Source organism: Malus domestica, chromosome 10 (assembly GCF_042453785.1).
Source record: "Malus domestica chromosome 10, GDT2T_hap1".
NCBI lineage: Eukaryota > Viridiplantae > Streptophyta > Magnoliopsida > Rosales > Rosaceae > Malus > Malus domestica.
This window is the reverse complement of record NC_091670.1, coordinates 27,885,104-27,957,192: the sequence shown is the minus strand read 5'-3', so window position 1 is coordinate 27,957,192 and position 72,089 is coordinate 27,885,104. Positions and strand designations below refer to the sequence as shown.

The 72,089-nt window shown below is 38.0% G+C and overlaps 3 protein-coding genes and 1 long non-coding RNA gene across 4 annotated transcripts; all 4 read left to right on the top strand.

Annotated features, from left to right (window-relative positions):
• Window positions 1-37,898: 37,898 nt before the first annotated feature.
• LOC103412181 (sm-like protein LSM5) lies at window positions 37,899-40,107 on the top strand. The gene is made up of 4 exons (XM_008350781.4): window positions 37,899-38,113; window positions 38,205-38,328; window positions 39,462-39,534; window positions 39,821-40,107. Exons 1-4 carry the CDS (start codon window positions 38,077-38,079, stop codon window positions 39,851-39,853), a joined length of 267 nt encoding a protein of 88 aa, XP_008349003.1. The 5' UTR covers window positions 37,899-38,076; the 3' UTR covers window positions 39,854-40,107.
• Window positions 40,108-44,663: 4,556 nt separating this feature from the next.
• On the top strand, window positions 44,664-45,474 carry LOC139188931 (uncharacterized). The gene is made up of 3 exons (XR_011572350.1): window positions 44,664-44,892; window positions 45,116-45,228; window positions 45,394-45,474. It is a non-coding gene; the product is annotated as an uncharacterized lncRNA (long non-coding RNA).
• A 23-nt stretch (window positions 45,475-45,497) lies between these two features.
• LOC103403654 (uncharacterized) lies at window positions 45,498-47,686 on the top strand. The gene is made up of 7 exons (XM_070806301.1): window positions 45,498-45,512; window positions 45,567-45,670; window positions 45,876-45,949; window positions 46,244-46,299; window positions 46,802-46,900; window positions 46,987-47,067; window positions 47,169-47,686. The coding sequence occupies exons 1-7, from the start codon at window positions 45,498-45,500 to the stop codon at window positions 47,568-47,570; spliced, it is 831 nt and encodes a 276-aa protein (XP_070662402.1). The 3' UTR covers window positions 47,571-47,686.
• A 2,412-nt stretch (window positions 47,687-50,098) lies between these two features.
• LOC114827433 (F-box protein SKIP23-like) lies at window positions 50,099-50,569 on the top strand. The gene has a single exon (XM_029109228.1). The coding sequence runs from the start codon at window positions 50,099-50,101 to the stop codon at window positions 50,567-50,569; it is 471 nt and encodes a 156-aa protein (XP_028965061.1).
• The last annotated feature ends 21,520 nt before the right edge of the window (window positions 50,570-72,089 follow it).

Sequence of the window (72,089 nt, the reverse complement as noted above, 5' to 3'; positions counted from 1 at the left end):
TACATATTTTGTTATTTTTCACAAAATGTCCAACATTTGTTTTGTGGAAATTGAGCAATGCTTATAAAATACATACTATTTATGAAATGAACCAACACTGTTTATGAAATGTACATACTTTTTATGATATAACCAACATTGTTTATGAAATAGACACTATTTATGAAATATACACAGTATTTATGAAATTAACCAAGATTGTTTATTAAGTAGACAATCTATTTATGGTACTGCAACATAATTACTCAAAGTATTTATGAACAAACACATAATAAGCCACTGTTATTTATGGAATTGTATGACAAACACATTGACAGAACCATTTTTTTTATAGAATCAGTTAATTGTTTATAGATGTTATTTGGTCATATATGATAATTTTTTGTTTGGAGATTGTTTTGTACCTGTTGTGGAATGTCCTCTTTGTCTGATTCATCTTCTTGAGTATCAGGTTGCTGTCTTTTACTCACATTTTTTTATCTTCGGTTATTTGTAAATTCTTCATGTGGCTATTGAGAAGGAATTGCATCCTTAATCTGCAAACAGTCACATTAGATAGTGTCATTTTATATGATAAGTAATTATTTTTGTATCGGAAGATACTATTTTCAAAGCGAAATATATTGATTATTGGTGTTTACCTTGATTTTTTCCACTGGGATATCCTTGATTGCTTTGTGGATCATGCTTGTGTCCCATCTTGTGATCGTTGGAATCATGTTTTCTCATCCTTCTATTGTCTCCACTAGATTTGTGTGAAGACATATCCAGTACTATATGAATTAAGTAAGTGATGTTAGTTTGTGCAAAATTTTGTAAGAAACAATCCATGTTATTTTTATTAACTATGTTGGTTACTTACCAAAACGAGGACGGTGCATCCACTAGTGGTTGGTTCTTCTCCTTCCTTTTTTTTTTAATTTTCTTTTCCCAGCATCTTAAACAGATAATCCCTTACTCCTTTGGCCCAATTGTACTTGTTTATTTGCTGCAAGTTTGTACAGACTTTCAGGAAACTCTAGGTGATGTAGGTTCTAGAGTTTGTAAATAGCAGTGATTGAACAAGGTGGGCGTATATGAGTGAAGCAAGATCTTGTGTGCCCTCATGTGTTTCATCTTAAGTGTTTTCTCATATGCCTTTGCAAGATGCTTCTTCTTGATTTGTTTGTATTCGGCAAATTGATTCCTTCGTTGTTCAATCCGAAGATTTGGGCAACATCATTGCTGGAAATCCCATGTCCTTTATGACGCCCAAATTTGAACTTTTGGGTTGTTGGGTTATAGCAGTTTATGATTTTGATAAAGTCCATGTCGAACTTCCTCTTCCTTTCTGATGTAATCAAGGTGCCATCCATGTACGTCTTCAGTAGACTCCAAAATGGCGTCTTTGCATCATTACAGACGTCTTGACGCAATTGTAACATAGGGTTGTAGACTTTCATTGCTTCTGCAAGCCCGATCATGTTGCATCTATACTGGAGGTGTTCCTTCTTTTGTGTAGCTTCTTTTTTCAGAGTTTTACACTTCTTTGTAGGTTTTTTTGTTATTTTCATCTTCAACAATGAAAATTGTTAGGATACAATTTATTGAACTATAACAAAAAAAAATGCATGTTATTTATGAAACTACGCTAAATAGACTGACTCTATTTTATGTAATGTACCAAAATAAACCCCATTGGAAAAAACTACACAAATGGCAAAAACTAACCAAAAAATGATAGAACTCACAGTATTTATGAAATATGTCAAGCTATTTATGAAATATCCCACACTATTTATGAATATAGAGCAATATAACCCACATTGTCTATGAATTATGCCGCATTATTTATAAGGAAAGGGAGCAAAACAAAACAAAATCATCGTACATTGTTTATGAAAGGGATGAAAACAAAACCAAATCAATCAATATTATTTTATGAAATGGAGCAAACTGAATATTAGTTCAAAAGAGCTACCAATATTTAAGTCTCCCTAGTAAAGCCACCTGAATAAGGTGGAGGTTCTCCCCCGTAACTTTTCCTCGATATTTTAAACTACAGTACTGTCATTTGGAGATAAATAACATTCTAATTGCAATATTTACTACAAGTCTACAACAACATCAAAACTCTGGAATCTATTACAAACAAGATACTATTTTCCAGAAAACTCCGTTACAAAAAAAACAGAAAACCCACAACAAAGGTATCTAAATATTGATCCCATACTTTAATTCCGACAAAGTAGCTAAAAGATCATGCAAGCAGTCAAATAATATAAGCTCTCAAATCTTAGTCTCAAGGACAAAAATTGCACTGAAATCTCAATGCAACAAGACAATTGGGAGATGCATATTGACTAATAGGGAAAGCAGAGAAGCAAATTCAAATCCAAGAACTTTGGTGGTCTATGGAAATTTGAAACCCCAATCTCAAAAATCATGATAAGGTAAGAACAACCCATTGTCGGCGTCACTATCGCCACTAAGCTTAGCGAAAACAACGAAGCTCGCCAGCTATGCCACAATCAAAAAGAGCACTCTCAAATTACAAAATCTTTTACACACGTATGCCCCATTTGGCAATGAGAAGGAAATCACAGGCCAAAATAACAATATAACCCAAACTAACAGACAATATTGTTTGAACTATCCTAAATTAAACATGAAATTGAAAAATAGTAGTTATCAAAATGCATTTTCTAATTTAAAATTGATAGATTATTTGGAATCAAGAACATGCAAACAAAGATTTCAGTTTAGTACCTTTTGTTTGGAGGGAACTTGTTGCTCCTCGGGAGTTTGTTGTTCAATCGGAAGTGGTTCATCGTCGGGAACTTGGTGATGGTCGAGAACTTGTTCTCCTGCCGTAATTTATTGTTCTTCTGCCATTGTTGCTCGTCGGGAACTAGTTTTTCGTCGGACTTTGTTGTTTTCGGCTGGTCCTTTGTAAATTTTGGTTTGAATTCTACATTTGTTTGAAGTTTGAAATGGGTTTTGTGGAATGGAGAGGGTGGTTGGTGCAATTAATGGCGGTGCAGTGGAGGATTGAATGTAGTAACCGTCATGTTAATATAACGGGCTTGGGTTATTTCTGTCAGGGTTATTTTGGGAAAGTAAATGTTATGCGGGTTGGGCTTTTAGTTCAGCCCTCATTTTTTTGTTTTTAAGGGCTTGGGTTATGTTTTATGATTAAAATTTAAGCCCTTTTTATTAAATAATTGTTTAAGCTGGTTTTTCATTAAATAAAAGTTAACCCAAGCCCTTTTCGTTAACACTCCCATAAATAAAGGTACAATGGGGTGGATTAACACATGTCACAATTACACGTTATCAGCACGCTCTTGACACTGCGTTAAAGAGAGTGATCTTAAATCAGGGGAGTATTACATTTTAATCATTCTTTTTTATAATTATATTATTATTTTGAATTTATCTACATGTTATTGATTCAATTTAATTTTTCTTTGTTGAACATGATACAACGCATTGGAGATGCAATTCCGACTTTCCGAGAAGGATCTTCTACAAATTCAAAGGCTTTTGTTGTTTTCTGCCAATCAGGTACACTTAAAATAAAAAAAAAGATATTTGAAACGACCATGAAGCATGGAAACATTCCTCATAATGCATGAGCCCCCTACATTTACATTTACCTCCCAATACACACACACACACACGTTCATGCATTATGCAATTTGTGCTTGTGGAATTTGTGAGTCAAAAATCGAAAGAAATTAGAAGCAATTAGGTTTTTTTAAACCCTAATACTGAAAAAAAAAATTAATTAAAAATTTGGGATTTTTGTGGCATGAATGCAAGAACAAACAGGCCTCTGGCCTAGGATAGGTTTTCGTTCGACCTATAGCCCTAGCCCACCTCCAGCAAGGCATACAGCCTCATGTTGGCTTATCCCAACCCGCAGCCCAAAGGCATGTAGCCTCCTCATGGCCCCCTATGGCCTGCACCCGTGCTGCAAGGCCCTGCCCTATGCACTGTAGCTAACCCAATCAAGCTAGGTTGCATAGTTTTTCGACCCAATGCCAATTTTTGGCATTCTCGCTTCATAACCATACCCATTTAATTTTTGGGACGTTTTGGTTAAAGCTAATTAAGCTATAATACACTTGTGCCCATCATCAATAGAAGCTAATATGATTTGCTTGTCATTATTTTGCTTCCACGATCGACCCCATATGGTCCCAATCTATTGAATTAATTAAAAATGACCAGCATTCCATTAATGTGACAAGAAATAAAAAATTATTGGCCTAAAGATCACTTTTGGACATTAAAGATTCAATAATTTATTTTTCTTCTTTGAATTGTTGTCATCCTTTCGTAGTCCCGAAACGCTCACATATGAGTTCCTGAAGCAACCCAAATCCACTACACTTAAATCAGTACCTTGTATTCTATGTTCTTGCAGGAACCTCGTTTTTATGAACTGGAAGTTCATAACTAAACTTGAACCTGTAGTTTCGAATTTAGTGCCCTTGAAACCCAAAGTTTTTATAAAACAATACACCCATGAAAACTCGACATTTTTCATGTAAACCATGTCTTAGAACCCAAATGTTCTAATTTTGTGCTTATGGATGTTTTATTTCCCATAACACTATACACCACTTTGTTCCCTCCAATCAGTGGATTGTCGAACTTTCACAAGTTCAATTTCACTAACTTAGATGTTTCTAACAGAAGCCACTTTATATAGGTACAAGACATGAATCTCTACTTGACTATAGAAGAAGCTAGAAACCATTGAAGCTAATAATGTCATGGAAGAGCTGCAAAAGCCTTTGTCATAATCTTTATTCGAAGACTTATGCTCGAAGCATTACAAACGGAAGTACCTCCCCAATGAGGACTCCATGGCTCTTTGGCTCGCTCCTACAGACTATCTAATCATGAAAAATATTGCCTGAAGCACACCATGATTACGTCCATGAATGAGTATGATTATGAAGTTTATAAAGTCCAATCGAATCTTGACTAAAGAATACTTTTCCCATCCTTCCATGTTTCTAACTCGCTCCTGAAGCAACAATATAGAAAGCGGAAGTTTACCAAATTCTCGGATTTGATTACTACCACAAATGTGAGAGAAAGGTATATACCCAACTTTAGCTGGAGTTTGGTGAATGGCTTAATCCAGTTCGGTCAAAGCCTACCGAATGTAATACCCAGTTTTGGTTGAGGTCCACCGAAATGTATGCTCTACTTCGGTAGAAGCGTACCGAACAAACCCCTACAGCTTTGGCTAGAACCTTTCGAACACGTTTGTCTTTCCCACCCACTTTTGAATTTGTTTTTACAGCGTACGGTAGAGTCAGGGCTTATCGAGATGTGGCATCAAGCCCAAAGCGTGATTCTTAGCACCTAAGACCTAAAATTTCAAGAATAAGGGATATTGTTCCCAAACCTCAACCCTACATAATCTACTTTCATCTTGATAGAAGAGATCATTGGTTTTGCACCTATTCGTGCCCCTACCAATATTGTTGAGAAGTACCATTCTAGTAGTCAATATATGAGACTAATTTTTCTCCACCGAACACCATTGTAAGAGCAAATTTTGACATGAATGGCCTTGTTGGCCGAATCCCCTTGGTAACTTTGGGAACATTTTTTATATGTTCTTGGATTCAATTTTGGTTTTTGTTTTAGTTATGCAATATGTTATCAATATTTTCCTCGAATATAAGTTAATTGAATCATGTTTCTTATATACATGTGACCGAATTCAATTAAACACGTGATTAGGTACGAGTGTGGGAAAGTTAGTTGTCTAGATGAATGGGATAATACACACACTAACTTTATACCTAAATCACATCTCTAGCAACGACTTCAGGTCTATCCAACCTGATTACGAGCATTGGAATGCTCCTCGTTGTACGAATGTTACTAAATTACCATTTAAGATACCTTATCTTCCCCACTTTCCGGAAGAACGTCGTTGAGTTTTAAGGATATTTGAGATGACAATGATTATGAATGAAGCCATTGAAGAAAATAGGGTGGAATATGTGACGACCCGTCCTTAATTTTCCATGTAATTTCTCCCCAAGTGTGTAAATTGACATTTATGTCCTTGTTGGCAAAGTGACATGGACGTGGTTATTCAGTTTTTAATTATTTTTCTCATTATCGTAATTAAATAGTACTTGTTGTTATGATCTCATGAGCATGAATTAGACCCAAATTCGAGTGGTAACGAAAAAGTTACGTTACATTAAAGTATGTAAACAGCGGGTATGTTTGTGCACGTGTGTGTAAATTATCCAATGTTAGAAACATTGTTTTTTATAAGGGGACATATTTCGTGTAATATGAAATGTGTACCAAACCTTTCATTTTCTTCTTTTAAAAACCTATCTGTGACTTGTTTCACCCACCAATCAAATCTCATCCTCACTTCTCTCCACCAATCAAACAGATCTCTCTCTATCCTTCTCAACCAATCAGAAAACCTTTCTCTTTCTCTCTCATCTTCTCCCTTTCTCTCTCCTTACCCGTCACTCTCTCTTTTTTGCAACTACAAGGACCTTCATTAAACACTCACATATCGAACTTAAAAACCCCATCATCGTGTTCCTCTCGAATCCACGAACCCAACTGTACAAACCGATTCTCAAATGGATGAGTTTTGACTTGTCAACTCAAATGAGTTTGCTCCGATGTGATCCGACCGAATGACAAGTTTTTGAAGGTTATGGAAGCATCTAGTCAACTCCCTAGAGTCCCTAGACTAAGTTTAGAGTTGAGTTGACGCGAGAACGCACATTTTCAAGGAGTCGAAAAATAGGCCGAACCTTTTGAGGCTTTTTCAGGCCATTTTTGTCCACCTTTTAGACTTTTAAAAGGTATAAACTTGTTCTCCTCTCCTCCAGCTTCATTTCCATATAAATTTCATTGAAAATGGTTGAGAAATAAACAAGTTATGAGGTTTTCAATTTTTTTCCCAGAAACCAACGAACCAGACTTTGATGCCGGCGACGGTGGACAGTGAGACTCACTAGAGAAGACGAAGAATATTCCATCAAAGTTGATAGAATATTCTAACGGTGTTAGGTAACACCGTTAAGTTTCGTTACTATTTAACGAAATATTCCGTCAACTTTGACGGAATATTCCTGGCTTCTGTCAAACTCTGCCATGCGCTAGAGGGTGCATTTGGCTGATGTGAAAATTAACTTGACACACAAATTAAACCCTATTGATGACAATTGTAGTATTTAAGCAAGTAGGGATCGTTCTAGACCGGGGATTAACTAGGGGTGCTAATCAACACAAATAAGACTCAAAACTAACTCAAAACACTCAAAACAGCAAGAAACAATAAAAAAGACTCAATTCTAGACCTAATAAGTGATTTGGACGAAAATAGAACTTAAAAGACTCAAAAGACCAAAAGAAAACAGGTTTTGACTCTAAAAACAAGACTTAAAAGCAAGGGGATTGGTTTTGACGAAATTGAAAGTTAAAACATAAACTTTGAAAACAAACTTAAAGACTCACGAAATTGATGAAATAGAATGGTAAAAGGCTAGTTAGAGGGTTCCTTCTCCACACATGAAACATATGCTTACGACTCGATTTCCAGTTACTCTTTCAACAAACCATGAATGACAATGCCCCAAATTAACTAGATTGCACCAATTAATTCTCAGATTTCCCTAGATTCATTGAATTGAATGGAATACGCATTACAACCAAATTATTCTTATCAAGGACCCTAACTATGGAATACGCATGATAGAGACACATATCAAAGATCATTAAGTTCAATGGAAATCATAAGCATTGACGAGGCATTCATAACTATGGAATACGCATGTTACTCTTGCCAAGGATTTACTTAACACAATCGTGACTAGCGACTTTTACTACTTATGAATATAAGTTAATAACGATTAGGTGAAATTCCCTTATACTCTAGCATCAAATTCATGCATGCAAACTAAGTGTCGACCCTCAATCAACATACATAAACATGTTATCAATCAAATAGATAAGTAAACCACATTCACAATTTATGAAATCATAACTGGAGGAAATCAAGTCATATAAAACATATGATCATGGCTTTGAATTCCCCTCTAACTATAAAGGAATTAGTTCCTCATGTTCGTAAATAAACAAAGATAAATAAATTTAAACATTGACATAAAGATAAAAAACACCTAGAAACGCTCCAACAATCCAAGCTCCTTGAATGGCATGCACGGCTCCAAGAGTCTCCTTCCTTCTCCTTTGCAAACTCACGGCACAAGATGGATGTTTGGGTGAATGGTGTAGTGAGAATATGGTAGAGGGTGGTGACTAAATGGTGCAGCAAAGGATGGTATTTATAGGCTGAAATTCGCAGCCCCTATGTAGCAAAGGAAAAGGATTGAAAAGCCCAATTTGTATAGGATAATGACACACAATCCTTGAAGGAAAAGGCTAAGGCTTTTAGAAACCAAGGGGGAAAGGAATAATCAGGTTTCTAGAAGTTCTAGAAAGGTTTGGGGCGTCACTTTTGTAGGACAAGGGATAAGGCCTTCTAGAAAGGTTGTTTTGTGGCTGATTTCTAGAAAAACAAGGGATAAGTTGTGGCACCTTTGTAGGAAGGGATAAGGCTTCTAGAAATCAGGTTTTAAGTCTCCAAATAGGAAAAGAAATCCCTTTTGTAGCTGAAATATAGGTAGATTAGGATTAGGATAAGATAGGATAGGATAAGGTTATGGATAATGTTTTGGATAAGGTTTCTTCACTTGAGCTGATTCTTTGGCTTTTAACTTTCCTTCTTCAAGTAGGAAACCTTGATTGAGTATGAATCTTTAATCTTCTAGAAATCCAACTTCAACTAGGAATCCATTGTTGACTAGGATTTCATCTTCAATTAGGCACTTTCCTACTTCAATTAGGAAACTTTGCATCTTCAATTCTTCAACTTTGAAACACATTCCTAGCTTCTTCAATCCTTCAAATTCGTCCATTCTTTGTGCTCCACATGCATGAGCTCCATTCTAGCTCAATTTTGCTCCAAAATGCTCCAAATTGCATCTTTTTTCTTACTTTGTCCTTAAAACCTGAAAACACATGAAAATAGCTTAAAAGCCTAACTTAACTAAGAAAACACAACATAAATTCATAAGAACTAGCTAACTAAGGCGCATAAATATGCTCCTATCATTGGCCTCTGGCCGGCAGGTGGTTAACGCGTACAGGTCCATGACGTCGAGTAGAATGTTTTCGTATATTTAAACCATCCATTTTAGCAAACTATGGGGGTTTTTCCTAGCTTTTAGTGTATGTGTTAATTAATTAATTAATTATTATTAGTTGTTTCATATATAGGGGAGACTTATCCTAATGACGTATGAGGACAAGCGAGGCTAGGGGGCTACGATCCATCGGCGTATCAGTGAGTGGGCATTTGTTTTCATATATATATATATATATATATATATATATATATATATATATATTATAGCTTCCATAAATGCTTTTGAATTGATTTATGCATATCATGCCATGATTAAATAATGTTATAAGAAATGTTGTACTGTGGTGAAATGCTAAAATAATCCTACGGGATGCACATGTAAGTTTATTGTCAAGTAAGTTTATTATGTTGACTAGAATTATTGAATTGTTATGGCATGCTTATATTTATGTAGTCTGCTCATCATTGTTGCACCCTGGTGTTATTGCTTGCCCTGGGCCAGCATGCTCACATTCGATCCAAGTAGATGTCAGTCCTGTCGTACAGGTGACCTTGAATAGCTCCAGTCTTCATGTGATTGTAGCACTAGAACGTATATTATGACTATACCTAGTCATGTCGTACAAGTCGCATTAGGGGACTCCGACTCGTGTGCTAGCATAAATTGATGAGCATCAGGTCAGTCGTACAGGTCGCATTAGGCGACTCTGACTTGTGTGCTAGTATAGATTGATTGAACCCCTGATTTTACTTATATAACTGTTTAGATATTGTGATGTGGCATACTTCTGGATTTACTGTTGATTTGCATTTGATTTCATACCTTACGTAGTATGATTTTTTGGAAACCATACATGTTTTACAGTAAGGGGTTAATATGTTTAGAAAATAAATGGTTTTTATACACTTTTGTTTTGCCCACTCACCCTTCTGTTTTTTGCCCCTCCAAGTCCTAGATAGCTGAATTAATCGGTGGCATACGAGGATTAGTTTGCGATTCTGACATATCTCTGTTTAAGTGTAGGAACTTATCCCGTTGTGTATTAAGTACTTAGCTAGTTTCAACTACACTATTTTATCATCTATGCTCTGAACATTTGTATTCTATAGGTTCTACCCACTACTGCGCACTCACTTTGTTAGTTTAAATAAGTTCTAGTTTCGGTTTTAATTTATTCACATTTTTACATCACTTACACTTTTGGTTACGTCACCTTCGGGTGACGACCAGCATACCTCGACTCTAGTTGGGGTGTGTCGGAATATCTTTGCACCACCTCCAAAAATGAGTGTGACGTTTTGTTTTAGGGCCAATGGGCTGCCTCCCAACTAGGAACACGCACATGTGGCCAACCTAGAGCCAGGTGATTCAAGCAGTTTACTTGCCTTGGCATGACTATTTGGGACACTTAGGTCAAACAATGATGCTACGACGCATCTCCTTACTTGAAGTAAGGATCATATGCTTACAAGCACACTTTGCCAAGCCTGCTCGTTGGAGAAATTGATTTTCTAAATCATCCCTAGCAATGATATGAAATCACCCTCTTGTCAAAGTGGATTCAAAGGAATATATGTGGAATCCTACCAAAATGCGGACCATATAAATACTTATGGTTTTGGTTGATGAATCAATAAAATGATCACATGTTTGTCCACACACATTGTTGGTAAACCTCCTAGCCGATTTTAAACCGCACCAAACGGTTTGGTTTTGAAACCGAACCGCATTATAGGAAACGGTTTGGTTTTGGTTTTGGCTTTTGAAAACCGCACCGAAACCGAAACCGCACCTCAAATTATATGTCATGTTTTAATTAGTTGTTTGTTAGAGTCCATACATTTAGTATGTACATGTCGTAATAATGACTATTTGTTCCAAGTTATATCCCTCATCAAGCTTGGCATCTCAATGTTTCTTTACAGGAAAAGATGAAAACTTTGTCATAGTTATATCCCTCAGAACCCTAATTCAAGTTCAGAATGATAGCCTATATAATATATTAATCAGAAATGCAAATGAAAACTCAAAAGGAACAATGAGCATCAAATAAGAGTAGTCACAGAAGGAGAGATACAAGACCGAATCTCTAATGTCTAATTAAGTAATAAGCTGCATCACTTCATTTGGGTACTTTTTCCTACTCACATAGTTTATCACATGTGCAAGAGTTTATCATCTGTGCAATTAGCTAGCTAGAGTAAAGAAAAGAATTCTCATATGGGTGGTTAATTAATGTATGTGTGGCAAATGAGACCGTGGTATGTGTAGATAAGTATAAATTTTAAATTGTAGATTTTTTATCTAAAAAACCAAACCGAAACCATTTGAAACCGCACCAAACCGAACCAAACGGTTTGGTTTCATTTTGGTTTTCGCTTCAAAACCGCACTGAACCGCACCGCAAAAAGTTGTGGTTTCGGTTTCAATTTCACTCAAAACCGCAGCAAACCAAACCGTGCCCACCCCTACTTTTGGGTTTATAATTTGACATCAAATTCCCAAGTTCACCCGAAAACAACCTCGCAGAGCGATTATAAAGCGCAATTTAAATGATCGCTCAGACTTTGGTGAACACACCAAGCTTTCGGTTTCTGCCTAGGGCTATGCAATCTTGTACGCATCTATGTGTGTTTAAAGTGTCGAGGTTCAGAAAATTGCAGAGGCACAAACACACACGTACTTGAAATTAATAGAGATGACAATGAAGAAAAATGCAAAAGAAGGGAAGGCGATGAAACCTGAGAGATGGTTCAAATTGAAAACTGGGAGTGTAAAACCAGCGAAGAGACGGTCAGTTAAGAGAATGATATTTGATGAAATAGTTCAATACATTCGGTCTCTACTTTCATGCCCTAGTCCTTCTTCCACTTCAGCTGAGTTACCTCAAACAAGGCCAACATCAATTAAGACCAGGAACACCGTCCATGTTTACCCAAGCTGACCGTAGTATGCATGTAACCGTAAAATGTAGAAGTTGATAGTGTAGTTGGCTTTTTATAATTACTTCAATATTTGGTGCATTTCCTTTTCCAACTTCAATAAATAATGTTGTTCTGTTTTTAATTTTTTATGGTTTCACAAGCTTGCGTACACTTCTGAATCTTTGGTCTTCCTAGCATTATCCTTGTCTACACGGATTGTAGACCCTTGCAATATTCTTTTTCCTCAACAAAAAATAAAATAAAATAAAATCAAAAAAAGAAAAAAAAATTGTAAACTTTTTTATTCCTCAACAACTCTTCTTCTTTATTCTCTCTTCTTTCATGAATTGTAGGCAATGACGGAGCTGAAATTTTTCATCGGGCGGGCTAGTTTAACGATTTAAATCTTTATAAACAAAAAAACTTGACTATATTTTTTACAGTATCAGCTAGCTTAAGAAAAATTTCACAAGGTGAGCCAAGAACTTTTATTATTCAAATAAATTCAAACTTATACATGTACAAGAAGGGATGAGAAAACAGATGTGAGAAAAAGAGATGGTTTGTAAACTGTATTATATAATTAAACTAAGAGAATTTGAATCAGTGACTAAATATATGGTGGACTACATTCGAAAATCAATAAAAATTACATGTAAAATTTTATTTCCTACCGAAAGCTACCTAGGCTACAGCCCAGGGTAGCCCTTAATGTGGCTCCGCCGGTGATTGTAGGCTCTTGCGATATTCTCATGTATATTCATATACTATTTTCTATAACAAAAAAGATGTTTTTTTAATAACATTCTCCAATATTCATTTTTTTTATATAAACAATAACATTAGTAGGTTAAATGTTAAGGGAGAGAAGAATTGGTGGAGATCAAACTTGTGGATTCAAATTTCCACCTTCATTTGATTGACGAATCTACACCTACAAAATAATGACACCTAAGATTAAGGCCAAAGGCCTCACGCATCCACAATGAATGGGGGAGTGCTTTGGCTGAAGAGTCTCCAATGCCAAAGTTAGAATTCTGAGAATAATGTGTTTATGGGTAGTAACAAGCCTCCTGAATTTTGGAGATAAAAGTTGTATTTATAGGAGAGATGGAGGAGATGAGCTGGCCCTCTAAGGTTTAGGGGTGGCTGGCCCTAAGTGGTATTTTGTGTGAGAATATTCTAAGATATTTGTGTAAATAAATATCTTGGAGTAATTAGGTAAATATTCTAAATAAATGGAATTAGGATAACTTACTTGAAAGAGGTCGTCTTTGATTAGGAATGTTTTTATGATAAAAATAAGGGATTGTTCTATCATAAATACCTTTGACTTTTCATACAGGTAGAGGTGCATTGAGCAGTCGTTGATCTCTGCCTGCTTTACCTCAACTGGACATGGTGAATGAGACTACTCCCTGCTCATTTAATAAGACTGCTCCCTGCTTATTTAATAAGACTACTCCCCGTCTAGGGTGATGAGAACCAACCCTGCTTCATAACCCTTATAGTTGGATGAACCGTCAATGTGCAGGTGCCAAAAGTCTTTGTCAGAAAGGGCTGGTGCGGCCAAGGAGTACTTGGGTGCTGCAGGGGCGATTCTAGGCCGGGAGTGAACTCTACTATGAAGTCTACTAAGGCCTGAGCTTTTATTGGCGTGCATGGTCGATAAACCAAGCCGTATTGGCAGAGTTCCAACGCCCACTTCATCACTTGTTGAGAAGCGTTTGGACCATGTAGGATAGATCGTAAAGGATACTAAGTTATGACAACGACCATATGCACTTGAAAGTATGGTCTAAACTTTTGAGCTACAACAATTAACGCCAAAATTAGATTTTCAATTCTTAGGTATCTTGTTTTCACATCGAGAAGAGCTTTAAAAATGTAGAATACTGGTTGTTGGGCCCCCAGCTCTTCTCATATGAGGGTAGAGCTTACTGTTACATTTGACACTGCCAAGTAAATGTATAATTCCTCAGTTGCTTCCGTCTTGGATAGTAGCAGAGAGGATATTAAGTATCTCTTGCACTCATCGTCCCATTTGTCTCTTTGCGTCTTCTTGATGGCCTTGAAAAATGTCTTGCATCGATCAGTTGAGCATGAAAGAAAACGGTTGAACGCAACTACTCATTCGGTCAAACATTGGATCTTCTTTAAAGTGGTAGGGGATTTCATCTCCAAGATTGATTTGATATGCTTTGGATGTACCTCGATTCTTCGTTGGGTTATAAGGTACCCTAAGAATTAGCCTGAGGAGACTCCAAATGTGCATTTGGCAAGGTTGAGCTTCATCTTGTACTCCTTAAGAATACTGAGTGTCTCTACCAAGTTTCTGAGGTGGTTTGACCACTGTTTTCCTTTTACCATGATGTCATCAACAAAAACCTACATGGTAACCTCAATCTACTTCTTGAACATCATATTTACTAACCTTTGATATGTAACTTCTGCGTTCTTGAGGCTGAAATGCATAACCTTGTAACAAAAGGTACTTTGCTCGATCACAAATGCAGTTTTTTCTTTATCGAGCTCAAACTTAGTGATCTGATAGTAGTCGGAATATGCGTTCAAGAAGCTAAGCAGCTGGTTCCCTATGGTTGAGTCGACCAGTAAGTCAATTTGAGGGGACAGGGAACAAATCTTTTGTGCAAGCCTTGTTGAAGTTGGTGTAGTCTACACATACTGTCCACTTAACCTTCTTTTTCTTCATTACCATCACGACGATGGCTAACCATGTTGAATGTGCCACCTCCTCGATGAACCCAACTTCTAGTAGCTTATCTATCTCAGCCTCAATGATCGCTACTCATTCTGGAGCAAAATGTCTTCTTTTTTGGATCACCGGTTTGGTAGTAGGGTTGAAATATAGCCTGTGGCAGGCTATCTTGGGGGTGATGTCGGGCATGTCGGAGGGTGACCATGCAAAAACATCACAGTTTTCCTTAAGGAAGGCTGTGAACTCTTCTTTTTCCTTCGGGCTCAGTCGTGAGTTGATTCTAGTCGTCTTCTATGGCTGCTCGAGAACAAGAATAATGCATTCGGAGTTCTTTTTTGGTTTCTGTCCTTTTTCTTTTGTTGGCATGTCCTCATGAGCGCTATCATCTTGATCCACCTATTGTAGTTGCTATTTAGTAACAGGTTTGTCCTTCTTAACCTTGGTAGCTTATATGGGGATAAAGGATTTCTTCTTTGACTCATTCGGCATTTGCACCCTGCATCATTGGTATACGGCCTGGTCATACTTGATCTCTCTTACTCCTCATCCCAGGATGCAAAATCAAATTTTCTGGTACTCGACGGAGGTTATAACGCCTAGTTTCACTGGTCAATGTCTTCCGATAATCTCGTTATAGAGAGACGGGTCACTAACTATGATGAACATCTATTTTGAGACTATTGGTGGTGTTCTCATATCGAGTGTTATGTTGCCAATAACAATTGAGGTGTATCCGTTGAATCCAGTGAGTACCTCTTATCGGCGTATGATCGTGTTTTCCAGACCCATATTTTGAATAACGAATGGCTGAAGTATATTTACTATGCTGTCATTTCCACTATCACTCTGTTGACTATAACGTGTGCCAGTTGAACGAACACTACCAGAGCATCATCGTGTGGGAAGTCAACTCCCTTAGCATCATGCTCGGTGAAACCAACAATAGGTCCAGGTTTGGCATCGTCTACCTGAACCTGGGAAATTGCTATAACCTACCAGATCTTTATCTTCTTGGACTTGTTTGTGGCCCTCAAGTATTCGTACTAAGTGAAGATGCCGTTGAATCTGATGGTCTTCGCATGCGGCTCATTGTTTACATATGCGTTCCTCCTAGGTTGCGCAACTTACCTGTTTAGGTATTTATCACATTTACTCTCATTCACCAGCTTATCTAGGTAATCCCTCTAGGTATATCAATTGTCGGTCATGTGACCAGGACCTTGGTAAAACGCGCAGTACTTGGTGTGACCCAGCTTAGAGGTGTCTCATTTGGATTATCTTGGGAGCTTAAACCAAGGCTTACTCTTGAGGTCATGGAGGATCTGGTTGATCGGGATCAAGAACTTAATATAGTTTTTGGTAGCCTAACCTTCTCTTATCGAGGACCAGTCTCTGCGCTTGGGCCCCTGCCTGCTTCATTATTGGATTGTTTCTTGTCCACCTTTTTCTGGGCTGCCTCAGACTCCTTGTTCCATTGTCGAGCCTCATCCGAAAGTGCATTCTTCTCTACTAGAGCGAATGAGTCTGCTAGAGTTAGGTCTTCCTTCATGATCAATTCTCTAAATAGATGATGATCTGCTGAGAGTCCCTTTTGAAAGGCTACGCTGGCGATCGAGTCGTTGCATCCTACTATCTTTGCATTCTCCACTTTGAACCTTTTCACATAGTCTTGGAGCAACTCATTCAGATTCTTCTTGATGTTGAATAGATGATCAGACATCTTTTTTATCGAGCGGTAGGATGAGTATTCCTTATTGAAAATAACAAAAAGTTCATCGAAACTCTGGATTGACTGTGGAGGCTAGGTATGAAACCAATCATGCGCCTCACCCTGCAAAGTAGTGGCGAATATCTTGCACATTAAATCGTCGTTGGCTCTATAGAGGATCATCGTGTTGGGGTAATGCTTCAAGTGCTTTTCCAGGTCTCTATGTCCTTTAAATAGGGTGAAATACGACGTATTGAACTTACGCGGTGGCTCTGTCTGCTCAATCTCATCTGTGAAATGTGATCTACCAATGTGTGCCACGTCTCTGCGAAGGGCCTCGTTTGTGGTCATGATGCGCTGGAATTCGTGCAATCACTCAATCAGAAGTCTTTCTACTTCTTGAATTTGCCTTTGCTGGGGCAACGAGGCTTCCGGCTACCTCGATCATGACCTGCTGGTCTCGGCTGCTTTTCCCTAAGCCCGACCTATCTATGTCATGGCTACAGTGCATGTGGTATGTTTCTAACAAGCAAGCAGATTATTCATAAACTACCGGTTGAACTTGAGCTAGATTGAACGGTTGCTTCTTTCCATCTGTCGTGCTGTTTACTCCGATGTAAGGTGGAAGATGCTCATAGCAGGCTTAGCCGTAAATGAACGCTTCGCCTAGAAAGTTGTCTATGTTGATTATCGGAGTGTGGTCCCAATCGTGAATGTATAGGTCCAGGGAACTAACCGAGAGTGCACACTCATCCACGTGCTAAGATGAGGGTATACGTTATCTTGGGGTCCCAAATGAGAGTGTACATTGCTAGAGCGCTCGGTTTATGGCTAGTCAATGGGTTGTTTGTCGAGATGTTGCTGGAGAGAAACGTCATCGCCTACCCTGGTTCTACTTCTAGACACCTCATCAAGGGCACCGCAAAAAGTCGATGCGCTGCAAGAGCTGATTCACCATGGTAGTCTGTTGCACAATGGCACTTGTCAGTTAAGTCACTTGTCGAGATAAGTGTTGTTCGCCATTTAGAATTGAAGAGTTGGGACGGTAGATGTCTGCTTGAGTTATGGAAATGTAATGGACGCTGGGTGTAAATTTTGAGCCAAGATGGGTTAGATCTGCAGTAAGGTGGGGTGAAAATACCCTTGGGTCAACCGTCAGCCTCAGAATTTATATTTGGGCTCGTTGAACTAGTTTGGGACCATGCTGGATCGTCTAGAGAACTGCAAGAGCAATTCGGGCGCATTGGCATTAGGCTTCCTCGGTTTGTCCTAGTTGACCTCGAGCTGGAGGCTCTGGGCTGCAGCTTGTGTCACGGTTGGCGTGTCTTAAGCTACATCGGTTTGGTAGCTCACGTCCAAGTGAAGGTAGTAGGTGCTAAGGGTTGTTGGCAAGGGCGAGCAATTGCTTAAGCCTGCATCTGCTAGCTGCTTGTGCCATGGGCCTCCTACCCTAGGGTTTCCTAGCGTTGAATGTAGGCTGCCTTATGGGCCACTACAAAGGCGACTACCGCTGTTGGCATGGCCATGGTACCTCATGGTGGTGAAAGTGCAGTCCTTGCCGTGGTGGGCCTCGAGGAGCGACAACGTGGAGCCACCTCGTGATCTCCATCGGTTGGTCTGTGTCAACGTAGGGAGTCTCATTGGTTATAGCTTCTGAATTTCCTGCCATCGTAATCGTGGATCTACAAATGAAAGAAGTTGAAAGCGAGAGTCTTCTTTGAGTCTTCAGATCAGAGCTCTCAATGAAAGCACCAATTTGGGGATGCAAATCTCCGCCTTCCTTTAATTGAGGAATATGCACCTGCAAAATAATAACACCTAAGATTAAGGCCAAAAGCCTCACACGCCTGCAATGAATGAGGGGGGCTTTAGCTGAAGAATCTCCGATGCCAAAGTTAGAATTCTGATAAGAGTATGTGTTGGGTATTTACGGGTAGCAAAAAGCATTCTAAATTTTGGAGATAAAAGGTTTAGGGGTGGCCGGCCCTGGGTGGTATTTTGGGTGAGAATATTCCAAGATATTTGTGCAAATAAATATATCTTGGAGTAATTAGGTAAATATCCTAAATAAATGGAATTAGGATAACTTACTTGATAGAGGTATTCTCTGATTAGATCTATTTATGATAAAAATAAAAGATTATTCTATCATAAATACCTTTGACTTTTTCTACAGGCATGGGTGCCTTGAGCAGTTGTTGATCTCTGCTTGCTCCACCTCAGTTGTGCATGGTGAATGAGACTGCTCCCTGCTTATTTAATAAGGGCAATCTTGTCTTTCTTGGGGAATAATTCACGTGTGAACTCCATGATTTTTGGGATTATTTTTTGCTCCACAGAACCCGCATCAGGATGCATAGACATTATTACTTTCTACAATTGCGGTAAAGCACTATCTAGCTCCGGTATTCAAAAAAGTAAGGGAGAAATTTTTTTGTAAACTATTTTCTAGGATAATGGGTATTCCAATATCAAAACTGAGTAAAGATTTATAAATAAAGGAATTTAAATATGATTTTATTTTCATCTTAAAAGGCAAAGGGGGCATAAGAAAAAATCAACTGGACCTAATTCGATAAAAAGATAAAACTGGATTAAATCTAATAGCAGTTTTAGTTCAAGCTTTTAGACCTAAATCTAAAGGTATCATCATTTGCTAAGTTCAATGTTAATTATATTTGCAGAACCCGAGAGACAATCTTTATCAGATTCTCTTTGTGAGGATCTCGGGAATTTTTCAATCACATCCGTTCATCGTACATCGTGTGGTCAGTTTTCGTCAAGTACTATTTATATTAAATTTTAAATAAAAAAATTTACAATAATTTATGATCACACGATATACGATGAACGGATGTGATTTGAAAATCTCCAGGATCCTCACAAAGAGGATCCATCCTCACTCGCAGAACCCTAAACCCTAAACCCTAAACCCGTCCTTTATTTGACAGTTATATAGATATAATGCCACGTAGGACTGTTTTCCATTAGTTAGTTACTTGGTTGTTAAGTGGTTTAATTTATAGAAAGTCTGAGGGTTGCTTAAGGTCTATGCATTCTACCAGAGTATAAATACTCTTTCCTTCCTTTCAGTTGTATTTATAGGTAAGATTATAAGAATACATTAGATAGTTTTGAATTGGAATTTACCAAATATAACAAAAAATTAACCCTTAATTTCAAAAATATCAGTTTTTATAAAAACTTTCATATATATTCAAAATCTCACTTAAATAAACATAACTACCCCCAATTTATATGAATAACTAATTGTTAAACTTAAAACTTCTTGTGCTATAATCTCTAACTAAAACTTTCTCCTTTTTTTTTTCTTTGGCTATGTTATAAAAGTGAACTATAAGAGTAAAGAAATAAAAGTAATTATCTTTTAATTGTCAAAAATTTAAAGAATTGTATGTACAACCAAAATAAACAATAAAATGATGAAAAGAAAATATTTATTCCTTGCACCCCAATTTCTTGGCCTAAACAATAAAATGATAGAAAGAAAATTTTATTCATAAAACTCCAATTTAAAAGGGTTCTACAAAGTAGGATGAAGTTGAACAGGATTCCTACAAGTTTGTTTATAATGGTCATTTGAACCACATTTTGAACACTTTCGAGTTGATTTTTCTTCTACACACAATTGGATCATCTTTTCTTTGCGCCTACCATATCTTCTTCGTGTAATTGGTGGTAGGACAATTCTTTCACGCACATTATCAGTTACTATCCAATCAGTTTGATCACCAACTGGCCATATATAGCTTCTACATAAGCAATGACCAAGGAGTTTGTAGTATAATAATGAGAACACATAGGATAACATGAAAGTTGTCGGTGTCTACATGCAACACAAGCATGTGAGCAAGGGAGTTGGTCAAGATTAAATTGTCGGCATGTGCAACTCTTTTCCTCTAAATTCACAACTTCAATATGATATCCATCATATAAATGAAATGAGTAAGTTGCAATGGGCGATACCTGCATGTTCACATACAAATATATTACTCAAACAAAGAAGAACTAAACAACCAAAAAATATATTCCACATTGCAATTAGTGATCTGTAAGAGAAGTGGATGAATACCCTAAACTGCTGCATAAAACTACAAAGACAATTTATATAAAACCATAGCAGCAATTACGTTGAAGTTGCACAAGATATGGGTTTTATCTTTTTTATTGTCAAAGCCTTTTTTTTTTTTTTAACTTTAGCCTTTTACATTGCAAACATACATACACACCTAAGATCGATATTTATGTGCAAATAAAGAGGGTGTTGTGAAAACTGGACTGAATCATGAGAAAGGCTAGGCGTTAGTATATACACAAAACATCATGTATTTGAGCAATGGAAGAAGGATCTTGCTGATTAAGGTGCTATTCTAGAAGTTAACTTCCAATTACTTTTACGCATTGAAAAAAATTGAATTAATATTGCTTACCAAACCAACATAAGATGAATAAAAATACAGAAAGAAAAATGTTATTCCGTAAACCCTAATTTTTCAAATATGCATTGAAGAACTATTAGCTTTGCCTCTAACTGATTGGCAAATGCTATTAGAGTTGTCAATCTTCCATTGACATAAGAAACCTAATTTTTGTAATATGCGCTAAAGAATTTCTAGTCCGTATAACTTTACAAAAATTGACAGTTCGTTCTTCAATAAAATTCAACCAAAGGAAGAAACTACAAAAGCAAAGAGAAAATATAGACTAGGAAGAATGAAAAAAATTAACCATCTACACTCACCTTCGTACGTTTAGGGTTGCACAAAGTCTCCACAGTAGCCGATGCCTTCACTATCTCTCCACCATTTTTTAAGTTTTGCCGTCCAAAATATCAATCTAATAGGGTTTTGATTTTTTTAATTTATTTGGTTTTAAAGTTTAAGGGCATTTGTGTCTATTTAAGTGATATTTTGGTATATTTGAAAGTTTTTATAAAAACTGATATTTTTGAAATTAAGGTCTAATATTTGGCAATATTTGATAAATACTCTTTTGAATCCGTCCCTTCCTTTAAAAAATAATAATAAATAAGCAAAAGAAGTACAAAATTAGTTTCACATTTTCTTATCGTAGTTTTTTTTCCAAGAAGTGATAAAGTTGTATTTCATTGAACTTCACAACCAGAGGTTGACAATCTGGTACATAAGCTCCAGTAACAAAGAAATTGATCCAGAGTAATTTGTGCAATGAAACAAAATTACAGTAAAGCCCTATATGGCTACCACATGCACTATTTTACCCTACAACAATCACAAGTACAAATATGTTACAAAACATGATAGACGCAATAAATCTACACGGGCGACCACAAAGGTCACTACATAAGTGTAAGGTCACATAAAGTCATTGCAATGGAGCGTGACTACAAAAATTCATAGTTGAAAAATGAGACCACATACTCATCGCTTAAAGCAAAGACAACATCAAACCACTGCAACCATGCATCCAGGGTGAGGCATCGAAATCAGCTGCACACTACTCTAACAAAGGAACCACATGTTAGTTCATCACAGCAAACAGGACATGAACCAAGACCACATCTTCACTGCACTAGTGAGCTCTACTATGTCCATGAGTAGATCAGATCGCACAAGGGCGGAGTCACCTGATGTGGTTGCACAAGATAGCCAAGCCATCAGATTGATCGCCCAAGCCAACAGGTTTGCCAGATTCGAGCCTAAAGGATGAGAAGCCACCAAATCAGTTGAGGAGAGCGTCACTGCCATAGAAATAAGCAGATGGAAGTGGAACCAACCCACCAACAGCCACAAAACCCACCCAACCGCAAATTAAGCCCCAAATCGAGGAAAATACCTTGAAACGAGCAAGGGTTAGGTTTGGGTAGAGGCACAAAGCCGTGGACGAGCTACTCACAAAATAGTGGGAAAGACGTAGGGGAAGGGAGAGACGCAATGGAGGGAGTGAAGGAAAAATTAAAAAGTGGAGGGGTTGGAAGAGGGTTAGGAGGGGAGAGATAGGCTAGGAGGAGGGTGAGGAGTGACTGCCGCCGACCTCAAGCCAGAGCAAAAAGCTGGCAGCAGAGATTGCAGGAATACTTAGAGTCTAGTTTTGAGAGAGAGTTTTAGAGAGAGTTTATTCTCGTAGTTATTTAAAGTCTGGCATTTAATGATTTAGTTAATTTATTTGTGAATGGAATTTCAAAATAACTCCGATGATAGATAATTTATTTGTTAGGTCCTAAGTCTAATCAACAAAAAATTGAGGGATTACTGCTAAATGCCCAACCAAATCGAGGACTTAAAAGTTAAATTAATAGAATATTATTGGAATAAGTTAATATTTAGTAGAAAAGAGAATGTAAATATTTTGTAATTACTAGAGTCTTGTTTTAGGAAAGGTATTATGTCCTTTATTAGTTGCCTTTCTTGTAACTAGGGTTGTACATATCCTTTTATTGAGAATTATGGAATAGACAGAAATTATCCCGTAAAATTCTATTTGGCACCAGAGCCAAGAGTAACCCTAGAACGTCCACCGTGCTGCTGCCATCGTGAAACCAGGAAAAATCCAGCCGAGAGTCTGGATAGTACTGCTGCATCCTTGCAGCAATCTGTTTTCTTTTTGCCGCTGCAATCATAGTGAATATTTGCTGCGTGCGTGTGGGTATTGTGAAGTTGTGATTAATGGCAGGTAACAAATATGAGACGGGTTTGAAGTTGGAGGGTGTGGCGTCTGGCTCCACCCATGGGTCAGTCGTCAATCCGGTGGTTATTCAAAGTGATGCTTCGGCCGTACCAAGTACTGTAAAGCTGAATGGATCAAATTATCCTCTATGGTCCAAGGTATTAGAGATGCATATCGCGGGACGTGGTAAGAAAGGGTTCGTGACAGGAAGCATCAAAGAGCCCAAGGAAGACAGTGCTGAGTATGAAGCTTGGGAAACCGGGAATGCAATTGTAAAAGGGTGGTTGATTAATTCCATGGATCCTACCATCATGGGTTTTTTCATTCATCTTCGTACTGCTAAAGAAGTCTGGGATGAGGTTGCTCGAACGTATTATGATGGGTCTGATATTTCTCAGATTTATGAGTTGAAGGTGAAGTCATTCCGACTTCGCCAAGAAGGAAGACCTATCGGTGTATATTATGCCGATCTCAAAGCAGTTTGGCAAGAATTAGATCAAAGAAGACCAATCAAGATGGAGTGTGCAGTTGACTTGAAGACACTCTGAGAAGAAATTCAACTGGACCGTGTGTATGCTTTCCTAGCAGGGCTTGATGATATTTTTGACAAAGTACGTAGTGATATTCTGAGAACTCAACCTTTACCATCTGTAGAGGAGGTGTTCTCGGTTGTTAGGCGAAAAGCACAATGCCATGCAACTATGATAGGAAGTAGTGGTGTGGGGAACCAAGGAGGAGCTCCTCCCGTAGCCTTGGTATCTCGGCCACCATTAGGTAGCCGAGGGTTTAACCCATCTCCAATGGCCAATTCTCGGCCATTCACTCGGGAAAACAAGGATGATTTGAAGTGCACCTTTTGTGGTCAAACCCGTCATACAGAGGATACATGTTTTCAGAAACATGGGGTACCCGAATGGTTTCCCGAATTGAAGAAAAAATTACGTGCCAAGGAGCGAGCTGCTAATGGAGCAAGTGGAAGCCGTGGATCCAGTGCCATTGCCATCAAGGATGCCGTGCCCTCCTCAAGTGACCCGAGTCACAGTTTGTTGACTAGGACCACTCCTAGTGAAACCCATAACACTTCAGGTAGTATGGAGCGTGTTCTTTTAGCCTCTGATATGGAGCATCATCCAGGTTGGATTCTAGACTCGGGTGCAACTGATCATATGACTTTTGATAAGAATTTATTTACTAGTATGACAGCAAGTCCACGGGAGTGTATAGCAACGGCTAACGGAACAATAGCACCAGTTTTGGGGGCCGGTACAATACAACTCACACCGGCCCTTCCCCTCCATCACTGCTTGCTTGTTCCATCGTTGTCTCATAATTTGTTATCTATTCCTCAAGTTACTGAGCAATTAGATTGTGTTGTACTTATGTATCCAATGTTTTGTTTGCTTCAGGATATTCAGACCAAGGAGATAATTGGGCGTGGCACTAAGAGAGAGGGGTTATATTATGTGGATGACGTCGTTCCTGGCAGAGCTAATATGGTTCGAGCATCCCGTACTAATAAGTTACAAGAAGTTTGGTTATTGCATCGTCGGTTAGGACATGCTTCCTTTGGTTATTTAAGGCGTCTGTTGCCTAGTTTATTTCATGAAATAAAAGAATCAGACTTACATTGTGAAGTATGTATTCTCGCGAAGAGTCATCGCGTTTCGTTTCCTCCTAGTATGAATAAAAGATTATTTTCGTTTGATCTTGTGCATTCAGATGTCTGGGGTCCTTCTCCAGTTAGTACTGTATCTGGAGTTAAATGGTTCGTTACCTTTGTGGATGATTGTACTCGTATGACGTGGGTTTATGTGATGAAAAACAAAAGTGATGTGAGTATAGTGTTTCGGTCTTTTTCACAAATGGTAGCTACCCAATATTCCTCTGTTATTAAAGTTCTCCGCTCAGATAATGGAGGAGAGTATATTGGTTCCGAGTTGTCCGGTTTTCTTCAGGATCGAGGAATCTTACATGAGACCACTTGTCCTCATACTGATTGGATCATATTTATATATATTTTTACTTCGAATTCACTCGTCTTTTCTTAGTTAGTTCCTTATATTTTTGAGCTATTTACTTTGTTTTTGCGTATTATAGGATTTGTCTAGCAAAGAAAATAAAAATAGAACAAGTGAAATTTTATGTAATAAATTCGTCAAAACTGTCTGTGTAGATCAGCTTTTAAATAAAATAATAATGATAAGTCATGATGATGTTTGAAACAGCATCATGATTCATGTTTTGTAGAAGAAGAAAGGAACGGCAAAGAAGGAGAAAATAAAGAAGAAAAGGAGGGAGAGCGTCGGTGAAAGAAGAAAAAGGAATAAAAAGCTGCCTTTACCAGCAGAGGGAGTGGAGAGACAGTGGATGATGCAATGCTTAAATCACCATGACATGTGAGTGGATGATGCAATGCTTAAATCACCATGACATGTGAATGGATGACTCAATACCTAACCCACCAACAATTCCCACTCTTTGCCATGCTCACCTACTCAATTCCACCAACATTTTGTGTTAAACAAGTCCATCCTCTTCCTATAAATACCATGGCATCAACCTCATTCAAATCATCCAGAAATTAACCATTTTCCAAGCCTTCCCATGCCTCTCCCTACATATCTAAACCTTCCACATCCATTCCTCCATATAACCAACCATTCAACCACCATAACCACCTTGTGCCGCCACCATTGGAGGAGAAAAGGAGAGAAGAAAAGCTGCCTTCTCTTTCGGTTAAATCTTTCCAAACTTATATTTTATTTCTGTTTTAATAATGTGTAATTAAATTTATTTTGGCTAGAGGTTAATTCAAAGCCATGAATATATTTGTAATATGAATTGATTACCTTCAGTTGTGATTTCTGAGTTGTGATTTAATTTGCTTAACTGCTTGATTGATAACTTATTTTTGTATGTCGATTAAGGATGCATACTTAATTTACATGCATGAATTTGATGCTAGAATATAAGTGAATTTCACCTAATCGTTATGAACTTATATTCACAAGTAGTGAAGGTTGCTAGTCACAATCACGTTAAGTAAATTCTTGGCATAAGTTTCATGCAAATCATAGTAACGAGTGCCTCGTCAATGCTTATGTTTTTCATAGAACTTAATGATTCTTGCTTGTATCTCTATTATGCAATTCATGTAGGGAACTTGTAGGGAATGTTTTGGGTTGTCATATGCAATCATCCAACCCAATAACTTGTGGAAAAACTGAGGGTTAATTAGTGCAATTCACGGTTAATTTGGGGCGTTGAGATTTACAATTTATTGAAAGAACAACTGAAAATCAATTTAGGTTGCATATGTGTCATGTGTGGAGAAGAACCCTCTAGCTAATCCGTCACCTATCCTTTCACCTTAATTTCATGTTTTTGTCAATTCTGTAATTTATTTAAGTTTAATTTACTTCTCGTCAAAACCAAACCCTCCCCATTATTAAATTATATTATTTAGTTAGTTTTCATTGTTGTTAGTCTTTTAATTCAATTTCCGTCCATTGCAGTTCCTAGTGTCTAATTTGATTGTTTCCATTATTTTGAGTCATTCTACGTGTGTTTCGAGTTATTAGAGTTTTTAGCCTAGTTTGTGTCCTTGAGTCTTGTTTAATATTTTTGAATTAATTTAGAATAGATTAGCAATCCCTCCTAATCCCCGGCCTAGAACGATACCCTACTTACATCTATACTACAATTGTCAAAAGAGGGTTTAATTTGTGTGTCAAGTAATTCTCACATCACATACCCCACAACAAAATGGGGTTGCTGAGAGAAAGAACCGCCATATCCTGGAAACTGCCCGTGCTTTGCTCATTGGTGCGTCAGTTCCAAAACGGTTCTGGCCTGAAGCTGTCACCTATGCAGTGTATGTCATTAATCGTATGCCTTCCCGAGTTGTGGACTTTAGAACACCTCTTCAAGTGTTGACAGATTTTGTACCCATTGTATCGAGTCATCATCTTTCTCCTCGGGTATTCGGGTGTGTAGTTTATGTTCATATTCACAAGGTTCATCGGAGTAAGCTAGATCCGTGTGTTCACCGATGTGTGTTTCTGGGTTTCTCTCCTCAACAAAAAGGGTATAAGTGCTATCACCCCGAAACTCGCCATATGTATGTGACCATGGATGTTACTTTTTCTGAGTCCGAGTTCTTTTATGCTTCGGTTCCACCACTTTCCGATCACCAGGGGGAGACTACTTGTGGTGATCTTAGGTGGTTGGAAATATGTAGCGTAGGGGGAGAAATTGGTGATACAAATGTTAGTGAAGAGGTGTCACGGCAAGACCTTGCCGTGCATGTTGTGAATGGGGATACCGTGAGTGGAGCTAGTGGAGCTAGTGGATCTCCACAGGTTGCCGAGTGTGATGCAGGAGGAGGAGCTGCTGCCCAGTGTGATATTGCCGAACCTGTTACACCTCTTCAGCAGCAAGGAATTACCGAACCCACTAACCTCTCTCTCTCGAGCTCGATAGTGCCACCCAATGTGTCTTCTCTGAATATTCCTGAGGTAAGTACTACTAATGCTCATGTAACTAATCAAGATATATTATGAGTACATATCAGTTGCCGCCAAGGCAAAATCGTGGTGTTCCTCCTAACAGGTTTTCTCCTGAAGGGAAAGTGAAGTATCCAATTGCTAACTATGTGTCATGCTCGAACCTTGCACCAGAACGTCAAGCCTGGGTAAATAATGTTGAAGCACTCCAAGCACCAACCCGAGTGGAAGAGGCCTTGAAGGATCCTAAATGGGCTGCTGCGATGGATGAGGAAATGATGGCACTACATAAAAATGGTACATGGGAGATAATGGAGCTACCCAAGGGAAAGAAGCCGGTTGGGTGTAGATGGGTCTTCACAATTAAATATAAGGCAGATGGATCGGTAGATAGATATAAAGCAAGGTTAGTAGCAAAGGGGTATACTCAAACTTATGGTATTGACTATCAGGAAACTTTTTCTCCGGTAGCAAAGATGAATACGGTACGTGTTCTGATTTCTTTAGCTGCAAACTTGAATTGGCCACTGAAACAGTTTGATGTAAAGAATGCTTTTCTTCATGGGCACTTAGAAAAAGAGGTATATATGGATTTTCCTCCGGGGTACAATGCCGGAGGAAAAACCGGAGTATGTAGATTGCGAAAGTCACTTTATGAACTTAAGCAATCACCTCGTGCATGGTTTGGGAGATTTACTCAGGTTATGAGGAGGTTTGGGTATTATCAAAGTCATTCGGATCATACACTATTTGTGAAACGAGGAAGTGGTAAAGTGACTGCCTTAATAATTTATGTAGATGACATGATAATAACCGGTGATGATTCAGAAGAGATGATGAAGCTTGAACAAAACCTTGCTGCCGAGTTTGAGATGAAGAATTTGGGAGATTTAAAATACTTTCTTGGAGTGGAAGTCGCTCGGTCATCTAGAGGTATTTTCTTGTCTCAACGTAAATATGTTCTGGATTTATTAAAGGAAACAGGCATGCTGGGGTGTAAACCTGTGGACACTCCTATCGTAGAGAAACATTATTTGGGGATTTATCCAGATCAGAAACCAGTTGACAAAGGGAGATATCAAAGACTGGTGGGGAGGCTGATTTATCTGTCTCATACTCGTCCAGATATCGCTTACCCGGTAAGTGTGGTTAATCAATTTATGCATTCACCAAGTGTAGATCATATGGAGGCAGTGATGAGAATCTTGGCATACTTAAAGTCTGCTCCGGGTAAAGGAGTTTTGTATGAGTGTCATGGTCATATGAGAATCGAGGGATTTACGGATGCTGATTGGGCTGGTGATGTGACTGATAGAAAGTCTACATCCGGGTATTTTACTTTCTTTGGAGGTAATTTGGTTACGTGGAGGAGCAAGAAGCAAAATGTGGTGTCACGGTCTTCTGCCGAAGCCGAATATAGGGGAATGGCACATGGTGTATGTGAGATGCTTTGTCTGCGAAAGTTACTTGAGAGTCTTGGTTTTACACAAAATGAGGCAATGAAGTTGTATTGTGATAATAAGTCCGCTAGAGAGATAGCCGAGAATCCAGTACAGCATGACAGGACTAAGCATGTTGAAGTTGATAGACATTTTATCAAAGAAAAGCTGGAGAAGAAGATTGTGTCAATACCATTTGTGAACTCAGAGGAACAACTTGCAGATGTACTTACCCATGCCGTGTGCAGTAGAAGGTTTGGTGACTCACTTGTCAAGTTGGGCATGATTAATATCTATGCTCCAACTTGAGGGGGAGTATTGGAATAAGTTAATATTTAGTAGAAAAGAGAATGTAAATATTTTGTAATTACTAGAGTCTTGTTTTAGGAAAGGTATTATGTCCTTTATTAGTTGCCTTTCTTGTAACTAGGGTTGTACATATCCTTTTATTGAGAATTATGGAATAGACAGAAATTATCCCGTAAAATTCTATTAATATAAATAGAGATATTTCGGAACAACAAAAAACAAGTGTTGCATTCGGGTGGTTCAATGGTAAAATCGCCTTCATATATTCACATTGGATTTAGTTTGTTGCTTACCAGGTTGCTTATAGATCACCGCCGAAAAGGTAATTAATAACACTAATCTTAGTTTTCTTCAAATATTGTTCCGAATATCGTTAGTTAACATTTGAAATGTGTCATACTTCAACTTTGTGTCACAACTCTAAAAACATTGTTGGTCAAAATAAACTCGCACCATATGTTCCGCCGACTTCTGATGAATTTGTTGTAAACAGTCTTTGCTGTCTGCTGGGACATTATATGCTGCTGACTGCTGAGGCTGCATGAAATCCACTACGTACTATAGTCCAAAACATACATATGAAAAGCCCACGTATATATAGTTCAAACCAAAAACTGGGACTGTAATTCCACCAAAGAGGTCAGTCAAGACTCAAGAGCATGGTTTTTTATGAAATAATCCAATATATTTTTGTTGTGTCAAATCAAAATCAAATCAAATCAAATTAAAGTTAAATAAATATAAAATTAAAAAAAAAAAAAACAGAATTGATCAACATTATGCCGTACAAAAATTGTATAAGGATGTTAAAACAAAAATAGGGTATTGTTGCAATCCTGTTAGATTAGGAATGTAATTGTGTAAATTCTAATATATCTCTTATATTCCTATTAGGAGTTGATTACCTATTAAATGTTGTAATGCTAAAGGGAAAGGTTTTTACCTATCATATTACTATAAATAAAGGCACAATAGGATGAAATAGAACACACCCACAATTACACATCTCTTTCTTCTTCTCTCTATACCGCACATTCCTCTCTCTGGCCTCCATAATTGTTTAGTAAATTATGCCTACAACACGTTATCAGCACGCTCTTGACGCTACGCTAAAGAGAGTTTGTTCTTCAATCAGGGGAGTATTACGTTTTAATCATTCTTTTTGTGATTAAGTAATTATTTTATTGAATTGATCTACATGCTATTGATTCAATTAATTTTTTCTATGTTGAACGTGATACAACGCATTGGAGATGCAATTCCGGCTTTATGAGAAGGATCTTCTACAAGTTCAAAGGCTTTTGCTGTTTTCTGCCAATCAAGTACGCTTAAAATAAGGTAAGATATGTGAAATGACCATGAAGCATGAAAACATTCTCCATGATGCATGAACCCCTTATCTTTATATTTTCCTTCCGATATATATATTGTATATGTTTCATATATTTGTCAATATATATATATATATATATATATATATATATATATATCTTTCATGCATCGCACAATTAAATTGTTATTTGGAATTTGTGAGTCAAAGTATTAAATTAAATTAGAAGCATATTTAGGGTTTCCTAAACCCTAAGGGATTTTGAAAAAAAAAAAAGAATGGGAATTGGATATGGTGCGGCACACCACCGCACCATCATAGTGGCAACAGCAATCAGGCCTCGCCCTGGAATTAACCTCAGCAGGGCCTGAAGCCCAACGCCCAAAATTGATGCCCTGGTCCGTGTCCTTCACGTCATCCCACAAGTCTGGGCTTGGTCTCTGACCTGCATGCTGCAACCCTTATGCTTGCTAGGCTTATGCATCAGCCACGGGCCTGCAGCCCTGGCATTTGGTCCACTGTTAGCAAGCCTAGCTTGTTGGGACCCATGTCATGACCCATTGCTTATCATGCATGACGCCAGCCCAATGCAGCTGGGGTGTCCCTCGCAACCCGCAAGCTTTTGGGCTTGCTCCCGTGCCATCCCCTCGGCCCAAACTGAAACCCAGCTGCGGCTGGGGCTTCTCCCTCACCCCTCGTGGCCTGTAGCCCATTCTCGAGGATTTTGAACCTTGACTTTCTACTAAAGGCACCTATCATGTGCCCTTAACCCACGCCACCAAGCCCAAATTATTTTGGGGCTATATTTTCAATCCAATAATATTATTTTAATATTATTTAGCTTCTATAATCGACCTTGTATGACCTGATTTATTGAATTAATTAAAAGTGATGTGCAGTCCATTAATTTGACAAGAAATCCAAAATTATTGACCTAAAGATCACTTTGGACATTAACGATTCAATAATTTATTTTTATACTTTGAACCGTTGACATACTTTTGTAGTCCCGAAGCACTCACACTTGAGTTCCTAAAGCAACTCAAATCCACTACACTTAGTTGTATATTGTATTCCGTGTTATTGCATGAACCTCTCTTTTATGAACTAAACGTTTATAAACTAAATTGAACCTGTAGTTTCAAATTTAGTGCCTTTGAAACCTAAAGTTTTCATAAAACAATACACCCACGAAAACCCGACATTTTTCATGAAAATCATGTCTTAGAACTCGAATGTTCCAACTTTGATGCTTATGGATGATTCATTCCCATAGCACCAATCACAATCTTGTTCCTTCCAATTCAGTGGATTGTCGACCCGTCACAAGTTCGATTTTCCTGATTTGTACGTTTCTAATAAAAATGACTTTATGTGGGGTACAACTAAGGTATTAAATATCGATGATATTGAAAATATCGGTAGTCCAAAAAACGGAAATATCGATGGAAATATCGGGATATTATCGATATCGATAAAAATAATATGGAAACCACGGAAATTGTAAGAAAAACTTGGAAATTTTTATTGAAACTTTGCAAGATGTTTATTTAGTCAAATATCTATTAGTTTATCACAAAAAAAAAAGTGGAAGGAAATGCATTGCATGATGGATTTAATTGATTTAAGTTGATTATATAGCGAGCTGGCAAACATTGTGAGTGTAGAAAATATGTAATAATTAATGAAAGAAGTTTAAACACACCATAATCATTTATATATAATGAATTAGTACAATATTTTACACTTTATACATTGCATGGTAAGATACACGAGTGATTTAGTACCACATAGAGTTCCTATGAGGTTCAAAATTTTCACTATCTTCATCATCTTTATGTGTAGAGTAAGTGTATTGTGAAGAATAGTCATCAAATGATAAATCCCCAAAATAGTTTTGCATGTAATTGTTAACATGCCACCTATATGGATCCAAGATTGGTTGACATTGTCCATAAGCAAAATCATTTGAAGATTGAGTCTCGGATTGTTTCCATGAGTCGCTCGATTCCATCCCAATAGGAATGGGATATGAAGGGTAGGGAAATGGTTGGTTATGAGTATAACCATAGTTACTACTTCCCACTCCAACAGAGTCCAAAGTTATAGATAACGAGTCATCTTCTTGACTTGACAAAATCCCCTTGCCTCTTTCTCTACGAGTATAGTCCTTCCCTATAGTACCAATTCCTGGTCTTACCCGCCTACTGCCATGGTCCTCATCCTGTATTGCATGCGTGAAGTTTGCCTCACCAGTGAAGAGGCTCATAAATCCGAGAGGTGGTCCAACATAGTTTCCATATCCACCACCACTACCTCCAGCTCCACTATACTTCATCATTCCCACCTCTGGTGGTAGGTGAGTCTCCTGATCTTGTACTAGAGCTATCATTAGTATCAGCATGATGTTGTGGCTGTGTAGGTTTGGAAAAAGGTGAAATTCCAGTGTTTCTAGGCCTTTGGCGCAAAAGTTCTTCCAAAGAGTTAGCGCTGCTAGATCCCACCTCCTCCTCTAATACTTTTTCTACATTTATCCCTTCATTACATGCTTCTTCAGCAACTCTGGGAGCTGGGTTGCATTCATCATCATCTAAATGAAGAGGTCTAATCCATTGATAAAGTTGGTTACCCTTTGTATCATCATCTTCAGTAACAATATCGAACACATCTAGTGGGTCACCATGGTCGACATGATCTATTTCTGCTTCCTTATCTCGAATTGGAAGCTTCATGTTGTAGTAGCAATAAACTAATTTTTCCAACCTACTATGAGCCAACCTATTTCTTTGCTTTGTGTGTATGAGTGCAAATGTGTTCCAATTTCTTTTACAAGCAGATGAGGAAGCTGTTTGTGATAATACTTTGATTGCTAACTTTCTCACAGTTGGTGCATTAGTCCCATACATGATCCACCATTCAGCTACAATGAAAAACAATGTTGATAAGCCTAATAACTCCAACAAATTCTATTATAAACTGATAGTGAAATATGTTTACACTCACTAGGAGACATTTTTGTTCGAGCAGCAACTGATGTTGGTTCTCCAAAAGTTCTTCTTGCATCTTTAAACCATGTTAGCTGAATTCAATAAATCGCGTTAGTTTAATCCAACAAAGTAATTATTATAATTTAAGTAATTGTGTACCTCATTTCCAAATTGGCCAACTGCTGGTGATGCAGGGTCTAATTTAGAGTATGCATTATGTACAACACGTATAAGGGTACCATAATCTCCAACACCGGGTCTGTATTGGTATCGAGGATTCAAATAATATGTTGTTCAAAGAAACACATACTCTAATAAGAGAAATAATACTTATGCAACTAAAGAAATGAATTGCAAATTATGACATAATTTATACCTGCTGCATGCAAATCGTGGTATAATGTTTTATACCATCGGTCTTCAATTATCTTTATGACCCACCTTGCACCATGTTTTCTTTCCAATTCATCCTTCACTACACGCATCAACTCATATATTGCCCCCATAGTAGGATACACTTCTGTGTCAACGATCCATAAAACTTTGTAAAGAGGTTCAAACACTTGGCACACTTGTTCTGATTGAGTCCAAAAAGCATGATCGAGCACTATACTTTCCACTATACGACCTGCATTTGAGCGGCTCAAATTGTGGTTGGTCCAATCGTCATTAGTGAATAGTTGTTTCAACCCTGCTTTCTTCTTAAGTAGGTCGTCTAATGCAATATAGTTGGTGGCGAATCGAGTGGTAGCTGGACAAATAATTTCTCCTTTGCAAAATTCACACATCTTTGCCAACAACCAACCGTGATTGTAAATACAATTTGTGATCGTTCTAGCTCTTTTTACCACAGTAGCAACATTCTCTCTCTTCCCCATTGCCTCAAACATGAGATCAATACAATGTGCTGCACATGATGTCCAAAACACATTATGATGCTTCATTAACTTTTTTCCAAATTTGACAAATGCAGAACCGTTGTCAGTCACGACTTGGACAATATTATGCTCTCCCACCTCCATGATTACATCCCTCAATAATTTGTAAATATACTTGTAGTTCTTTATATGGTCTGAAGCATCAACAGACTTCAAAAAAATTGTCTTTCCCTTGGAGTATACCATGAAGTTTATGATAAACAATCTGGTCGGCCCAGTCCATCTGTCACACATGATTGTGCAACCATTAGTTTCCCACTTTGACCTCAACTTGTTAACATACTCGCAAATGTCTTTATACTCCATATCCAAATATTTGTTTCTTACCTCATAGGGAGTGGGAGGTTATACTTCAACACCGGCCTGTTGACATCCCACTACCATATTTTTGAAATGATGTGATGATGCCTTCTCAGTAGAGACATTTTCATATATAAAGAACTTGCTAATTAGACGCCCCATTCCCTCCTTCACATTACCTCCAGTGAAATAACTCCAAACACTCTTTTGACGTGCTTTGGATAACTTATATAAACTTTTGTGATTCTCTAACATTGCCTCCTCGTCTCATTTGTGCACCACCACTTGTCCCGGAACCTTGTGTTCTATTAAGAATTTTATGAAGTTGTTCTCTTTCCCATGCTGACTGTTTGGAGGCACGTAATGCTTGTTTCAAACTGCGTCGTTCTTCAGGTCCCATGTCATCATCACATTCGTCCTCATCGTCATCATCATCACTATCAACCGCTTGGCCAATGACTTCTCCTCGTAACCCAGCTCGAATATTTTCCATTCCATGTGTTATCTTTTCCTTCTGCTGTTTTTTATTTTTTAATAATATGGTGATGAATGCCTTCACTTCTGGGGGGACATTATCGCATCGTTGGACATTTTTTGCTGGATCTAATCCACTAAGATGGTATTTAAGTCGTGTCACTCCGCCACTCTTCATTACCTGACCACAATATTTGCAAATTGTGCCATGTTTGTTTCCGTCTATTGGATCTCCATGTTCCCAAGCTGGATCATGTTTAGTAACTCCACTGGACATCTTAAACGTACCTATATTTATTTTTCATCAAAATTAGACAATTTTTTTTAGCCAAAAAATATAGTAGTGATGGCAGTTATATAAGAGAACCTAAATAATAAAATTATTATACAGAAGAATTAAATACGAAGTAAAGAAAATGATTGTAAAAATTTAAGTAATTATAAAAATAATATGGAATAATAAAACCTAATATTAATGAATAATAATCCAATATGATAAAAAAAAAATCCTAATATTAAACATAGTAATGATTCTAATGAATAATAATCCAATTTGATAATAATCCAATTTAATAATAATCCAATTTAATGAATAAGCCAATTTGATAATAATCCAATTTAATGAATAATAATCCAATTTGATAATAAAAAAACCTAATATTAATGAATAATAATCTAATTTGATAAAAAAAAATAATCCTAATATTAAACATAGTAATGATTCTAATGAATAATAATCCAATTTGATAAAAAAAAATCCTAATATTAAACATAGTAATGATTCTAATGAATAATAATCCAATTTGATAAAAAAAATAATCCTAATATTAAACATAGTAATGATTCTAATGAATAATAATCCAATTTGATAATAATCCAATTTAATGAATAATCCAATTTGATAATAATCCAATTTAATGAATAATAATCCAATTTGATAATAAAAAAAACCTAATATTAATGAATAATAATCAAATTTGATAATAAAACCTAATATTAATAAAATAATAAATAACATTAAACATATTAAAATTATCCTAGGGAATAATTACACAACATTACTTAATTACTTAAAAAAATTAACATGTAATTGTTAACATTACTTAATTACTTTAAAAAATTAACATGCAAGTATTAATTACTTAAAAAAATTAACATACGAGTCCACACAAATTTTTTTTTTGTTGTATAAATTACAATAATATAAATATAAGTTTGTAAACTTACCTTGAATATGGAACCCTTTGTGTTGAACCTTTGGAATGGATCTAGAATGACTTTGAAAGAGGTAAGGGAAGAAGAAGAAATTAAAAGGTGTAATAGAGGTTTTAATTTTCGAAGGGTCAAAAAATGAGTGATGATCTGATACAGAGGCTCTGATAATGTGAAAGAATATCACAGTGGCACACAGTTTTGAATGAAACCACCATCCATGGTTTGAAATTGTACAAGTTATAATTGTAAAATTGTACAAGTAATTCTAAAAGTTGTCAGGAAGTTCCTGAGTCTTGAGTCCTGACAGGAACCACACACACACACACGCACACAGACATCCCACACGCAGACACACAGAGACCTCAGTCTCTCTCTCTCGATCCTTCTCAGTCTCTCTTTCTCAATCATTCTCTCTTCTCTCCCTTCTCCATTCTCCCACACACATACACAGATCTCTCGATCTCTCTTCTCCCTTCTCCCACACACACGCACAGAGACCTCAGTCTCTCGATCCTTCTCCCACATGGCCTTCTGCTCCTCCCTCGCCTTTCTCCTCGTCCGCGTCTTCCGCCTCGTCGGTGCCATCTCGAGTCAAAACTCTCATCTTTCTCCTTTCTCTCTGCACCGAGACCCACATACACACACGCACACCATCGCACCTGCTTTAGGAAGACACCCACCTCGTCTTTCTCCTTCTCATTCTTGTCTCTGCAACTCGGCGAACGCAGGAACCCTCCGGCGAGTTTCTTGAATTTCTCCGGTTAGGTAAGCTTCGGGTTTACCTCTTTCTGTTCTAGATTGAAGCTTAGATGTGAAATTTAAGTTCTATCTTGTGTTTTTGCAAGGTTTTTGGGACGAAATCGGCTCGGGAATAGGCACACCCATCTCCGGCGAGGCCGTGGGTGTCGACGAACTTTCCGAACACCTTCGACCGTTTCACGGCAAACGAAAGTTATAAAAACATTCCTCTCCTCTTCCATTTCATTTTGATACCTAGATAGGAGTCTAGGGTGCTCTTTTACAGTCGGTCGGAGCTCTAGAAGCTCCGGCGTTCTTCTCCGATTTGCACAGATCTAAAATTTCGCGATATTATCAATAATATCACGATATTTTGACGACAACCAGTTAGATACCTATTAAAATATCGTTACCGCGAAAAACCGATATTATCGGCATTTAAGACCTTGGGTACAACTGAGAACCAAAGAAAAGGCGTCAAGGGTAGTTTGGACTTTGCCGGTCTGGCACGCTGGTATAATCGCACTAACAAAGTGTGGAGTCCAGACTCCCGAACTCACTGTGACAGGCACAGATTGCCGCCAACTTGTTCGCTATCGCAGCCAAAGGCTCCCTCCCCTTCCAATGGCCGCCAACAATCCCTCGCAGCTGCTCCCATCAGGTTTGGCCACTCCTTTCCCTTTTCTACTTTTCCGTAGTTTCTCGAGAAAATTACTCGGAAAATTTGAGGTGTTTTCCTGGAAAATGTGTAGAGTTGATCGACCGGTGCATAGGGTCGAAGATATGGGTGATAATGAAGGGAGACAAGGAGCTCGTAGGGACACTGAGGGGTTTCGATGTCTACGTCAACATGGTACTCGAAGACGTCACCGAATTGTATGAATTTCTCCTTTAATTCTGTTCTTATGGAACCCTAAAATTTGGGGGATTGTTACTGGATTTTGGTACAAGATTGAGTCTTTAGTTTTATGGATACTTTGTTTGATTAATTGATGGAAACTTTAGAAAAAGGAGAAAGGAGTAGAAAGTTATGTATTGGGTCTAATTTGGATATGGGATTCAGTGAGACAGAGGCAATTTTTACTGACTTGGAAAATCTGAATTGTCTTTGTTGTATTTATGTTAGAAATTTGTTCATGGCAATCAGTTGATTGGAAGTCCGAATTGAGCTCTTACAATTACAGTCGGTACAGATTATCGAACTTCAATAATCTGCTACTAGAATGTGAAGCACTCCAGTACTCCAAATACTTGTATATTTTAATCTCGAAGGATGCAGGACTGCCTCTAGAGCTTTGAATCTTAGTTATATACAATGGGAACTAGGGTTTTTAATTTTGAAAGGTTAGATTTGATTGGTGTTAAAGCACATTGTGAATAGTTGAATACAACCTCGTTTGTGTATTAGAATTTTTCTGGTTATCTTTTTTTTTTTCCTTATGATTTTTCTTATCTGGATACCAAAATACTTGGATTGGCTTTTATATGGAACAGTTGACACATTGAATTATACTAGATTGAGAAAGCTGGCAAAGTCATGCAATTGCTTAAGCTTAGTTTTAGGGCATTTCTTAGTTAGACATTATGTTGAATACAAGTTGTTTTCATAAGGTAGATAAAGTCCCATGTGAGGCTCCTATAGCAAGAGTGATTTCATATGGGCACTGTGCATGATGCATAAAATTGCAATTAAAAATATGATTGTTGAAGAAACTAAGCAATAGAAAGAGAAACTGGACTAGGATATCTCTGGCTACAATACTTACATGTTTGTTTCACAATTACCATATGACGGCCAGATATAATTCATATGAATGTATGTATGTATTTAATACAATCATCACCGTTGAGATGGTGATTGTATTAAATACATGCAAGTATTGTAGCCAAATCCATTAGTTTACGATTAATTATGTTCATTCACTCTATTTACTATATGGTTTTCCACTTTTGTGATCTATTATGCATGCTAATATGGATGGCCCTTGCTATGTTGTTTGGATGTACAGTGAGATTACTCCTGAAGGAAGACGTATAACCAAGCTTGATCAGATTTTACTCAACGGAAACAATATTGCCATTGTAAGTAAAACATGGGTGGTCTTTATTTTGCCTGGATGAAATAATTGAATTTCCAGCGAATATGCATGTGATTGTTAGGTTTTATTTGTCAAGTATAGTACTGCACTTTTTGTGGCCTTTTTCTTTGCTCGCCTTATATATGACAACTTAATCTTTAAACTACTTGTACAAGCTTATGGCATCTACTTCTTGGCCTTTTTGATAGAAGCTAGACCCAGCATAAAACAGAGATGAACGATGTTCAAAGTTTTGTAATAAATTGTCTAATGGTTTGTGCACAATGCAGCTGGTCCCTGGCGGCTCACCTGAAGTGGAATGAGAGGGTAATCAGCCACTCTGCTATTGAAATATTTAAACTACATGTGGTTCGGGGGAGATCGTTTCTCTTTGTTTTCTCCACCCGGCCCTCTTGTTAGTAGGAAGCGACGTGGTTCTAGGACATGTTAAGGATATGGTGTATTATGTTTCTTCTAATTAGGAGTTGTGTTGATTTTTCAAATACAATGACACAGGCTGATCTTTATTATTGTTCCCAAATGTAATGGAAGTTAAGAGTTTCTGTTGCTGACCCAATTTGTGCAGTTTTCTGATAATTTCATGTCTTTCGGTTTTGTGTGTGTGGAAATCACAAGAGCCAATAGCAGTATAGACTCCTTCCTGCCACTTTGGCGGCCGCTGTGGCCAGCCACCGGTCATGACACTCACGCCACCTAAAAAATTAAAAAACTAAAAGCAAAAGTTTCGATACGTAGCCGGTTTCTGTTTTCTATGTGACCGAAAGAGGTGAAGAATAAAAAATTGATGTTTAAAATGAGAAAGTCGTGGAAAGGCTGGCATGGGTTTTGCCAAATGGAATCGAACGAAAGCGACAGTCAATAATTTTTGCTTGTTCTGTACGCAAGAGAAAATAAATAACTTTTTAGTTAATGAGAGTGAAATAGTTTATAGTAGTGGAGAAACTTTTACATGTATTGGAAATATTACTGAATATATCATTTCACGTGTTATCTTATGAGTATTGAGTTGTTAAAGTTTAGGTAATACTTTTAGAGTGAATTTCAAATGTATAATTTAGGCTATCATAAAAAATCGCAGCAATTCTCCAACTTTGAGAAGTAGTTCCTTTAGAATTAATGAACAACAACCATTACTTAGGTATAACGTTAAACATATACATAATACATGTATTATAATTTAAATAGAAAAATAACACGACGTTGCGGCATTACAGACACACCTATTTGAATTTACTACACGTATGTCGGTTTGTTGACGTTCTAATCTTAATTTTCTAATGTCAAATATTTGCCTGTCAATTCACTTTCCAAAAATTGGATTTTGTGGTTCTCTTGGTATTATTGATCCTTGGAACATCAAACAACCAATTCTCAAGTTATTACAATCAATATTACCACAATAGTGAAAATAAATTTATACCTTTCTTATTATTGAAAATAGACTTATACTTCTCTAATTATTGAAAATATATTTATACCTTTTTTTCATTATTGAAAACGATTGGATCCTCTTTGTAAGTGTGAATTTAGTTAAAAAAACGAAAATAAATTGTCAAGCTCTCGTCCAGTGTTATTGTCACATCCCAGTCCGAGCCCCCACCAACATCTCGGGCTCAACTCCCACTAGTAGAAAAAACACTTTGCGCGACGAAAACTTGCTTGACGCAGCAAAATTAGTCGCGCAAAGTGTGTTTGCCCGACGCGAAACACAAAACGTCGCGCAAACGGCTTTTGTGCGATGGCACTTTGCGCGACGAAGACCTATGTTGCGCAAACCAGTTTTGCGCGACGTAGGTCAACTTACGTCGCGCAAAACTGGTTTGCGCGACGTTTTGTGCGTCCCGCAAGATTTTGGCGCCAACCCAAGTTGGTTTGCCACATTTTTCGTTGACTTTGCACGACGCAGGTCCACCTACGTCAAGCAAAACAGCTTTGCGTGACGCATGTTTACCCGTGTCGCGCAAAGTCAACGACTTTTTTTCCATATTTTAATCAGTTTGGGAGGTAGAAACTGCAAACTAGTTGCAGCAGCTACCTCCCTCCCCCATATCTCTTCAAAACCTTCTCCAATTCTCTCCTTTCCTCAATCTTTTTCTATCCGGTAAGCAATTTGATTTTGTATATGTAACTATGAATTGAGAATTCAAACTAAAACTACTAAATTTGTTTTGTACAGGATTTTTGTATACAATTATCATTGAAGAACGAATTTGAAGGTATTTTCTTCATTTAAGAACGAGGCAGTGTTGGTTGCCAAGCTTCAACACAGAAATCTTGTCAGGCTTTTAGGTTTTTGCTTGGAAAGAGAAGAAACCTTACTTGTTTATGAATATGTGCCTAACAAAAGCCTTGATTATTTTCTGTTTGGTATGTGAACATCATTTGATGAGTATACATATATGTTTGTGTCAGTATATATAATTCTTTGTAGTTCCTAACTACAAAAAGTACTACTTGAACTTGATAAATTTACAGAACATAAAAAACGAGAACAACTAGATTGGTTGAGCCGCACCATGTTAATTGGAGGAATTGCTTGAGGAATTTTTTATCTTCATGAAGATTCGAGGCTTAGAGTTATACATCGTGATTTGAAAGCTAGTAACATTTTATTAGACATCAACATGCATCCGAAAATATCAGATTTTGAGATGGCTAGAATGTTTGGAGTTGATGATCAAACTGAAGGAAATACCAAAAGAATTGTTGGCACTTAGTAAGTTTCAACTTATACAAATACCTCTATGAAAAGAAATTAAGAGTACTAACTTACATGGTTGAAATAACCAACGTGCACAAGGTATACTACTTAAGTTGTAAACGGTTATTTATAGGCGAAAGTGAGGATTTGAGGATTCAATTACTTTCTATTTTTCTTATGTAATCATCAAGTAATTGAAGTAGGACTGATTTGTTGTTGACCAATTCAACTTGGCTATCTTTTTCTTTTGAGTTTTGGTTCACCTTTTTGAGTTTTTTAAAATATAACTTTGGGCGAGGCTAGAGTGGGCCAATGCGTCACACAAAGACTGTTTGAGTTTTTTCTTTTTTTTGTTAGGACATCTTGTATGTACATTTTCATATAGCTTATAATTAAATATTTTTTCTCGGTTTATTATTTATTGTTTAGAATTTAATTACAATATTTATTAAAAATTAAATCAAAAATAGTTTTGTAAAAAATAAAAAAAAAACGTTTGTGTGACGTATATACGTCGCGCAAAGAGACCTTGCGTGACGTTAGGCATGCGCGTCGCGCAATCAAACTTTGCATGACTTATGTACGTCGCGCAAAGAGACCTTGCGTGACGTTAGGAATGTGCGTCGCGCAATCAAACTTTGCGTGACGTAGGCACATCTTTGCGTGACGTATGTGCGTTGCGCAAAGAGACTTTATGTGACATTAGGAATGTGCGTCGCACAATCAAACTTAAAGTTTATTTATACTTTCATTAAATATAACATAAGATTTTGTGGTATCCACTTGTGTTAATACTTTAAATTGACGATCGAATTAGTTCATTGTATTCATATAGGATCCAGGAGTGTAGCTGTAAAAAATCATCAAAATCGGAGTTAAAACTACCGTTAAATCGTGATTTTTCCTTTATAACCGTCGACATTTTTTGTCTCGTTACTTGATCTCTGCATGTTTGTTTTTTGCCCTTTTTTGCCATTTTTGGCGTATGCGATCTCGAATCATATACAAACAAGTTTGACGGTTGGATCGTTCAAATTAGTTTCGTACAATGCTTTTCCCATCAAAACGATAGATTCACTAACACTTATAGTTTATTTATACTTTCATTAAGTATAACATAAGATTTTGTGGTATCCACTTGTATTAATACTTTAAATTAATGATCGAATTAGTTCATTGTATTCATATAGGATCCAGGAGTGTAGCTGTAAAAAATCATCAAAATCGGAGTTAAAACTACCGTTAAATCGTGATTTTTCCTTTATAACCGTCGAAATTTGTTGTCCCGTAACTTGATCTCTGCATATTTGTTTTTTGCCATTTTTGGCATATGCGATCTCGAAGCATATACAAACAAGTTTGACGGTTGGATCGTTCAAATTAGTTTCGTACAATGCGTTCCCATCAAAACGATAGATTCACTAACACTTAGAGTTTATTTATACTTTCATTAAGTATAACATAAGATTTTGTGGTATCCACTTGTATTAATACTTTAAATTGACGATCGAATTAGTTCATTGTATTCATATAGGATCCAGGAGTGTAGCTGTAAAAAATCATCAAAATCGGAGTTAAAACTACCGTTAAATCGTGATTTTTCCTTTATAACCGTCGAAATATTTTGTCCCGTTACTTGATCTCTGCATGTTTGTTTTTTGCCATTTTTGGCGTATGCGATCTCGAAGCATATACAAACAAGTTTGACGGTTGGATCGTTCAAATTAGTTTCGTACAATGCGTTTCCCATCAAAACGATAGATTCACTAACACTTAGAGTTTATTTATACTTTCATTAAGTATAACATAAGATTTTGTGGTATCCACTTGTATTAATACTTTAAATTGATGATCGAATTAGTTCATTGTATTCATATAGGATCCAGGAGTGTAGCTGTAAAAAATCATCAAAATCGGAGTTAAAATTACCATTAAATCGTGATTTTTCCTTTATAACCGTCGAAATTTTTTGTCCCGTTACTTGATCTCTGCATATTTGTTTTTTGCCATTTTTGGCGTATGCGATCTCGAAGCATATACAAACAAGTTTGACGGTTGGATGCTGAAGAGTGATGGACTTGGCGTATGCGATAAATTTTTTAATAATTTTCTTAAAAAAACAAATTACTTTGCGCGACGCTTTAATGTAATCGTCGCTCAAAACCACTTTGCGCGACGTCAAATTGTATACCCACGTCGCGCCAGTTGAAAATTTTGGAGGTAAATAGTGAAAGTTAGGCGCTTTTTTTTTTTTCAATTTTCTAATTTTGGGAACCTTGAACCCGTTCACCTCTTTCTTTCCAGTTGAAAACCTTGAACCCTTCCATCTTTACCGTATTCATCTCTCTTCCAGTAGACGCATATCCTCTTCCCATAGTCCTCATCTCCTCTATCTTTCCCTCTGGCTCCATCTTTCCCGTTTGGGAACCCTGTTGACTTCATCTCCTCTATCTTTCCCGTATCTCCCATTCCCATAGTCCTCATCTCCTCTATCTCTCCTCTTCGCAACCTTGATCCCCAAATCTTGAACCCAGACCTGTCTTCCCTCACTCTTTCCCGTATACCTATCTCTTCCCTCTCATTCTAAACGACGGGCAGCCACACGATCGAAACCGACGGGAATCAACTCCCAAAATCAAGGTAAGGGTTTCTGATGCAAATGTTGGTCTGGTTACTGAATTTAGTTGGTCTGATGCAAAATTAAGGATGAATTGATTTAATTAATTTACTGAATTTAGTTGGTCTGATGCAAATCTGGGTTTTAGTTCTTAAGCTTCACTGGGTTTGGTCAACTGCCAACCTATCTAAGCTTTGTAATGCACTCTTTCATATTAGATAACAGTATCTTTTTGTTTATTTTCAGTTGATTCAGTCACGCATTGGTTTGCAACAACCGTACTTGGTTTGCCTCGTATTCAGTCACGCATTTAGTCACGCATTTGTTCAAAAGATAACTCAAGGTTGATCCAGTATAAGGTTATCCAATGATTCCAATCTGGTTTCTCATATGATTTTATTTTTGCTTAGCTGATTTACGCGTGTTATTAATTCACCTTTCCTTTTTTCGCTTTTCTACTCTTTATTTTCTGTCACCTTTTAACATACCTGAAAATGATATGAATGCATACTTCAATTTTCAAGGGCAAAAGTTTCTAGCAAAAGTTAGTCTTCACAAGGTACTTGCAGATTCAATATTTTGCTAATGCATTTTAATTGATCAACGTATAAATAGATGCCTTCGCAACATGCTGCTATCTATTGTTAATACTTTCGACCTGTCGCTTGGATAATGGTTTTGTTCTTCTGGTTCACAGGTAAAAGTCAGTTTCTTCTCAAAAACAGGGGTGCGTGCTGCTCCATTCATACGCCAAACTGCTAAAAATTATTGGAGTCATGCTCCTTTTGCATTCGTGCTCTGGTAAGAAGAGGAATTGTCCTTTTGGTTTAATTCTTGAAAGAGTATTGTTCTCCAGGTTCTCCAGATTTTCAAAATATTATGTGACTTGAGTCTAAAAATAACACAAACACTACTATTGTGAGTTTAAACTTGAACTATTACTATAAATTGGGTACCGAAAATTATGCATCTTTGATTTCATAGGAACTTATATGCTTTCCAACAGGTTTGAGGTAAAATCTACACCTGCTATAGTGATTTTGAAAGATCCTGGTGTCAAACCTGTTGTGTACCACGATTGTACATATAATTGTTAGTTTGATTGCTCTGGGGAGTTTGGTATTCGAAATGGGTTTTGGCTTTTTAGTCTATGAAAATGATTGCTCTGGGGAGTTTGCTATTCGAAATGGTATATTGGGAAGTATATATAATTGTTAGTTTGATTCATATAATTGTTAGTTTGGTAAAACCGTAGTTCCAGGTTGAAATTCTTTTCATTTCCGTTATTGCACCCTTTTAGAAAATTAACATTTTGGCATTTTACAGGCAATAGAACTATGGAAGACAAATATGAGGCATCCTCAGGCATCTAAGGTCGTCAACAAGGACATAATATCGCACTTTGTTCTTCGGCTAGTTTATTGCAAAACGTAAGAACTTGTAACATTTTATTCTCGTAAAAGATTTCCTTATTATATCTTATTTTATGTTGTTAATTTTTATTCTGCATAACATAAATTTTCCTTTTGCTTATTTAATTGGCATTGACTTACATATAGTATTCATGCATGTTAGATGTATTCTGGAAAATCTTGTTCTTTTAGATAGTTGTGAAAAACCTATATTCTTGTTCTGAAGAATGAGCCCTGCATATGGCTTTTCCAGATTTGTAGGAAGTGTTAACTTTTCACAGGGGATTGAAACTAGAAAACATTTGATGCACATACTTATATATGATATGCCTGACTGCTTAACCCACTGCCTCGAGCTATTACGGTATTACCTTAGATGAGAATTTTACTCGAAAAGACTTAAGCAGTGCAGGACCCGACCATTTAAATAATAATTTATTGTTTTTGTTATTTTATTTAAGCTTTTTTTAATAATTTCTTTCAAATAGTCGCACTAACCTATATATTGTATGTTTAACAGAAGAAATCTATTGCTGGCAAGAAAGCTCGGGACTCAAAGACACTTCTCCACCATTCCGGTTCGAAGCCCTTTTCGTATAGGGTTGAGGCACGACGTGAGGTAAAAGTATATTAATTTTGAAATTTTATACAATTTATTTTTTATTATTGATTAATAAAATTTTCTTAATGTTTTTTTTTCTTTAGGAGGGTTCTAAGTTCCCACAGATTGACCTGTTCAAGCATGTTTACGTTCATCCCAACAATGAGAACAGTGACCAGCTTTATGTAAGTATATGTAATTGTTATTTTTCTTATTTTTATGAATCGTTCAAATATTATTTATATTTTGTTATTAAACATTATATGTTTTTTCTTTATTATTACAGGGTGATATGGTGGAAAAGAGCATTGCTATTCTCCAAGAAGCAACATCGCAACTTCCCCTAGAGACCCCGATCGAGGACGTCATTGTACCCAAGGATGCAGATGTTCAGATCGTGACTGAGGTCCTGGATCAGAAGTTCGGTCGTCGTCATGGTAAGGTTGTTCGGTGTACGGGGAAGGCGGGGGTTCGTGAAACGGGTGCCTCTTCTTCCAGATTGTCCACAGGAGAGGTCAATTCCTTGAAGGAGGAAGTGACAACCCTAAGAGGTCAGGTTGCGGCCCAGGACGACCATATTAGGGCCCAGGACGAGAGGATGAATATGATTGTTCAGGCCTTAGCGATGTCCGGCCTCCAAATCCCGACAATGTTGCTCCACCTTCGACTTCCCAGCCATTTCGCCTAAACGATACCGAGTAGCATGATGTATTAAACTTAGAAGACTTGCAGTTTTTTATTTTTTTTGTTCGGACAAACGTACATTTTCATATATTCTATAATTAATTACTTTTTCTTGGTTTATTAATTATTGTTTAGAATTTAATTATAATATTTATTAAAAATTAAATAAAAAAAATATAAATGACAAAAAAAAAAAAAAGGTTTGCGCGACGCAGTGCCTACCTATGTCGCGCAAAGCTACTTTGAGCGACGCAGGTCCTACGTCGCGCAAAGTATCTTTGCCCGACGTAGTGCCTACCTGCGTCGCTCAAAGTAGCGTCGCGCAAAGATACTTTGCGCGACGTAGGCACTGTGTCGCGCAAAGTATTTTTGCGCGACGCAGGTAGGCATTGCGTCGCGCAAACCCTTCCTTCACTGCCTTCGCGCGACGGTTCTTGCGCGTCCGTAGTAACACGATATTATCCGCTTTGAACCTTGACCATGCCCTCAGGGTTTTGTTTCTGGGAACTCACACGAGACCTTCCCAGTGAGTCACCCATCCTGAGAATGCTCTCGCGCGAACTCGCTTAACTTCGGAGTTCCGATGGAATCCGAAGCCAGTGAGCTCTCAAAAGGTCTCGTGCTAGGTAAAAATGAGAATATACATATAAGGCTTACAGGATTCACTCTCCTAAGTGATGTGGGATGTTGCAGTTATGGTCTTGATTTAAATTGTGAAAATGGCTTAACTGTGAAATTCCCGATTGATGAAAATTGCTATGAATCTAATTACAAAATTCAATAAAGCAGAGAAATACACCAAATTCATTAAATTATATATATTGAGGTCAAATAACCAAATCAAGGAAGTAAATATAAAATTCTTAGCAAAATACACTTTTGCATGTTTATAACTGTACGTACAACTGAAACACAACTCCTCTTAGATTAACTATTGTCGTCTGCAAGAGAAACTATGGTGGGCTAGGGTAAACGTGGTTGCTGATGATCATAATCTTCTTGGTGCTGGATGCTTTGGCCTTGTCTCCATCGTCTGCCAAGACTCCGGCAGAAGGGGAAGCTGCAGTAGAACTAGTAGGGCCTGGAAGAAGAGACCGGAAGCATTGGAGAATATTGTCGAGAATCAAGCTTTTAACTGATCTTCTCTTCGCTGGAACCACACCCCCAGGTTTTGGTTTGAGGCAAAATGGCTTCCCTTCTGCTGAATTTATCTTCATTTCCATCTCCATCTCTCTCTCTCTCTCTTCACAGTGTGTCGTGATAATTTATTTCTGAGTATAATTCCGGATGGGTTTAAATAGAAAAAACAATGTTACTGTAGTTGTGGGAAGGAATCGTAAACAACTAGAAAGGAAAATGCAGATAAACTGAGCTATCAAAACGACTAACTAGTTTCGTGCCATCATATCCCTATCAATGTCGGCATAAGGTGAAATAAATCACATCAATGGACTTAGAGAATCTCCAATGAGCTCCTTAAATGAGCATATATATAATATTTAGGTAGAATTTAAAAAATCAATTCCAATCATGCTCCCTATTCAAGATAGGGATTCATTTAGGCTATCTCCAACCGAATGATGGTTAGATGGCTCGTTTTAGTCATCTAGCCCTCCAAGAAATTAATATTTTAATAAACAGTACAGGGCCATATTTGCTTCCATTTCCAACCGATGGCCAAAAGACCATAGGGCTCGTTTTAGCCCTATCGCAAAAAATCGTCTTCAACTGAGGGCCAAACATAATTTATTATTTAAATTTAATGTTATTTAATGTTGTATAATGGCTTAGGAAATTATAGGAAAAAAAATAGAATTTAAAAAAAACACACGTTTAAAAAATTTTGTAAAAAAAAACTGTAAAAAAAAAATTTCAAAAATAACAGCTAGCTGATGTCAGCTAGCCATTGTATTTGAAATTCGGCCTAGCATTCCTGTCGGATATAACCGACATGAATAATTAACAATATTGTCGGTTATATCTGACAGGAATACTCAGCCCTCTGGCCTAGCCCTCGGTTGGAGACGGTTTTCGGGCTATTTTCGGCCCTCTGGCCCTTTAGACCCTTCAGTTGGAGATGGCCTTAGGAGCTCATAGTGGTTCTCTATAATTAAAATTAACTATTTTAATATTATTTTAGATAAATAATTAACTTCTATCGGCTAATTATTGAGTCATAGTCATTATAACTCTCTAAAGTAGAGAGCATGATTAGAGTAAGGGGAATTTTATTTGAACTCAAATGACCTTTTTCTATACCCAACTTACTCTCTACACCCATATTATTTTTTACTAAACTAAAAATATCTCTTTAAACCCAAATTTATTACCTAAACTACTACCCTCACGAACCCAATTCAATATATAAATTTATATTTACACCCATTCAAAAATAAAAAACCACAAATTCATTAAACATTTAATCTTTCCAGGCTAAAATATTTTCTTATGCAATAACGTACCTGGAAACTGATTGCATCTCAGCTAGCTAACCACTTGTACAACGGTCACAAGAAGCATTAGGTGGAGTCGATGGGAGACCTACTCTTAGTTGATAGATATTCGGATTACAACCACATATGTAAAACTGCTGGCCACAGATTCTGGATCTTCAAGTTGGAGGCAAATGAGAAGAAATGGGTTGAGCTTGGGGCGGGAGTTTTGGATGATCGAATATTGGTGCTGGGGGATGACGGCTGCTACTTCGTGTCTAGTCGGGATTTCCCTGGATGCAAGGGGAAAAGCATTTATTTCAACGAGCCTTGGTATGAGAAGTCGTATAAGCATGAGCTAGCAAGAATGCTACCCCGATTTGGAGTGTTCAGCTTAGATTCTGGCAGCAGCAGCATCTTGCGGCTAGCAGATCTTCCGAGTTCCGAGAACATGTTTTGCCCACCCCCAACTTGGACTTGGCCTGCAAACAAGCCATACTCTTTCAAACACAATCATGGGGAAGATTCCATATCAACTTCAGAACCTACTTGTATTAAGAAATTAACTTAAAAAATAAAAATTTCCATATAATGACACGTGAGCATAATAAAAAATTAATTTTCCTTCATTTATATAATGATACATGAGCACAAATGGTGTTTTGGGGATGCAAACAGACACCGGCAGATAAAAACAATAAAAGGGATGGTAGTAGGATAAACAAAAAGTGATGGTAGGGTTTAATGGGTTTATTGATAAATTTGAGTTTTATTATTAATTTCATTTTGTACTTAATAATAATTATGCAATAGGGTAAAATAGACAATTAACAATTTAAATTTAAGTTTGGTGTAAAAAGAGGTTACATGAGTTTAAATAAAATTTCACTTAGAGTAAAGAGCTTCTAGAATAAGTTTTAGAATGTTTTAGCTAAAATTTTGTTACAAAAACACTTTCATTAATTTAAAAACATTTGCAAGCGAATTCACTGTTCAGATGATCATCAAATGGTGTTATAATTCACCTAAATTAATTATACTAAATGTATATGCATTTTATCAATATATTCCAAAAGTACGACGTATCAATATTTATAAGAATACACCACATGACAAGTATTATAGTTCCAACGACCCAAAAAAAATTACATTCCTATGACAGAAAAGGTCTGCCAAGAATTCAATACGTAGGTTTTGCAACTTCCATGCACCATCCATTTTTATAATACGCATAGTATTTTGTTAAGAATTCAATTTGTTGGTATAATACACATATTTATGCTGAGAAGCATGACTCAATACGCATAATACGAATATAATTACGACCCCATGAGTAATAAGTACTCGGGTGGAAGCTTCCTCTTTAAATGGACTTGAAAGCTTCCTCTTTGCCATATAAAACACGTTTTCTATTTGTTTTTCCTCAAAAGAGTGTAAAACACGGCTAATCTGTCATTTAACAGCATGCTACAAGTGGTTTGCCCCATAGATTTGATCGATTCAAATGTGTGCGTCACCTTATCACCCCTTATGATCAATGGCGGATCCAGGAAATACTATTAGGTGGATTAGTAAAAATAGCGCGCGCAGTGCGAAATTTTTTTTATACTAGAAATAGCATGCATATTATCATTTCATCGAGTCTTGGTAGGCCTGAAGTCATTTGAAAATGCATACTACAGACATGTTAATGTAAGCAAGGGGCAGCACCCAAGGTATTCATGGACATTCATCAAGTTTTGGTAGGCTTGAAGTCGGTTGGAGGGCAAGTATGAAGCCAGCTCTAATCTTTAAAAGGGCAACGCTCAAGGTATCCATGGACATTCACCGAAATTCGGAGGGTCAGCACTTAAGGTGTCTATGGACGTTCATTGAAGTTCGGGGGGTCAGCTGACCCCTTGCCCCTTAATGGATTCGCCAGTGCTTATGATTATTGTATTTTTATCATACAAATTTTAGTATTTTTGTTTATTTTTTTAATTATTGTTTAGAGATCGTCTATACAAAAATAATCAAAACAATTCTTTAGCCACATATATGTGTCGAATAAATAAATGGTGTCGGTATCAAGTAACATATTCATGGTGAACCGTTCATTTATTAGATACATTTATAGATGATTGAACGTTCTCTAATTTGATTGATATTTTTAAAAGATAATCTTTAAGTAATGGTTAAGAAAATAAATAGTTCTAGTTATGAAATTTGTATGGTGGTGTACTAATACGTTATTTGTAAAGAATGAACAAGGTGGTGCACCCCCTTAAATGGATTCAAATTCCCTTGTTCCCTTGTTTTCATTATTTGTATGGTAGTTTAAAATGTAGCAGAAAGTATATCAATTCAGCAACTTGTGTTCCTTAATATTGTTACCCAACAATAATAATAATAATAATAACTAGCAAAAGTCACACACTATGTGTGATGAGATATATATATTTTAAGTAATGTTAGAGAGACTAAATTTACAGATAAAATTTTGAAAACTAAAGGACATGCAAGTTGATGATTAATTTATTATTTACACGTTGATAAACGTGCTTATTCTTATTGGTGCACATCATTTAATTTGCAAATTTAGTGTCCAAATTTGGTCTCCCTAGTATTATCCATATTTTTTTTTATATTTTTTTAAAATATTTGTATTTTTTTTATGGGAGGAGTTATTTGTTTTTAACATGTTGGCAGACATCCCAAAAAAATAAGGGTTGGCAGTTAGGAGGGAGAGAGAATGAGTTGTGAGGGTATTGATAAAGTAGCATAGCTTTAAGTTTTAGAAAAAAAGCAGAAAAACTTGTTTGTACAAAATTACTTTAATAGCCACATTGTTTTCTTTTTTATTATCTTCTTTTAGTTTTGTATTAAAAGGGTATATAAGTAAATTTTATTAGTTTCTAGTTGACAGATAGTGTTTTATTAATATATACTTTAGATAATAACAACAACAACAATAATATTAATAGTAATAATAATAATGTTCCTCAAGCGACGCTCTCTAGGTTTAACATTCTTCTACACTTTTCTCCTGCTTAATTATTTCTCTTTCATATTTTTCTCCAACATACATAATAGGTGAGATTGCTAATTATTATATAATAAAGATTGAATCATATGAGAGCATGCATAATGTATGCAAATTAACCTAGGCTAGTGTAATTTAGCATTAAAATTAAGAAAAAAAATATCAAACTTTTAACGGGACATATTAGCTAGCGCATAGTAAAATAGCCCAAGACTCTTCAAGGAGCCAGTTTAGCTACATCTCTTGCCCACAGCTTTTTTAAAACTAGTTATCTAACTAACACTTTTAGCTCTGCCCTCTCACATTATTAGAACAATAAAAGAATTGGAAGATTAGATTTAATGAATCGTGCATGATAAAAAGAATGGTGGATGGTGGATGGTGGATGGTGGATGGTCAGTCATTTTCTCACATTAATCATTTTGGAATCTTGCATATGTTCGTCACGGTTCATATCACCACTGCCGAATGGTGGATGGTGTAGACCGGTCCTCCTCGATAATGGCAATATTCCAAACCCTGTATGACGTATATATGGTGCAGACCGGTCCTTCTCAGTGCTTACGCCCCTTGGTTCCCACACAAATTAAAGGCAGAAAATCTTTGCAAAGAATTCAACATGTAAGGTTGTTTTGTAGCTTTTCTCGCACGTTCCTTGCAACTTTTATGATAGGCAATTCATTAGGCTTTAATGGCATGCCTCATCAATTCACTATTGTAAGAATATCGGGGCAGACAGACGTGACCCGACATGTTTCAAAAGCCATAAATATTGTAGAACATGACCAATCGCCAATGGGTTAATAATTTTGGCACCATTGAAGAATGGTCTTTGGTGTGGAGTTTTACTACTGCTTCAAATTAGTTCGAGTTCAAATTATATATACAAGGGCTGGGTATTTGAACTTTCATTCAGGACGATAATTAGGTAGTCGGCAATCCACAATAAATTGATACCTATTGTAGACATAATTTACTAAACAATTATGGAGACCAGAAAGAAGAAGGTGTGGCATAGAGAGAAGAAGAGAGAGATGTGTAATTGTGGGTGTGTTCTATTTCACCCCATTGTGTCTTTATTTATAGTAGTAGGATAGGTAAAAACTTTTCCCTTTAAGATTACAACATTTAATAGGTAATCACCTCCTAATAGGAATATAAGAGATATTCCAAGATATACTAGGATTTGCACAATCACATTCCTAATCTAATAGGATTGCAACACTCCCCCTTAAGTGTGTAAATACTCAAGTAAATAGCGCATCAAGTCTTTAGTGATGAAGCAAGTATAGTTGATGAAGTCGTCGCTACAATGAGCGAATGCAAGTCTCAAATCAATGGAAGAATGCATAAAAAATAAAACTCACAAAACCTCGCTATGGTAAAACCCAAGGTGGGAGAAAAACTCATAGACTAAGGAGAAAAGTGAGAAGTTACATCAAGTCAAAACTATACGTCTTTTGGATGCAAGTAGAAGAGCTCATAAGAGTATGATCAGCCCAGGATGGGTTCCTCGTTAAAACCTAGTTAGGTAGCAAAAACCCAATGGGAAAAATGCTTATAATCGTAGGGAAAAAGAGTACATTAAGATCAAGTGAGTATACTTCTGGATACTCCCCCTAAGTTTGACATAACTTCCATATGAGAACTACAAGCATTGCGTATGATAGTTAGGCATACCAATTCCTCGGACAAGCTTATGGAAGGTTGACTTCGGCAGTGACATCGTGTAGAGGTCGGCAAGGTTGTCTGGGATCGGCTTGCATGACTTCAATCTCCTGATGTTTTGCTGATGTAGATGTAGACGCAATATGTCTTGGTGTTGACTTCGTTGATGTATCATGGCTTGGTTGGGTTGATACATGCGGCATAATCTTCACGGATCGTTGTCGAGACTCAACGATGAATGAAAACACAACAAGTACTTTGAATATGCTCAACAAGAACTCCTAACCATGTCTCACTTGTGGGGTAGTGAAGTAAGGTGGGTTTTGGAACGATTCGAAGATTTCGCAACTAAGTTCATATCGTAGACCTCCAAGATATTAGGATATCCCTAATGGTAAAGACATAACCATTTGGGAATTTTGCCTTGTGTGGGTTTGATAAGTAACCTGCGTCAGCATAACAAACAAGACAAGCATCATTTCGAGGATCAGGGGGTTGGATCCGCTAAGATGCATTGGGATTTGCCTATGTAATACCTTCAGGGTACGTCTTTAATACCAATTCAGTGGTTGCGTGTAGGCGCGGTGTTGCATCTTTACCAAGATCAATAGCGAAGGAGATGTCCTGTCTAAATACAATGACCTAAGTACAACGAAGCGCAAAATTGAACTTAGATATGGAATTTCGGATTCCATAACCTCTTCAAGGGTCTCATTTGCATATAACTTATGAACGATCATAGGTATACTCAAGGGTAACCCATTCAGGGTGTAGTTCGATTGGTAGACCAAAATATCGTCAGAACAATGCTTCAACTTCAGGTCAAGGCATAAACGAGTTTTCCCAAGATCCTTCATCTCAAATTCCATCTTCAGGTGCGAGACAGTTTTCTCAAGCTCTTCCGGAGTCTTAGTGAGATTCGTGTCAACGACATAAACTGTAACTCTAGCAATTTGGAATAAGACTTTATAGTTTAACACACAAGGGCATAATTTGTCCCTGACTGATCAAATAATTACTTAGACGGGTATACCACATCCGTCGGATTTTTCAATCCATAAGTGAACGCCTCAAAAGGAGTTAAGAGGGTGTTTCGTGGTTTTGGAACTATTTGAAACAGTCCATGTAATTCTTCGAGAACTTACATGTAGATCTCCGTATCTATATCCCCATGGAGAAAACACTAACCACATTTCATAATGCTGTTATCAATCACAGGACGTTTGAGAGAAACCTTACGCCCTAAGGCGTGCATTATATTGCACTATTTCATTCATCTCATAGTGTTTCCTTTCCCACTTGTAACACAACAGGGTTACCTTGGGCAGTGTAGGAACGACAGGTCCAATACACACTTTGGTAAGGAATTTGACCTGGATTGTAACTTTAGTTGTCCAATCAGTTCTATGTTATCACTTAATCAACGAAACATGGTCTGATATCGTCGCTATTCATTTATGTCGGTAGCTACCATATAAGTGAAAACATCGTTGATGATAATCTCATTTCAATTCCATTTAGCTCATCCAAACTAGTATACTGGACCAAAAACTTTAAGTCTCGGGAGAAATTTGGATTAATCTCATGAGATGGAAATGATTTAAGACGGCGATCAAGTGTAGATTCATTTTGTGAAGTGCCTTCCTCTTCTAGGGAAGTGAATCCTACGAATCGAGTGATCTGTCGTGCTCGAGGCCAAGACAGATTGATTGGCTATACGTCGGTGTACCGAACCATTCAACATGGGAGTTTAAACCGTCTAACAGGGGCGACACACCTTCCAAGGATGTTTACTCGACGTCCGTTAAGTACGTATATCCTTGCAGGCATGTTTGTAGTTGGTATATGATCTCGTCACTTTAGCTAGATAAGAGGAATGCGTCTAGAGCAACATTTTGAAATCTAGAATTCATTGCACTTACTTATTATACTTGTGCAGTATGGGGATTGAGATGAGACATAGTGGGCAACGTCCACGCAAATTCACGTTCTTCTACAAGAATGTTGACGTTCTTATCTTCCCCTAACGGCGGGAAGACTATCTCATTAAAGTGACAACCCGTAAATGAGCGGTAAATAGATCGCATGTAAGGGCTCGAAGAGAGCTAGTGTGAAGGAGAATCATGATCGACAAAAGATACACATCCTTTTTTTGAGGACCTATGGTGGTACGTTGCGGAGGCGCAACTTGGCACATGGAATGCACTCCCAAATGCGTAAATACGAAAATCGTCAGGTTTGTACCCAGTAACCAACTGTAACGTCATATAGGTTGGGTGGTAATGGGCCTTAAGGCAGACCAATATAACTGCGTACAAGGATAGCATAGCCCTAGGCATAAACCAAAAACTTGGTACGTTTACCAAAATTCGGGCAATCATTTAAATTGCGCTTTATGATCGCTAGGCGAGGCTATTTGGGGTGAACATGGGAATTCGATGTTCAATTATAAACCCAAAATACATGCAATACTTTATCGAAAATTGTCAATATAAACTCTCCGACATTATCCAGTCTCTCAGACCTTAAGGGATAAGTAGGGTGGTGAACCCTTAATCGGCCATAAGGTTTAGCAGTAATGTTTGTGGACAAACATGTGACCAGTTTGTTGATTCATCAACCAAAACCATAAGTATTTATATGGTCCGCATTTTGGTTGGATTAGTCCACATATATTCCCTTGAATCCACTGTGAAAAAGGAGTCGTGTCGTATCTTTGCAAGGAATGATGTAGAAATCAATTTCCCAAATGAGTGGGCTTTGGCAAAGTGTGCTTGTAAGCACAAAATCCTTACTTCGGGTATGGAAATGCGTCGTAGCATCATTATTCGACCTAAGTGTCCCAAATGGTCGTGCCAAAGCAAGTAAACTGCTCAATCACCCAGCTCTAGGCCGGCCACATGTGGCATGTTCCCAGTTGGGAAACAACCCATTGGCCCAAAATCAAAGTTGCAAGCTCATTTTTGAAGGTGGTGCAAAGATATTTCACTCTATTTTCTTCAGTTGTTTCATTTATGATCATTGTCATCTCGAATATCCTTAAAAACTCAACGTCAAGGAGAATTTAAGGTCCCTTAAATGGTGATTTAGTACCATTCATACAACGAGGAGCGTGCCAATGCTTTTAATCAGGTTGGATAGATTTGAAGTCGTTGCTAGAGATGTGATTTAGGTGTAAAGTTAGTGTGCGTAGTACACATTCATCTAGATAACTAACTTTCCCACATTCCTACCTAGTCACGTGTTTAATTGAATTAGTCACATGTATTAAGAAACATAATTCAATTAACTTATATTCGAAGACAATATCAATAAGATTATCCATAAGTAAAACATACACCAAACATGAATCCAAGAACATGGAAAAATGTTCACAAAGTAAATGGTTTACTAAGGGGATTCAACCAACAAGGCCATCCATGTCAAAATTTTGCTCTTCCAACGGTTTTTGGTGGAGCAAAATTAGTCTCACGTATTGACTATTAGAATGATACTTCTCAACAACATTGGTAGGGGCATGAACAGGTGCATAACCAATGATCTATTATATCGAGACAAAAATAGATTCTGCAGGGTTGAGGTTCGGGAATATTTTCCCTTATTCTTGAAGTTTTAGGTCTTAGGTGCCAAGGATCACACTTCAGGCATGATGCCACACCTTGGTAGGCCCTGATTCTACCATATGTTTGTGGTAGTAATCAGATCCTAGAATTTGGTAACTTCTGTTTTCTACAATACTGCTTCAGGGGTTAGTTAGAAACATGGAAGGACGAGAAAGTATTCTCCAGTAAAAAATCAATCGGATTTATAAACTTCAGAATTGTACTCATTCATGGACGTAACCATGGTGTGCTTCAGGCAATGTCTTTCCTGATTAGACAGTCCGTAGGAGCGAGCCAAAAAGCCATGGAATCCTTGATCGGGAGGTATTTCCATTTGTAATTCTTTGAGCATAAGTCTTCGAATAAAGATCATGGCGGAGGCTTATTCAGCTCTTTCATGCCATTGTTGGCTTTCATGGTTTCTCAGCTACTTGATAGTCAAGTGGAGATTCACGTCTTGTACCTAGGCCTGGCAATTCTTGACACGACCCGATAACCGAACACGACACGACACGAAATTATCAGGTGTTCGGGTCGACACAATAATGAATCGGGTGCTTATCAGGTAACCCGATAAGTACCTGTTAAGATAACAGGTTGGTTCGGGTATACACGTAGGTAACACGATAAGCAAAATATTAATTTTATAATTTTATAACCCTAAAAAAATACTATAATTATATATATATATATATTAATTTAACAATTTTATACCCCAAAAAATTATAATAATTGTATATATAAATATATATATATTAAATTAAATATTAAAAATTGGAGACCATTGGATCGGTATAAATATATATACCATTCAATTTCTTAAGTGTTATACGTACAAAATAAATAAATTTAAATCTACTTAATAAATATATATACCATTGAACTTGATGAGATACGAATTTTACGAAACTAATTTCAACGATCCAACCGTCAAACTTATTTGTATATGCTTCAAAATCACAAAAAACAAACATTTAGAGATTAAGTAACAGGACAAAACTTTTCGACAGTTATTAATGAAAAATAATGATTTAACGGTTATTTTAACTCCGATTTTGATGATTTTTTTTACAGCTACACTCCTTGAACCTATATGAATACAATGAATGAATTCGATCTTCAATTTAAAATATTTACACTAGTGGGTTATACTTAATGAAAGTATAAATAAACTCTAAGTGTTAGTGAATCTATCGTTTTGATGGGATACTTCTACAAAATTAATTTCAATGATCCAACCGTCAAACTTGTTTGTATATGCTTCAAGATCGCATACGCCAAAAATTGTAAAAAATAAACATCCAGAGATCAAGTAACGGAACAAAACTTTTCGACGGTTATCAACGAAAAATCATGATTTAACGGTTATTTTAACTTCGATTTTGATGATTTTTTATAGTTACACTCCTTGACCCTATATGAATACAATGAATGAATTCGATCTTCAATTTAAAGTATTTACACTAGTGGATACCATAAAATCTTATGTTATACTTAATGAAAATATGAATGAACTTTTAAGTGTTAGTGAATTTATAGTTTTGATGAGATACGTGTTTGTACCATACTTGACTAATCGCCAAACTACTGAGCACCGGTCAACATTATACCGACAAGGAACCAGAAGAGTTTCCCTCAAACCAGGAGGCCAATCACAGCGCGACACGTATCGACATCAGAAGCCAATCATAACGCGACACGTGTCAACATCAGAAGCCAATCACAACACGACACGTGTCAATGTCAGAATGAAACTAGAAACTCTCTTCTATAAATAGAGATCATTCTCTCACAATATTTCCTAATGTCATTTGTACTAAATCATTCACTAGTACTCACTAAAGGAGAGCTTGAACCTATGTACTTGTGTAAACCCTTCACAATTAATGAGAACTCCTCTACTCTGTGGACATAGCCAATCTGGGTGAACCACATACATCTTGTGTTTGCTTCCCTATCCCTATCCATTTACATACTTATTCACACTAGTGACCGAAGCAATCTAGCGAAGGTCACAAACTTAACATTTTCTGTTGTACCAAAGTCCTCACTGATTTTGCGCATCAACATTTGGCGCCGTTTGTGGGAACGACACTTATTCCCACTCTATTCAGCTTTGTCAAGCTGGTTTCCACCATTCGTACACTCTCTTTTGACCAGGCATCCCTTTCCAACATGGGGAGCGAAGGAAGCCACAACATACAGAATGACACCCCTCTTGCACCTAGTGCGAAGCAACGACAGAAGGAAGGAAAGAAGGTTGCTTTTCAAGCTAAAGTCGATGAGCTAGAAGCTCAAAACAACAAGATAGCAATGAAGAATGAGGTCATCCAAGAGTAGTATGGGAAGCTCTTTGAGATGCTCCATGAAACTATGCGTATTTAAACACATGAGCTTGTTGCCCTTGTGGACATCAACCATCATCTGGATGCCCCCCAACACGGAAGGTCACCTTCCTTCGACATGGGTATCTCTGATGAGGAGCAAGCTAATCATCAAAACATTGATCAACATGAGACTTCTCTCAACCCAGCTACTTCGACCCGAAACAGGAGAAGTGAAGGAAGACACCTCCTTGCAGAAGGGTTGGAAGGATCGAAAGTCGTTTATCGTGACTGCCGAGACTTTCTAAAGCAACATCGAGAGAATCTCCTCCACATATGCTCAAAGATCAATGACCCAAGAGTCTCTGAAAGACTCGGTCCCCTCCCACGACCCAGGCCAGCAGCCAATCTAGGGAAGGAACAACATGTCCTAAAGGAACATGAAGGTATAGGGGACTCTGAGGTATTCCGACAGACTCGCCTTAGAAGTCAGTATGATGAGTCTAAGGAAAAATCACACGCCCTTGCTCAAACTTTCCTACTTCCAAGAGGCGATGGAGACTTACGAAAGAAAATCCCAGTGGTACATGACTCCACTTAAGACCCATTTGTCCTATAGCTCTTTGAGGAAGTAAACAAGTTGAAGGTCGAACGTCAGGCGGAGATACCTGACTGGAACCAACCCAGGCCTGGCCCTCTTACAAAAAGGATCCTCGACACCCCCTTCAAGAGAAGACAAAACAAAAGCTTGGTTTACAACTCTATACTGGAAGGGAGGACCCAATTGAACACCTTAACCTCTTTGAGTCCACCATGGCATATCGGATGCACACCGACGAAGAGCGATGTCTTCTCTTCCCCTCCACCCACTCTGGCGGAGCTCTAAACTGGTATTGCCGTCTTCCACCTGAGATAGTAGACTCATTTGAGGAACTGAGGAAACTGTTTGTCTTTCAACACATCTTCCAGACCGATCGCTTCATTCTGCAGATGACTTGTACACTATTTACCAGACGTCGGACGAGTCACTACGAGAGTATGCTGGTCGTTTCAGCCATGAGTATTCTCGCTGCGCTGAGGCAGATGATAAGACCGCCCTCAAGGCTCACATGATTGTTTCTTCAAGTACATGATCAATGCCAACACTTGGAAGACTTACTCTGAGGTGATGACACAGGCTTACAACCATGCCTCCGCCCAGGTAAGGACATATCAAGGGAAACCCCCCATAACCACCCCTTATCAGCAAGTAGGGAGTGGAAGCCAGATCCAACCAAATGAGAAGACCTCGACCTTCTAAACGGCAACGGTGCCTCCCCCTGCCTTACTTAATACTTTGCCAAGTCAATAGACATATCAATCTCAGGGCAAAAGGAAAGATTTCCATCCTTACCAGTATCATTTTAGTAAAAGGAGTAAGGGACACCACCGCGATAACCAAAGGTATCGCCATGATAATCCTCGACCCTAAGCAGTCAACACAGTGGGTCAAGCACGTGTCAGGACAGCCCCTACCCCGAGGTATGAGGCATACACACCTTTGAACGCCATATGCGTGGCCATTTACCCCAGCATAGCATACTTGATACCAAAGCCAAAACTGAGGCACCTGGATTACAAGCCCACGAAGAACACGAGCACGTTTTGCTGCTACCACGAGCATAACGGCCATGAAGGCGAAAAGTGTATCACCCTTCGTGATCATTTTGAAGCTTTGGCACGTGAAGGAAAAATTGATCAATTCCTCATTCACCCTCTAAGGGGTAACCGTAACCAACGCCAGGTAAATGTGATATATTCCATAAGTGGTGGCACACCCATATCTAAATCTTCCAACAGGGCCATGAAAAATAATGAACGACCTTTAAGGTTTGGCCACCAAGTGTTTGACGTGGAAGACATCAGGGGAGGTAAGTATCAAAAACCTAACTGGGATCCAATATGTTTATACTCTGAGGAAGAATGAGGTATCATCTACCCTCATAACGACCCACTGATCGTGGAAGCTCACATAGCCAACTTTGAAGTACAACGAATCCTGGTAGACACAGGGGCTTCGATCAATATCTTGTTTGCTGAAGCTTTCAGGGCACTTAATGTAGCTGAACACTTGCTCGATCGCTCGATTTCCCCTCTGATAAGCTTCTCCGGTGATATCGTGCAACCTTTGGGGAGCATACACTTACCTTTCACCATTGGTACAGGCTCTTACACAGCTACCATTACCACTAATTTCCTGGTGGTTGATTGCCTAACGGTATACAATGTCATCTTCGAACGCACAGGCATCAATGATCTCACGACCATGGTATCCACACATATGTTGTTGATGAAATTTCCAACCTCCTATGGCAATGGTTACATCAGAGGAGATCAACTTAGTGCACGATCATGTTACAACACTTCGGTCAAGCAACAGCACCTGCATGTGCCCAAGGAAACCCTTTCTATACGCGACCAAGTCATAAAGACCAGCCCAAATGAAGCCAACTTGGATCTTCATGGTGGCAACAGTCAACTCGACGATCCTCGATATGACTCTTTTACCCAGCAAGCACAACCCGCTGAAGAGTTTGAGAAGGTCTCTATCTCAAAATATTATCCGAATCGCATGATGAAGATTGACACTACCTTGTCACCACTCATTCGGTTGGCATTGATCTCTTTTTTGCAAGAGAACACTGAGGTCATCGCCTAGTCATACGAGGACATGCCAGGCATCTCTCCTGATATAATCTGTCATCGCTTAAGTATTGACCCCAAGACCAAGCTAGTAAGACAGAAGCGAAGATCTTATGATGCTGAACGGTACGAGGCAATGAAGGCAGAAGTTGAAAAACTCAAAGGCATAGGCTTCGTCCACAAAGTCAATTATCCAACGTGGGTAGCAAATGTTGTCCTTGTTAAGAAGAATCCGACCAAGGAAAGTTTCCTACTCTAAAAGGTCTTATGGAGAATGTGTGTCGATTACACCGAACTAAACAAAGGATGCCTGAATGATAGCTTTCCTCTTCCTCTCATAGACAGACTTATAGACTCTACAGCAGGATGTGAACTCTTGGGTTTCATGGATGCTTACTCAGGATACAACCAAATCTTCATGAACCCTTCGGACTAAGAACACACAACCTTCACTACTGACAAGGGACTATATTGCTATAAAGTCATGCCCTTCGGCCTAAAGAATGCAGGAACGACTTATCAGAGACTGATCAATTCAATGTTCGCAGAACAGATTAGGAAGAGCATGGAAGTTTACGTTGATGATATGCTAGTCAAGAGCAAACATGCTGACCAACACATCACCAACCTATCTGAAACTTTCACCATTCTGAAGAGGTATCGAATGAGGTTGAACCCCAACAAATATGCCTTCGGCATAGGCTCTGGCAAATTCTTAGGATTCATGATAAGCCAACGAGGCATTGAGGCTAATCCCAAGAAGATCAAACCAATCCTCGACATGAAGGAACCGGTAACTTCAAAAGACATCCAGAGCCATATTGGCAAGGTGGCAGCCTTAACTAGGTTCATCTCTAAGGCTACCGACAGATGTGCTCCTTTTTTCAAAGCACTTAAGGGAAGTAAGAAGTACATTACATAGACTGATGAATGTGCTGAGGTATTCAAAAACCTCAAAGACTACATGAGTAAAGCCCATTTGCTCTCCAAACCTGAGGTTGGTGACACTCTCATTATCTATCTATCGGCATTGGCTTCAGCAGTAAGTTCCATTCTCATTCGAAATGATGGTAATGTCGAACAGCCTGTCTACTACGCTAGCAAGGCCTTACAAGATGAGGAGACACGATACTCCAACATTGAGAAATTGGCTCTAACATTGGTCATGTCTGCTCGAAAACTTCGCCCTTACTTCCAAGCACACTCCATCATTGTGCTTACTAATCATCATCTTCGACAAATACTTCAAAGTCCTGACACTTCCGAGCAAATGATCAAATGGGCGATAACATTGGGCGAGTTTGACATCTCCTACCAACCAAAGCCAGCTGAGAAAGGCCAACCAGTGGTAGACTTCATCGCCGACTTCACATATCCTATTGACATTGTTTACGGCTCGTCCAACCAACAGGGTTGTAGAGCAGGACTAGTCCTTACGACCTCTGACAAAGTGGCAATGGAGTATGCTCTTTGTTTCAAATTCAAGGCGTCGAACAATGAGGCCGAATATGATGCCCTCCTAGCAGGCTTGTTTATGTTTAGCCAAACACCTTGGGGTTAAATGAATTGATATCTTCAGTGACTCCTAATTGGTGGTTAACCAAGTCACCAACAATTTTGATGCTAAGGATAGCTCCATGACAGCATATTTGACATAAACATAATTGTTGCTCAAGCACTTCCACTACCAGATCACCCAAATTCCTCGAGCGACAAACAGTCATGCAGATGCTTTGGCTCGCCTCGCCTCAGCGGTGGAAAACAAGATTGGGAGAAAAATTCAAGTCGAATTGTTGGCAGCACCAAGCACTATGGCTGCAGAAGTATGCAACTTACAACAGGGGGATAGTTGGGTTACCCCGATTTATAGATTCCTTGCTCATGGCACCCTTCCAAATGACAAAGTCCAAGCTAAGCAGATTCGATACAAGGCTACCCGTTACTTGATCATTAAAGACCAACTCTACAAACGGGGTTTTAACCTACCATACCTAAGATGCCTTAAGCTCGCAGAGGCGGAAACTGTCATTTGAGAAATATATCGCTTATGTGATAAGTGTCAACGCTACGTAACTATTCCTCACTCCCCTCCCGAGCCGTTCACTCCTATGATCAGCCTTTGGCCCTTCGCCTAATAGGGACTTAATTTGATCGGCCCAATGCCTGCAGGGAAGGGCAATGTTCGCTATGCAATCGTTGTAGTTGACTACTTCACAAAGTAGGTTAAAGTAGAACCCTTGGCAACCATTACTGAGGCAAAAATAGAAGACTTCGTATAGAAGAACATTCTTTGCAGATTCGGCATTCCCAATGCGATAGTCACTGACAACGGACGACAGTTCGACAACAATAAGTTCAGGATGTTCTACTCTAAGTTCAACATCAACTTATGTTTTGCTTCCCCAGCTCATCCCCAGTCTAATGGACAAGTTGAAGCCATCAACAAAATAATCAAGAGAACTTTGAAAACCAGCTTGGACAAGGCTAAAGGTTGTTGGCCAGATTTTGTACCCCAAGTTCTTTAGTCATACCGCACTTCATATCGGACATCAACAGGAGAAACCCCATTCTCACTTGCCTTTGGTACAGAGGCAGTTGTCCTAGTTGAGCTTAAGCAAGCAACGTTCCGAGTCCAGAACTACGTGCAAAGCGAAAATGACAAACAACTTACCCTCAACTTAGATCTAGTCGAGGAACATAGAAACCAGGCTCACTTAAAGAATGTCGCCTACAAGCAGCGCATCTCCAACTACTATGACTTAAGGGTCAAACCTCGTTCTTTCAAAGTGAGGGACTGGGTATTGAAGAAAAGATTACTCTGCGACAGAGTCCCGAGTGAAGGAACACTTAGTCCAAACTGGGATGGACCGTTTGAAGTTGTTGGCATCAGTCGCCAGGGCTCCTATAAGCTTAGAAGCTCCGATGGCAAGACCCTTGGCCATCCATGGAACGCTGATCACTTAAAGTACTATTACAAGTAAACTTACATTGTACAAGTGTTAAGCTTTAGTCGTTCGGCATCTTATGTAACGAAGACTATTTAGCATGAATTCAATAAAGACGTGATTTAGACAACTTGATCCTAATCCTCTTACATTCCTAGCAATGAAACACTCGGGTTCAAAGCTTCAACATGAATGCTTCCAACATGAAACAAAGCCTAAGTATATGTCAACAAGACTATACAAATAAACGAACAGCTTTACAGTATATTCGTTCAATTATACATTCCAACACATTCATACATAAGCCAACTGTGCTTTGAAAGGGTTTAACATATTTTGTGTCATTCGACACTTGCTACAATGTGCCTAAACACCTTGCCCTTATTCTCACCAACCAGGTGATGAAATGTGAAGAAGAAACTCATCTTCATGCCACCAACCAGGTGATGAAATGTACAACCCGTACTCTCATTCATGCCACAAATCAGTTGTTGAAATGTACAACCCGTACTCTCCTTCATACCACCAACCAGGTGATGAAATGTACAACCCGTACTCTAATATCATTTGGCAACTTGCCACTCATGCCACCAACCAGGTGAAGAAGGAACTCATCTTCATGCCACCAACCAGGTGATGAAATGTACAACCTGTACTCTCATTCATGCCACCAACCAGGTGATGAAATGTACAACCCATACTCTAATATCATTTGGCAACTTACCATTCATGCCACCAACCAGGGGAAGAAGGAACTCACCTTCGTACCACCAACCAAGTGATGAAAGCAACTCACCATTCATTCCACCTATCAGAAGACGAGTGGTACAACTTGTACATGTGAACTCCTAGCATTCACAAATAATAAAAAGTCCTCAAGCTTGACAACTCAACTAGGGGAGTACTTATGCCCAACAAGAGTTATAGTCACCAATAAAGTCTTATTGCAAGCCAACAACAACTTCAGTGCATGGCATACGAAGATCAAACTATTCAGTTCTCTTGCATCTGCTTCAAACATTTCCCCTCTATAACAATGCAAACATTACAACTCGTAGAAAGCTTCACACACTCTTGATCAAGACAGTGTGAAGCAAAACCAATTTATGGTGCTAACAAGAGCTTCATCAATTGAGGGCAACCACAATTCTCAAAAGCTTCACACACTCTTGATTAAGACAGTGTGAAGCAAAACCAATTTATGGTGCCAACAAGAGCTTCATCAAAAGAGTTCAATCACAATTCTCAAAAGCTTCACACACTCTTGATCAAGACAGTGTGAAGCAAAACCAATTTATGGTGCCAACAAGAGCTTCATCAATAGAGGGCAACCACAATTCTCAAAAGTTTCACACACTCTTGATCAAGACAGTGTGAAGCAAAACCAATTTATGGTGTCAACAAGAGCTTCATCAAAGGAGTTCAACCACAATTCTCAAAAGTTTTACACACTCTTGATCAAGACAGTGTGAAGCAAAACCAATTTATGGTGCCAACAAGAACTTCATCAATGGAGGGTAACCACAATTCTCAAAAGCTTCACACACTCTTGATCAAGACAGTGTGAAGCAAAACCAATTTATAGTGCCAACAAGAGCTTCATCAAAGGAGTTCAACACAATTCTCAAAAGCTTCACACTATCTTGATCAAGATAGTGTGAAACAAAATCAATTCATGGTACCCAACAAAAGCTTCACCAACAAAAGCTTCATCTCCAAAGCTTCACCTACAAAAGCTTCACCCACAAAAGCTTCAACTCCCAAGCTTCACCTACAAAGCTTCAACACAAAAGCTTCACCGAAAAAAGCTTCATCAATGGAGGACAACTACAAATTCTCAAAAGCTTCACACTATCTTGATCAAGATAGTGTGAAGCAAAATCAATTCATGGTACCCAACGAAAGCTTCAACTCCAAAGCTTCACTTACAAAAGCTTCAACACAAAAGCTTCACCCACAAAAGCTTCAACACAAAAGCTTCACCAACAAAAACTTCATCAATGGAGGACAACTACAAATTCTCAAAAGCTTCACACTATCTTGATCAAGATAGTGTGAAGTAAAATCAATTCATGGTACCCAACGAAAGCTTCAACTCCAAAGCTTCAACTCCAAAGCTTCACCAAAGCTTCACCTACAAAAGCTTCAACACAAAAACTTCACCCACAAAAGCTTCACCTACAAAACTTCAACACAAAAGCTTCACTTACAAAAGTTTCACACTATCTTGATCAAGATAGTGTGAAGCAAAATCAATTCATGGTGCCCAACAAAGCTTGACCTATAAAAGCTTCACCCACAAAAGCTTCACCAATAAAAGCTTGACCCACAAAAGCTTGACCTACAAAAGCTTGACCTATAAAAGCTTGACCCACAAAAGCTTGACCCACAAAAGCTTGACCCACAAAAACTTGACCCACAAAAACTTGACCCACAAAAGCTTCACCTACAAAACTTCAACACAAAAGCTTCACCTACAAAAGCTTCACACTATCTTGATCAAGATAGTGTGAAGCAAAATCAATCCATGGTGCCCAACAAAGCTTCAACCTCAAAGCTTCACCTACAAAGCTTTAACACCAAAGCTTCACCTACAAAACTTTAATATATATATATATATATATATATATATATATATATATATATATATTTTTTTTTTTTTTTGAAAATTCGAAAATTCGAAAATTCAAAAATTCAAAAATTCAAAAATTCAAAAATTCAAAAATTCAAAAATTCAAAAATTCAAAAATTCAAAAATTCAAAAATTCAAAAATTTGAAAAGAAAAAAAAATTGCCTAGGCCTCCTCTTCTTTGGGTCTAACAACTTTCATAACAAATATATATGAAGATGGAGTTTTGGGCTACCACTTAGAAAGGAAATGCCTCATTCGTCAACTCCCTCGACCGGAGACTTGGGGGACTCCTACCATATGCTACTGCACATTGATACTTGGAAGTTTCACGACCACTCAGTGACTTGGATTTTTCAAGTCTCCAAACGAGAAGTTTTCCTCACTAGGGAAATTAAGGGAGCACCACCTCAACCTACATGCTTCACTCACAAAGCTTCAACATACAAGCTTCAACAAAAGGAAAAATTCAAAGAACTTAGTGAAGAAGGCCTTGGTGTATTTAACACAATACGTTGAAATGAAGCAAAGCTTGTTTATTGATATCTCCGATAAGTTACAAATATGTACATATACATGAATCAAAATAAACAAACAAGAGGGAGCCTTCACAAAGGTTTCTCATGAGAAGTCTCAACAGTCGGCAGAGCCCCAGAAAGAGGAGGCACCAGAGGGTGATTATTTGAAGCCTCAGTACTAGGCAGAACCCTAGAAGGATGAGGCACCGAAAGTTGATCATTTGGAGCTTCATTACGCGGTACAGCCCTAGAAGACGAAGGCAATAAATGCCTTTGGAACAAACCCACAAACTTCTGATGATCAAGTAAAATCTGACCATCAGATTCCTACAGCTGGTCGAGTTTCCTCTTCAGGTTTGTAGCATAGTCATGTGCGAGCCTGTGCAACTGTTTATTCTCATGCTTGAGCTCTCTGATATCCTGTTTGAGACTTATCACTTCAGCCACCAATGATTCAACTCGGCCGGTTCGAGCAAATAGGCGTTGGGCCATATTAGACACAGAACCTGCACACTGAATACTGAGAGCCAAAGAATCCTTAACAGCCAATTCATTAGACCGTTTGGAAAGTAGTCTGTTATCTTTGGAAGTGAGAAGGTTCCTGGCCACCACCGTAGCGGTCATATCATTTTTCATCACAGAGTTCCTAACGGTAAGATGACCAGTAGGGGATAAGCATGATGGGCACCATATGTTGTCTTGAGAAGGCATGGCTGCCTCTTCACCAAAGTTCAAGTCAAAACGACGGTCGGATGGGCCAGACATTCTCAGAAATGATGAAGGAAATGAGGTGCAATAAATCTCTGAAGTAAGGGGAAAATTCCTACAAACAATAACTCTCTGAATGTACTCTTTACACACAATTGGTGCCTTTATAAAAGAAAGGGCAACAGGGCCGTTGGTTCAAAAATCGAAGAGGCACCACTCTCCGGATTCCGAAGAGGCACCACTTTCCACACGCAACATCAGCTCCTCAAGTACCACATATAACTTTGCCAAAGATCTCTGACAAAGTTTAGATACATAAATTTTGAAGGTCCAGCTACCCTACAATTACCCACAAGGGTAAAGGAACATAACCACTGCTTGATAACTAGAAAGTCCTAATGTGTGTCAACCTCCGTTCTCTGTGGTAAGGCAGTCTGGCAAAAAATGCCCAACCTTTACTCACATTAGAGAAAACACTCCCAACAAGATTGCTTGCTCAAAAATCGAAGAGGAACCACTCTCCAAATCTCGAGAGCCAGACTCCCAACATGATTACTTTCTCAAAAATCGAAAAGACACTGCTCTTCGAATCTCAAGAGTTAGACTCCCAACAAGATTGCTTTATCAAAAATTGAAGAGGCACCGTTCTCTGAATCTCAAGAGCCAGATCCCTGACAAGATTGCTTGTTTGAAAATCGAAGAGGCACCGCTCTCCGAACTTCAAGAACCAGATTTCCTTGGATAAAGCTTGTTTGCAATCTTCACACGCAACATCAGCTTTCCAGATACCACAGACCACTTTTTCAAAGTGCTCTGACAAAGTTAAAACATGTGAAGCTTGCAGCTCCCACTACATTGCTATGACCAAGAAGGGTAAATGAATAGCATTATTACTTGTTCAAAAATCGAAGAAGCACCGCCCTCCGAATCTCGAGAGCTAGACTCCCAACAGGATTATTTTCTCAAAAATCGAAGAGGCACCGCTCTCCGAATCTCAAGAGCCAGACTCCCAACAAGATTACTTTCTCAAAAATCGAAGAGGCACCGCTCTCCGAATCTCAAAAGCCAGACTCCCAACAGGATTGCTTTCTTAAAAATTAAAGAGGCACCGCTCTCCGAATGTCGAGAGCCAGATCCCTAACAAGATTACTTGTTCGAAAACCGAAGAGGAATTGCTCTTCGAACTTCAAAAGCCAGATTTCCTTGGATCAAGCTTATCTGCAATCTTCACATGCAACATCAGCTTTCCAGATACCACATACCACTTTTTTAAAGTGCTCTGACAAAGTTAAAACACGTGAAGCTTGCAACTTTACTACATTGCTACAACCAAGAAGGGTAAAGGAATAGCATTACTACTTGTTGTTAGGGAGGCTCCTATATATGTCGACTTCCATCCTCTGTGGACAGGCAGACCTGCAAAAATGCTCAACCCTTCCTCATATCTGAGAGGGCACTCCCAACAAAGTCTCTTGAAATACTCAGCTTCTTTTCCTCCCGATAGTACCTCTGCAAACAAGCCATACCAGAGCAATAATATCTCACATCATCAGGGTTAAAAGCAAGAGTATCCCATATCATTTTTTTCCCTGTCTTTTCCTTTAGCCTTGTTCTTACCTGTAAGACAAGGAGAAAGAGAACAATCAGTCAGCACTTGGAATCAAGTTTCCAGTCAGGAACTGACTGCCTGGAACCCTTTGCTTGACTACTTACCTGGCATTGCTCTCGAGTACTCATCTTCAACATCTTATGCTTCCAGAAAAGATACCACATTTGCCTGAGGAACAGATAGGGCAAGTGAGAATGATACAAGGAAGCATGTGGAGACAAGCGCAACAGAACACGTGCCGATTCATCCACTACTTCGTCAACAGCAAAAGTATCCCATATCATTAAGGTCGAACGCACGGTTAATTTGATGGACTTGTTTTGGCCCTCAAATTCTTGAGTCGGCCTTATACTCTAGAGAAAACCAGAAAACCCTCCAGCCTA

What these genes read in the sequence shown, in the direction of transcription:
- LOC103412181 (XM_008350781.4), top strand. Translation starts at nt 38,077, where the DNA reads ATGGCCGCCAACAATCCCTCGCAGCTGCTCCCATCAG. An exon ending in CTCGCAGCTGCTCCCATCAG is followed by an intron (nt 38,114 to 38,204) that starts GTTTGGCCACTC and finishes GAAAATGTGTAG; the next exon opens with AGTTGATCGACCGGTGCATA. An exon ending in ACGGAAACAATATTGCCATT is followed by an intron (nt 39,535 to 39,820) that starts GTAAGTAAAACA and finishes TGCACAATGCAG; the next exon opens with CTGGTCCCTGGCGGCTCACC.
- LOC103403654 (XM_070806301.1), top strand. An exon ending in ACCTGTTGTGTACCACGATT is followed by an intron (nt 45,950 to 46,243) that starts GTACATATAATT and finishes CAGGCATCTAAG; the next exon opens with GTCGTCAACAAGGACATAAT. An exon ending in GGGTTGAGGCACGACGTGAG is followed by an intron (nt 46,901 to 46,986) that starts GTAAAAGTATAT and finishes TTTTTTCTTTAG; the next exon opens with GAGGGTTCTAAGTTCCCACA.
- LOC114827433 (XM_029109228.1), top strand. Translation starts at nt 50,099, where the DNA reads ATGGGAGACCTACTCTTAGTTGATAGATATTCGGATTACAACCACATA.